General features: G+C 36.5%; 1 protein-coding gene across 1 annotated transcript; it reads right to left on the reverse strand.

Moving 5' to 3' along the window:
* Window positions 1-5654: 5654 nt before the first annotated feature.
* LOC120522898 lies at window positions 5655-59618 on the reverse strand. The gene is made up of 6 exons (XM_039743662.1): window positions 59428-59618; window positions 29220-29555; window positions 24060-24107; window positions 20723-20842; window positions 19856-19896; window positions 5655-9190 (listed from the first exon to the last, which is right to left on the reverse strand). Exons 1-6 carry the CDS (start codon window positions 59489-59491, stop codon window positions 8825-8827), a joined length of 975 nt encoding a protein of 324 aa, XP_039599596.1. The 5' UTR covers window positions 59492-59618; the 3' UTR covers window positions 5655-8824.
* Window positions 59619-72089: the final 12471 nt, after the last annotated feature.

A 72089-nucleotide genomic window follows, 5' to 3' on the forward strand; every position in this document is an offset into this window, starting at 1 on the left:
GTGCAGCACACTGTATTCAAGGTATCACAACAAAAATTGGACTTTCCAGACATATTTCATTGAAGAATAAGACTACCAAATTTCAACAAAATCTGTCCACATATGTTTCATGCAGACAGACAGACAGACAGACTTGGGAACCACAGTAGGTACTTTTTTTACCTTACTATATTTTTGAAAACACCTAAAAATGAGATGCTGAATTTTTTTCCACCTGTATTGTCACCCAATTTCATACTTTAACTCTTTCAGAATTATTTGGGAGAAAAATAATCAGTTCATAAATACGTTTAATAAAACATTTGAATTGTTATAACTGTAATCTGTATATCTATGATTCATTAGCTATTTCAATAATTTTTTCATTCACATTTGAATTGAATAATTTGGGGAGGAATAAAAGTGCTCTTGTTTCTCCTGCTGCTTAAGGGATTCAATGGTTTGTTTTGAAGTTGTGTGCTTATTTGTTGTCAATATGGATTTTTCCACAATCTCTGAAAATCTGTGTGGGTTTTCCTCCAGGAACTCAGAATTCCTTACATATCCTTAAAAATATATCAATTAAGATAAATGGTGGTTCCACATTGTGAAAATGGGCCCTGAGATGGACTCTGACCTGTCTTGGATTACAACTTAGACTTGAATGTATTTTCAAACATGAGATAGCAAAAAAAATGTTAACTAATCATCTGCTTTTTAATTTGCTTGATAATCTTTTTAAATGTTTATAGACATGTCAAAGAAAAAGTAATTAATGATAGTGTTGCTTTGGAAGAAGAGTTAAACTGATATCCTTCAATTCCATGAAGGTTCTCCCAAACTGAAGTGCTCGTCTCAATCTGCCTTTCACTATTGCCCTACCTGTCATGTTGCTTTGGCAGGAAATCTCAGACATAATTTTCTGATCTTATGTCTCCCCTATTATCTTCCTGGTTTCAAGATGTGGCACATGATACTACTGCTCTACTGCCAGGCTAGGCTGTATTCAAGCACATGGAAAAGTCATCCTGAATAAAGATGCTTTGGAATCATTGGATGGAAAGATTTGCTCATCAGTTTGGTCAACCTGCATAGACTCCGTTATAGAAAACTTAGGAAGGGAGTAGGTGGCAAGATGGATGAGTTATCCAGGTCTGTGACTTTATTTTTGACTTTCTCTTTTGCAGTTTTATTCTCCTCCATTGCCAATTGGCCATAGTACATCAATTAATTAATGGACAAATATTGTTGGTTTCCATGTATGTTTAATCAGTTTCTACCTTGTTCTCAGGTGTTTAAAAAATCTATGGTTATATGTGTACTGTGTGATTAGTATAACCTATACTTGTATTTTGACTGAGAATTGTTTACATTGGTATGTGCCAGCATGCACTAAAGTGTGTTAGATAGATAGATAGATAGATAGATAGATAGATAGATAGATAGATAGATAGATAGATAGATAGATAGATAGATAGATAGATGCTACTTTAAGTATGAACATTTCTGGGTGTTTCCAAATTTTTAAATGCAAGTGCTTGCTATATAGTAAATAATCCACACAACATAGTTAAAATATTTGCTATCTGAACAGAAGTAACTGGCAGCATGAAGCCTAACTCATTGATAACTGTAAAAGGGAGCTATCAGAATTACTAGATGCTATAAACTCACTTCAAAATGGGAAAGCAATAGGCCCAGATCGTTACCCTGCTGAATTTTATAAAAAAAATTCTCAATTAAGCTAGCTCTTCTTTAATTTGCAACATTTACAGAAGCTAGAGACAATAAAATTCTACCTCAAACTTTACGCCCAACATTAATTACCATCTTTCCTAAGCAAAATAAGGACTTATTACAATTTACATAATACAGACCAATTTCACTTCTGAATAATGAAGTTAAGATACTATCCAAAGTCATAGCTAGAAGGATTGAGAAAGTACTTCCCTCAGTAATATCACAAGACCAAACTGAATTTATTTCAGGCATACACTTAGCTTCTAATCTTCAACGCCTGCTTAAAATAATATATTCACCCACAAAGTCTAACACCCCAGAGATATTATTATCGTTGGATGCAGAAAAAGAATTTGATATGGTTGAATGGAACTACCTTTTCCCTACATTGGAGAAATTTGGGTTTGGCCCAAACATTTGCTCATGGATCAAACTACTGTATACCAGTCCAGAAGCTTCAGTTTGTATTAACAACATTAATTCAGACTACTTCATACTCGAAGAATGTGGTACTAGACAATGATTTATTACTGGGCGGCAAATATACAATCTACAAAAACCTGGACATTGACACAAATATATGAACATACCAAGGCTTGGTCCGAAATAGAAATAAAATGCTGCAGTACTTCTTTATATTCCTTGCTTTGTACCCCATTAAGTACAAGTCATCACCAATATGCTAATAACCCAATTGTTCACTCACTCAGAATATGGAACCAATGTAGGAAGTACTTTAAGATAGAGAAGCTTTTATCTGTGGCACCTCTGCATAAGAGACCTTTTCCCACACTCTCAAACATACGCAGTTTTTAATATCTGGAAAACATTCAGGATTAATTCACTTAGAGATCTGTACATAGACAATGTCTTTGCATCCTATGAACAATTACACTCCAAATTTAACTTGACAGCAACATATTTCTTTCACTACCTTCAAATTAGAAACATTGTTAAACAGAACCTGCCCAATTATCATCACCTTCCACCTACCTCTATACCGGAAAAAATATCGATCAGTCTTGAGGACTCAGACAGCATCTCCATAATTTTTATAACCATATTGCAGTCCCTCCCTTTCAAAGATCACAATGTAAAGTGAGAAAAGGATCTCTCACTCAACATCTCAGAAAAGGAGTGGAAGGTAGCAATGCACAGAAATCACTTGAGCTCCACATGCAATAAGCATACAATTATTCAACTTAAAATTATATATCAAGCGCATCTGTCTTGTTTAAAATTGTCCAAAATTTTTCCAGGGCAAGATCCAACCTGCAAATGTTGCAATCAAGTTCCAGCCTCATTGGGCCATATGTTTTGGGCCTGCACTAAATTAACATCATTTTGGACCAAAAAAAATGGGAACTTACTACCTGAGCCCCACTAAGTCAGTATTTTGCAGCTGGCGTGGCCACAATATTTTGGGGCCTGAATTGTTTGTTTGATTTTTAGCTTTTCATTGGGTTTTGAGGTATGCAGATGGTGAACCTCCCCATTCATATCCAACAGACTGAATGCCTATTATTAGACAGGTCAAGGACGCCAGAGTGAAAAATGCATAGTTCCATTTCTGTCAGTGTTGAATTTTTATGTTCTCCATTTTCTCAGGGTTTTCTTCGTGGTACTTTGTGTTACGCTTCCAAAAGACATGTAAAATAAATGTATCAATGACCTTAAATTTGTATGGTATGAGTGAATAACATGTTTGTGGATACCCTCTGATGTAATGGCACAATTTCCAGTGTTGGTTTCTGGCTGGTGGCAGGTGATGTTGCCAGCCACAACCATGAAATGGATAAAGCAGGCCAGGAAATAAATGGATGGATAGAAAGGTCCAGTGGGACAGAAGCATTTTAATTGTACTTGTTTCTTTTGACAACTATTTTCATTTCATTTAGCAATTTCTCCCCAATACTGCCACACAAGTTAGAGATTTTTTTTTTAATTTGTAACTTTATTATCACAGTTTAATTGCAGATGTTCTTTACCATTTTAGGTTAAAATTAAAACATATGTGGTATCCTTACCAGCAGATTTTATTTTTCATTTTATTACACATTTGGTTGTATTAGTAAATGTTATTCAATACATTTGTGTTAAGAAACAGCAACTGTTACATTATAAAATAATATACGAAAATACAAAAAATATTATCCATAGGAGCAGCTCTAATGCACAAATCACATTAATAACTACTTACAATCTTCTCAGCTTAGTAACTTTACAGGAGGACCATTTTTGTTTTTCAGTCAGCTAATAATAATGTAGACCAGATTTAAAGTGAATTACAATATTTATTTCTAACAGAAAATTAATCTTAGTTCTCAGTTTTATGCATGCAGTGTTTGACATGCTGATTTATTAATTCAAATAATCAATATACATTCCATATAGTGCCTCTTTACTGTAAGTCCAGTCTTAATATTAAGTATACATTAATATTTACTATGAAATCTTATATGAAATGTTCTCATTTAAATAAATAACACCATTTTAAGTTAAACAGATTCTTAACCTTAATTTTAAATTACAAGATTTTTCATTTTCAGTGTTGATCATAATGTATATAATTTTAATAAAAAAAGAAAAACAATTACAGCTGAAGCTTTGTCCATTATCAGAATAAGCATTTTTCTACATTATGGTTCATTTAAATAAATGCGTTTTCTTATGTCTTCAAATATACATTTTCTTCTACTATTGTATTATCTGTAAATCTTTGCAAGGGCCATGTGTTTTATATGAATAATATTACCTGAATTTGTCTGTGAGAATTATCAAACAGTTCTGTGTTTTGTTCGATAAAAACAAATACTAGCAGAAGTTGATACCACCACAATTTTAACACTTTGGCCAAAAGGAAGAATAGCAATCATATACTAGGAGAGGAAAAAATCAAGGTGTTTGGTTGCCACCCTGCTGCTTTCAGAAATGCAGTGCTGTTCCTGTTCTGTCTGAAAACTGTTTTATGCTTAAATCTTCCTGGCCGTCAGGTCATGTTTGCACCTTGGAAGATCAAGTGAAGTGCTGGATAAAGTACAGGACTAAGAAGAAGAGACAAGTGTGGAGACGGTAGAGCAGGCATATGTTCTGTACAAGGCTTGGGGTGTTTGCCAGTTCAAGTATAAGAATAAGTATAGAATACATAATATATGAATATTTGGTCTGGCAATCAGGCTTGGTTAATCATCTAAATTTCCTCTGCAAAAATCTTTCACCTTTAATCAATCCAACTAATACTGATTTTAGAATTTTAAGAACACTGAAATTAAAGTGCACAGAGATATAAAAGCACATTCGTATTGCTAAGCTATTCATCACTGAACATCAACAAGCAACATTCACTTTTCTCACTTACATAATTTGTCAGAGTCTATCAGATAGATAGATAGATAGATAGATAGATAGATAGATAGATCTATCTATCTATCTATCTATCTATCTATCTATCTATCTATCTATCTATCTATCTATCTAATACATTACATTCTTGAAAAAGTACGTACATAAATTATAAAATAGTGCTTGACGATTTCTATGCATCCATCCATTGTCTAACCCGCTGAATCCGAATACAGGGTCACAGGGGTCTGCTGGAGCCAATCCCAGCCAACACAGGGCACAAGGCAGGAACCAATCCTGGGCAGGGTGCCAACCCACTGCAGTTCTATTTCTATGTGTAATGAAAAGTGTTTTTGTAAGTTACAGCAAGTAAAGTTAACTCTTTAATTAATTCATTTTGTGATCAGCCTTGTTCTAATGTGAAGTTGCAAGGGAATGGGCCAGTTATGGCAACATTGCTCTAGAGCAGCTTATCTCAGACATGACTAATCTGGAGTTGTTTGTCAATCTAGAGAACTTTGCACAATTTTGAAGACTTGGTGAAAAACATGTGGACACAGGGAAAACACACAGATTCTGTAATGACTACACTGGCATTTAAAGTAATTACTAATGTTTTTTTTTTTTTTTTTACTTTTATTTGTAAAATAAATTTTACTTTCTTAGTCTAATATCTTTTCATTATTATGATTTACCTCATATAAAGTTTTTCTATCAGACCTTTACCGTGGCCATTTTGAAAGCATTTGTTTTGTGAAAACAATTACTTATTCCTTGATTGTGGGTGATAGGGAGCTTTCATGGTGTGGGTAGAAAGAACAAATTAGATTAAAGGATATAAAAACTTTTATGTAAAATTTCCCCAACTTTTGGAAGTTCCCTAGGTAGATTCACTGAGATTGACCAAAATCACACTGAATGATTAACATGATAATGATACAGTATTTGCATATGTTTTGTCAGTCATAAGTTCACATTTACAATTACAATTTTAACAATGTGTAAACTGCACTTGTGGTATTCTATATTAATTTTAATATTTTTTTTTGTTGATGATAAGAATAAAAAGAAATCTTTATGACAACCAAGAAAAAATACATTTTTTCAGAGAACTAAAGATTTTAAATACACTTTTGCATTTATAATAACAAATATTCTTTAAACACTGGCTTATATTTCTGGGACCTTTAGAGGAATTGAACACATTGTATGCTAAAATGTGAGAGTGATACATTTTCAAAATTAGATTAAATGCTCATTTTCAAACTGAACCGTGCAAGAGGAACAACATTTTTACCCCCTCAGCACGCCTACACATCTACAGGAGCCCTTTAGACCCCATTTTAAGTACATTTTAAGTACTGTAGGTAGTAAAACACTTTTATCCCATTGATTTGATCATAATAATTACATTAAAGGGGTGATTATAAAGTGAAATTCCAAACAAAAATAAATTAAAAAGAGTTCAATATTGACATTATTATCCATGTCACTGGTAGTATCTCAGTCAACTCTTGAGGTAAATATTATATTTATTAAAATAAAAAAAGTAATTAGATCATATGAGTTGTCATTTGCTGCTTCTGCCTTCCATTGTTCCATATTTAGCGCAGATTGCATGTTATTTTGCAATATCCACCTGATTTTCTAGGGTGTAACTCTTTTTACATCCCACAAACGTCCATGTTATGTTAATTGCCAGCTTTTCATTGGCCTGTTGATGTGTGTTTGCATGAGTCTGCTGGGAAAGGAATCTGTACAATCTCAGTTAATAGGATGGACAAGCTTGTTGAGTAAATAGCCTGTTATTGTCTGTTGTTCTAATGTATTCTACCCAAGGTTATCTCCTGCCAGGATAGGTGCTGGGTAATGAAATCTTGTAATGAGAACAGCAGAGTGAGAAAATGCATGGACCTAAGGGAGGAGGGATGCATATTATGTGATGTTTTTCACTTAAACTAGTGCAAAGGAAAATCATTTGATTTCAGTTAATGGTTTCACATTCTGCATAAGTGCCATTTTAAATCTAATAATGAATTAGCCAGCAGCCATACCATCTGCACTTCAGAACAGGTACTCCACCAGAAGCTAAGCATGTTTGAGCTTGGCCAGTACAAGAATGGGAAACCAACCAGGAGAGCCCTGATTGCTCCTGAAATAGGTGCTGGTGAGGCCATCAAAGGTACTTACCTTGTAGTCTGTTTGTGGATCCCAATGCCCCACTGCAATGATGGGGACACTGTGACATAAAAATGGTGCTGTCCTTCAGATGAGATGTAAAATTGAGGTCCTGACTCTCTGTGGTCATAAAAGATCCCTGGGCATCCAGTGAGGTGTACCTCGATGTCTTGTATAAACTGCTCATCATGGTCTGATCATTGTTACCCTCTAATCATCCCCTGTCCCTAATTGGCAATTTCTCCCACCTCTTCACCACTTAATAGTTATTGTGTGGAGAGTGTAAGAATGGCTACCATGTCATCATCCAGATGGATGCTGTACATTAGCGGTGGTTGAATTGGCTCCCCTATTGTCTATGTCAAGCGCTTCCAGTGTCTAGAGAAGCACTATATATAAATGTGATTATCTAAATAAACATTTCTGAAATTAACTTAAAACAAGTTTAGAGATTTCAAAGAAAACACCTAAAAGCAATTCTTGAATAAATTCATGTTTGCATTAAACGACTACATTATTAGCCACATACAGAGGCATTATTTTCCAATAAAATGACACTAGAAACTATGCAAATAAAAAAAATGTTAACAGACAATAACTGAATAGAGTATTAAGGGATGTTTGATCTGATTGCTTATCATAAAACAAAAAAATATGCAAATAATACACCATTATAAGAATAAGACAAATTATTATGATTATGATCATGATCTTTTAAAAAGGTCTCTGGAAATTTCTCATTATTATTTGGGTTTCAAGGTATTATTCTAGGCACTTTTTAATTCAAAAGCAAAATTAAAGTGTCACTTAGTGATCTCATTCTTGGCAAACTGGTATACAGAAGAGGTGACATTCAAAAACTGGAACACAGGACAAATGTATAGGCCCAGGCTGAAACTACATGTGATGGCTGTCTGTAGAAGTGGCTATCTCTTGTAGACTTGAATAATACAGAGATCCAAGATGTATCCATCTATCTTTACCAACTTCTGTATATGCACAGGAAAGTCCATCCTCACTGTCTGCATGAAATCCCGTGACAGGACCACAGCGCACTGCAGAGGGTGCTCAGGACAAGGATATCACAAGCTGCTTTAGAAAGTCAAGTGCAGTATATAGCACAGGTTTTCAGTTCTACCTCTCAGTTTGCTACTGTGGGCAACCTGTACTTTTATAATCACAGTCTAACAGAGCTGACAAATCTTCCAGTACACATTTACATAATTAGTAGCCTCTGAAATAAAAAGCAGTGTCTTTTCATTCTAAATGACTTGCTTCATCTGCAGCTTCATCCATAGACATTTACATTCTGCACACTTCACTGTGCCTCGGCATTAGGTGGTCATTTACTGCAGTTAAAGTTCCAAATGAATTTCACTTTGAACAGAGATCTAATGGTGAGAAGCATACATATTTTAAAATCGTATATGTTTTGAAGCTTCTTGTTTCTTGAGATGTGGATTTTCATGTATAAATAGCACCTTAATATATAATGAGAAAATGTGCAAGTTCATTCCATTAAAATGGCAAAACATTTCTCATTATTAAAAACTGCTGAACTAGTAAATGCAAATAACTTAGCTTTTCATACTCGTATTGCAGCATACTCTGTAAACTCCTCCATAACTGGGGATTGACATTTGCGCCGATTATTCTCTTCTGTATTATGCTTCAAAGCAGCGTATATGATAGGAATATTATCATCCTCGATACAGGTCTTGTTGGTACCACAGACATCAGAAGCATCCTCGCTAACAGTCTTCATCTTAGCTCTATCTTTACGGGAGCCTTTCTTGTGATTCCTAGGAGTCGGTAAAACTGAATCATTGTCATATATGACATCATAAGCTTTGTCAACCTCCAGTTCGTACGTTTGCTTGCGAACACTTGGTAGCCGATTGTGGCTCATGTCTGACAAGTTGACTTGGGATGGATCATCAGGAATTTGGATCTGCAAAAATGAAACAAAGGAACGTTAATTAAACCTGTTTCTATTGCCATTTTCAGATCATTTGGTAAAGTCACCTTCTATTAAATCACTTCACACATTTACAGGACAATGACCCTACATTAGAAAATAGTTTTTTGATGTGCTTTCCTTTACCAGTGGTTAGTACATAATTATAATTTCAGGCTAATGTGCAATATAATAATTTAACAATAATTTATATAAAATAAATAAGAACAATTTAGAATTTAATAATAATAATTACTATGAACATTTAAAACTATCACAAAATGACAGTATCACTTAATATATAACTTCTCAGATGACATGTACTTTTTTGCTGTATATTTAGCTCTGATTTCCGATGTCATTTTACTCAATGTCAAAGGACTCTACAAAAGACGAACACAACAAATGTGGCTAATGTCCACAGCACCAGAAGCAAAAAAATGGAAATCCCCATAGTTTCAATTACATTTTGAAAAAAAATATCACCTTTTAAGATCTTGATTTATTTTTCATTTGTTCATATTGCAATGCGGGAACTTTTATCAGATAAGCAAACAGCTAATTAGCTCACTGTGAGCAAATGTGAAGAAATACTAAGCATTCCACCATCTGTAGCATCATGCCTGCAGGTTGTTTTTCTCGGACCTCTGTAGTCCACTGTAGAAATGATGAGATTGAGAGGTTCACCTGCCCGTCTCTGTCTTTATAATGAAACACTTCCCCGAATTTACAGTCAAAACAAAGGTTAAAGCCATGTGTATTGAACTCCGGTCCTGGACGTTCACAGTGGGTGCACTTTTATTGCTTTACACAAATTTTTAAGTAGAGAATTGTTTATTACTCCTAATGCAATATGTTCTTCTGGCTTAGTTTTAGTTTAAACTGCTGTATTAAGGTTTTAATTGCTGCCTGTTTTCTTAACTAGTCACCAGTTAATAATGATGTGCAAATAACAAAGGAACCACAAGTTCTCCAGCTTGAATATCTTTGTTAATAAAGTGTTTTGAAATAAATGAGAGAGAAGGGAAGGGCTGAGAGTTACACATTTGTTCTGGACTACAAAACGTATGAATAATGTACTCATAAAGTGAAAGATTTACAATGTAATTAGTTACCAAGTTTTATTATATGCTAGGCATGGCTTCTAATTAGGAAACTGGATGGAATTAAAACCGGTAGCCACTGTGATCCTGTAGCTCAGTACTCCTGGTTTAGAACATTAAAAAATTAAAACACTCTAGATGAGAACAGGCCATTCAGCCCAAAATAGCTCGCCAGTCCTATCCACTTAATTCTTTTAAAAAAACATCAAGTCCCTACAGTCCTACTGTCTACCACACTACTTATACCAAGTGTCTATGGTTCTCTGCGTGAAGAAAAACCTCCTAATGTTTGTGTGAAATTTACCCTTAACAGGTTTCCGACTGTGTCCCCGTGTTCTTAATGAACTCATTTTAAATAACAGTCTCGATCCACTGTACTAATTCCCTTCATAACTTTTAACACTTCAATCGTGTCACCTCTTAATCTCTTTTTTGTTTAAACTGAAATGGCTCAGCTCTTTTAGTCCTTCCTAGTAGCTCATCCCATGTAGCACTTGAATATGCCTGGCTGCATTTATGTGTACTTTTACTAGCACTGCTATGTCTTTTTTTATAGCCTGGAGACCAAAATGGTACCCTCCTCAAACTTGTACTCCACACATAGTGCTATATACAGTGGTGTGAAAAACTATTTGCCCCCTTCCTGATTTCTTATTCTTTTGCATGTTTGTCACACAAAATGTTTCTGATCATCAAACACATTTAACCATTAGTCAAATATAACACAAGTAAACGCAAAATGCAGTTTTTAAATGATGGTTTTTATTATTTAGGGAGAAAAAAAAATCCAAACCTACATGGCCCTGTGTGAAAAAGTAATTGCCCCCTTGTTCAAAAATAACCTAACTGTGGTGTATCACACCTGAGTTCAATTTCCGTAGCCACCCCCAGGCCTGATTACTGCCACACCTGTTTCAATCAAGAAATCACTTAAATAGGAGCTGCCTGGCACAGAGAAGTAGACCAAAAGCACCTCAAAAGCTAGACATCATGCCAAGATCCAAAGAAATTCAGGAACAAATGAGAACAGAAGTAATTGAGATCTATCAGTCCGGTAAAGGTTATAAAGCCATTTCTAAAGCTTTGGGACACCAGCGAACCACAGTGAGAGCCATTATCCACAAATGGCAAAAACATGGAACAGTGGTGAACCTTCCCAGGAGTGGCCGGCCGACCAAAATTACCCCAAGAGTGCAGAGACGACTCATCCGAGAGGTCACAAAAGACCCCAGGACCACGTCTAAAGAACTGCAGGCCTCACTTGCCTCAATTAAGGTCAGTGTTCACGACTCCACCATAAGAAAGAGACTGGGCAAAAACGGCCTGCATTGCAGATTTCCAAGACGCAAACCACTGTTAAGCAAAAAGAACATTAGGGCTTGTCTCAATTTTGCTAAGAAACGTCTCAATGATTGCCAAGACTTTTGGGAAAATACCTTGTGGACTGATGAGACAAAAGTTGAACTTTTGGAAGGCAAATGTCCCGTTACATCTGGCGTAAAAGGAACACAGCATTTCAGAAAAAGAACATCATACCAACAGTAAAATATGGTGGTGGTAGTGTGATGGTCTGGGGTTGTTTTGCTGCTTCAGGACCTGGAAGGCTTGCTGTGATAGATGGAACCATGAATTCTACTGTCTACCAAAAAATCCTGAAGAAGAATGTCTGGCCATCTGTTCGTCAACTCAAGCTGAAGCAATCTTGGGTGCTGCAACAGGACAATGACCCAAAACACACCAGCAAATCCACCTCTGAATGGCTGAAGAAAAACAAAATGAAGACTTTGGAGTGGCCTAGTCACTGACCTGAATCCAATTGAGATGCTATGGCATGACCTTAAAAAGGTGGTTCGTGCTAGAAAACCCTCAAATAAAAAGCTGAATTACAACAATTCTGCAAAGATGAGTGGGCCAAAATTCCTCCAGAGTGCTGTAAAAGACTCATTGCAAGTTATCACAAACGCTTGATTGCAGTTATTGCTGCTAAGGGTGGCCCAACCAGTTATTAGGTTCAGGGGGCAATTACTTTTTCACACAGGGCCATGTAGGTTTGGATTTTTTCTCCCTAAATAATAAAACCATCATTTAAAAACTGCATTTTGTGTTTACTTGTGTTATATTTGACTAATGGTTAAATGTGTTTGATGATCAGAAATATTTTGTGTGACAAACATGCAAAAGAATAAGAAATCAGGAAGGGGGCAAATAGTTTTTCACACCACTGTAACCTAACCTTCTGTTATCCTTCTTAATGGCTTCTGAACACTGTCTGGAAGTTGCTACCTGAAATTCTTCTCATACGGTGTTACTGACATTAAATTTCATTTGACACAAATCTGCCTAAATCTGGTTAGGCATTTCAGATCTTCCCAGTATGTCTTCTGCTCGTGCAGTATTTCTCCAACTCAATCCTGGGGACTCTGGATGGCTGCAGGTTTTTTGCTCCAGTCAGTGAGTCATTTTACTTCTCATTTAAGTAGACAATCTTTTTTTTTCTTTTGTTATTCTGCATCCAGAAAAGCACAGCGATGTGATTTTTACATTTACAAGACATTGAAAAATTTTGGTATGTTGCTAAACCTTTAAATGCTTAAATCTCTTTTATTGTTTTTCTATATATTTCCCTTTTCTTTTGTGTAGTTTGCTCCTCCAATTGTATCTGAATAATGACTGTTAAGAATAAGTAGAGCAGACACCTGGGCAAACAACATTAAATGCTTAAAGGTCTCAACTACTTCAGCGCACGACCAACTAATGTGCTCATTAGTAAATAATAGATGAAATAACTAGAGCACCTTGAAACATTAAAAAAATCAAATTTATATATATTTCAAATATAACTTTAGTACTGATCTCTGGGAAACACCACTGTTAACAACACCTAATTCTCATAACAGTCTTCACACAATAATCCTTTGCCTGATGTGTTTGAGGAAATTTTGTACTCCTCTACTAACTTCACCCTGAATTCATACTTTTTTTAGTTTGATGCTTAGCATTTCATGTGGCGCCTTACTCAACGCTTTATGCAAATTAAGATCAAATAGTATCATAGGCCCCTCCCTAATGGTAAACTTTTATTGCTTCCTGTTAGAATTTCCATATATTAATAAAACACAACCTCCCCATCTAAACCCATTTTGACTGTTCAAAAATACTTGCGATGTGATAGTCAATCTTTTCCTTAATTATTTCTTCCTTTTTTTATGTAGTTGAATAATATTTGCTAGCTTCTAGTGTTTTAGAACACAATGTACAATGCTTTTCAAAAAATGAATTAAGGAATTATACAGGGAAACAGTAAATTTTCAATTGATGTTCAATGCATAAATAATTAAATTACAAAATACATTTAATGATGAAATGTATTGTACAGGATATGCAATTAAGGATGGAAATCAATATTCATTCAATATTCATTTTATGTTTTGAAGAAAACATCATGAAGGTGTTGTCCATTTCTCCGTACACATTCTGACAGCCTGTTGTGGAAAATTCTGCATTGCTCGATGTAACATGTCAAGAGGAATGCCAGTGATTTCCTCTTCAATCCTCCTTTTTAGTTCAGCAATGGCTACAGGACACACACAGTGAGATCTCGGGATCTTGGAGGCCAAGGAATGACACAGTTACATGAAATGATGCGCCTTCTATACAATTGTCGAATAGCTGCCATCGATTGTCAGGCAGTGTGCTTTAAGTGGCTTCACCTGGGGACTTCTTTTTAAGAGCTGAACCCATTTCTTCATAATTACGCACCCATGTTGTAATCACAGGACATGATAATGTCATCCTAACTGGTAATGACGCTGAAATTCCCTCTGTGCAGCAGTCACACTGTCACCATTTTTATAAAAGGCTTTCGCAGCGAATGCTGGTTGCGCACCACTCCACTACCCTATTTTCACTAATGGCAAGGGGTTATAAACGAGGTCACATTAGTCCCAAACAACTGCCGATGCCCTAGGGTCGCCAACACCTAGTTCCAAAATTTCCCATTTCCCTGCGCCACTCTGTACATACAGTATGTACTCACTAACATCCTTTATAAACTCTAGAATAAATGTTATCCAGTTCCCTGTTAGTTGTCTGATTTCAGCATTTTTAATACAAGTAGCACTTCTCTATCTACAATTTCCATATCATTAAGTACCTTTTTGGCTGTCCCTGTTATTACTGGGAGGGAATTTATGGACTTATTTGCACATGAAAAGTTTAGAAAAATGCAAGTTTAGAACATTCACTATTTCATTATCTGTATATTTTAATTTACCCCTGGTTTTCTGACACAGTTTGCTGCCTCCCTGACCATCCTTTTACTGAGAACATACTGAAAGAATCTCTTTGGGTTATTGTTCGCCGTTTCTACAATATTTCTCTCTGCCTTTTAGCTTTTCTAATGTTCTTTTCAACTACGGCTCTCATAGTCTGATAACCCCTACAGTTAACATTGGCATCTTATATGCCTTACTCAGCTGTTTTTCCACTGCAACTTCTTTTTTAGCTCCTTGTTTATCCACTATGCATTTTTCTTTAGTTTTATAGTGCTTCTTAATTTTGGGATGAAGTTGTCCTGCATTATATTTAAAACATTTTCAACCTGCTCGATTGCCTCTTAGCTGTCTGCACACTTATAAACCTATCCCAGTTTATCCTCTTTAGATTTTACCCAATCAGCTCACAATTTGTTTTACTAAAATTAATAAAATAAATAAATAAATAAATAAAATTAACTAAAATTAGTTTCATCATTTACATATGCATTTTGCGAAACACTTTGAACTATATTATATTACGGTCACTAACGGTTCTGTCACCTATGAATTTTACAAAATGGTAAATTTAGACAGGCTTCTCCCTCCCATTGAGGTTTTAGCTTACAGTGTTAAGAAGAAGTCAATGTTACATAAAAAATACTCTTATTGATGGACTCTATTATTTGTAAGGTTATCCCAGTTAATATTAAGGTAGTTAAAGTTCCAACTTGCTTGGAAGCTATTGTGTGCATGGGGGGTAGTCTATAACACTCCTACAACATCAGGACTCTAAATATAATGGTGTCTAGTTAAACCCAAGCATCCTTACTAAGATGGGTCTCATCATTCAGTTGGATTGTTTTCACCTACATGGCACCCCAACGTGTTACATTTTTCCCTACATTTTTTAGAAAGGGTGTAACCACTTAAGTTATACTCATTCCCATCTCTGTTACTTATCCAGTTTTCTGTTATTGCTATTATGTAATAATTATGCCCAGCTTCATGCACTCACGACTCTTTTATTTTTCATGCAACCAGTTCTTTATACTGTATATTTGGCTCTTTAACTATAGGCTAGAAATGTATAGGTGACTTTGTGCAAGTTCTAAACCTGGCCTGTTTTAAACACCCTGCCCTCCTTTCACAAGTTTAAACAATCCTCGATTAACCTACTTGTATGCTCCCGCAATTACATTGGAGCCCCTCTGAGTCAAATGTAATCTGTCACAGTGGAACTAATTCCAGAAGGTGCTCCATATTCCCATTAACCAATGCTCCACTCTCCAACACCAAAATATGCATGATAAAGAATAAATCTTGAATCACAAAAAATAATTTCAGACATAAGTAACCCAAATTGATTTGAAACTGAAAAACAGCAGTGTGAAATACAAAGCAGATATATACAAAGATGAATGTTACCACACTATTTACTATTCCAAAAATCTGCACTAAGATGAGTTTCGATGTGATGTGCCCTGTACACCAAGCGTTCTGCTCCCTTCAGCTTCACCACTGACTTATAGCGGCTGGAGCACACTTCAGCTTTTGCTAATTGTGAAAGTTATTTTTGAATGAAATGGCTTTTTATTTGGTTAAGGATATGCTTTCCTACTGAAAAATCCTTCCAACCCTTTTCAAACAGGTATGTAAAATGTAGTAAAACTAAATTATTGTAGATATACATTACTTTTATATGCCATTGCCCAAGGTGCTTTCATTATTGTTTCACTTGGATGAAAGTTAGCATGTCATAAATAAAGATGGAAGGAAAAGGTTTAGTGGATTGCTGTTACTAATCTTATTTTCTGTTGGTTCTTTACATAAGTATGGTAAATTGCAATGTTGATTTTTACATTATTTAGAATATTTGTTGAATTTCTGATGTGCTGATTTTTAAGGAATATGCCTAGAACATAATACATTTGACAAATGAGAGAAGACCATTCAGCCCATCAAGCCTGTTTGTTTAGCTAATAATTAAGCTGTCCCAATATCTCATCTAGATTCTTCTTAAAAAATTCAAAGTTTCAGATTCAGCTACATGTCTCAGTTGTTTGCTCCATATTCCCACAATTCATTGCATAAAGAAGTGTTCTCTGGATTTAGTCCTAAATGTACTTCCCTTGGAGGCACGGTGGTGCAGTAGGTATCGCTGCTGCCTCGCAGTTAGGAGACCTGAGTTCGCTTCCTGGGTCCTCCTTGCGTGGAGTTTACATGTTCTCCCCATGTCTATGTGCGTTTCCTCCGGCTACTCCGCTTTCCTCCCACAGTCCAAAGCCATGCAGGTTAGATGCATTGGCGATTCTAAATTGTCCCTAGTGTGTGCTTGGTGTGTGTGCCCTGCCCGGGGTTTGTTTCCTGCCTTGCGCCCTGTGTTGGCTGGGATTGGCTCCAGCAGATCCCCGTGACCCTGTAGTTAGGATATAGCTGGTTGGATAATGGATGGATGGATGTACTTCCCTTTAAATTCTATCTGTGACCTTGAATATGTGATTCGCTATTTAGTTGAAAGAATTCTGCTGGATCTCCTTTCAAGACTAAACAGGTTTTATTCTCTGAGTCTGAAAGAAGAAGACATGTCCTTAAGTGCTAGAATGTACTGCAGCATGATTACTGGAATTGCATACAATATTCCAGTTGCGGTCTCTGTAGTGCATTATATACAGTAGTATGAGCATAATATCCTTTATATTGAACAGTTTTTACAGTATCAACTTTTTATTTGCCTTTTCAATTGCTTCTGGACATTGCTTAGATGATGACAAAATTGTGTCAACATAAAGCCCTAAGTCCTTTTCAGTGGTTGCTTCCTGTAAAATATGTCTGCCGTCTCAGATTTATAATTGATGTTCCTTTTGGCCATGTGTAGCATAACACTATAACTGCATTTTTCAAGTGTTTGCCCAGTTCTGAAGCTCACCCAAGTCTTTCTGAATCGTTTTGCTGCCTGCTCAGTATCATCCATTGCTCCAATTTTAGTATCATCTGTAAATTTCACAAGTTTACTATCTCTATCAAAATCTAGTTCATTAAAGTAAACCAGAAATAGTAATAGCTTCAGGACAGCCCTTTAAGAGACCCGCTCCATGGAGTAGTCTCCTCTTCTTTGTACTCTGTGCCTGCTGACAGTTAACCAACTTGTGATTCACGTTTGCAGGTTACCTCTGATGCCTGCAGCTTTTAGAATGAATCTTCGTGTGCTGATGATTATGATCAGTGAGGAAACTGCTAAACCTCAGTAATCTGCAGTTCATAAACCACGGTGCAAAACAGACCATCTGACATTTAGGCCATGTTATTTTATTTAACCAAAACCACACAGAGATTCTGTGATGTATTCTTTGACGACCACAGAACGGTCATTCTGCTCTACTTTTCAAGATGTTTGAGAAATAGCTTTGACAGTCAGTATTTGAAAATATGTTTTAAAAGTCTGAAAAAGGTTCCCATGCGTCATTCAACCATTCTGAGCTCCAGTAGAGTGGAAGTCCGAAAGATAAAAAAGGAAGTGACTGCTAGAAGCTGGTTGTCTACAACTTTAGTGAATATCAGAAGCTATTGTTTCTCATGTAACATTACCTGTCTGAAAGTAAAAAAAATGTCCTTAATAAACCTCTCATTTTAGAGTTGATTCTGTCATAGATCTATGATATTAGTAATGATTTTTTATTGAATTTCACTTTTTTATATAGGCATTACTAATAAAATGACAATGAACTGTGCACAAGCCTTTTCTGTTGTGTATGAAATTTAGGCATTGGTCTTACAATGCTTTAATATACAGTAACATATGAAGTGAGAACCAGAAAGCAGAACTAGCAATTGAGATGGAATCAGAATCAATATGCAATTGGTTTTTTACATAAAAATATTCTAAATATAAATCTAGAGGCACCTTTATGGTTTTCATGGCAGCCCTTCTTTTTATTGCTGTCAGGTTGAGGTCAATGGAATGAACACATTTTATTTTGTATAACACCTTCCTATAGTGAATGTCAAACCAAAGCTTGAAAAGTGTACAGTTGTTTATGTGTAATTCTTCCACATGAAGCCTGAAAACTATGAGAACTGATTCAGATCATTTATGTTAGGTAGAATGCCTAGTGGGTGCTGGCCGGTCTTGTGGCCTTGGAACCCCTGCAGATTTTGTTGTTTTTTTCTCCAGTCGTCCTCCCTGGTCATCAGACCTTACTTTATTCTTTGTTAATTAGTATTGCCTAAGTTTATTTTTTCTTTTTTCTTTCTTCATCTTGTAAAGCACTTTGAGTCACATCATTTGTATGTAAATATGCTATGTAAATAGATGTTGTTGTTGTATACTTTTTTCTATAGGGCAAGGAAGGTTAAGGCTGACACTGTATGTCAGATTGGGAATAAACTGAAAAGACTGTGGTTTAAAGCCCAATAAATTAGATACCTTGCCACAAAAAAAAAAAATGGAGCAGCCAATACAACCAACATCATCACATAGTATTGTTAAACCAACACTTACATACTAATTTTGACTGTGTCGGCTCCTCCACTGTGCATAGCTTTCTTTTTAATACCAGCCCTATCTATGAAATGCCAAACTGCAAATGCAATATGTCTTGCATACACTATGTTCAGATCTTAGGTAGCCTGTTCAGCAAGATTGATCTAATATCTCTCTCTATCCAAAAATGCCACATTCAGTGGTCAATAGAACATCTTGCTAGTAGACATCGCCATTCTGAGTGAGTCACAGTCAAGACACAGAAGGTTAATGACCTGTTTCAGTCCAGTAAGGGTCTTCAGATGCACTCACCTTTCTTTTTCTTCACTCTATTTAGTGTACATGTGCTAAAACACTTCCCACTCTTTTGAACCAGAGTACAAGTTTAAAATCCTAGCTATAGAAAGACCGGATCCATTACAAAATAAATGCAGGTATGGAGACACAGTCACATGCTGAGCTTACTAGCTTGTTCTGGTCAAACTGTTTTAATTCGGCATGTATTATCACTTACTCTTGACACACTGTGATCTCAATACACTTTTCTACTGATGCAGAATTTGATATATATTTTTTTAAGTTATGCAGAAAACTAAACTCAAGACTGTTATATTTATATCCATTTAAAATGTGCCTGTTAAAAGTCTATAAAAATGCAGTCACATTATACTTTGAAGCTCTAAAAATTTGAGTACTATAATACACTCAAAATATGTCTGTTTACCTCCTTTAAGGTACCTCCTTAATTTTTTATGTATTCTTGATGATACGTATTTTGCACAGTGCTGTACATTAGTTAAAATTTTAAATTCTTACTCACCTTCTGTAGATGAAGCACATCCTTCTGTGATTTGGATCTTTCTGAATTAAAAAATAGATTACAATTTGATTAGAACCTTGAATATAATGCAATGCTGTCATCATTGTTATCATTTTCTAAATACACATATGTTTTATGACAACAGTATAACATCCATCCATCCATCCATTTTCTAACCCGCTAAATCTGAATACAGGGTCACGGGGTCTGCTGGAGCCAATCCCAGCCAACACAGGGCACAAGGCAGGAACCAATCCTGGGCAGGGTGCCAACCCACCGCAGGACACACACAAACACACCCACACACCAAGCACACACTAGGGCCAATTTAGAATCGCCAATCCACCTAACCTGCATGTCTTTGGATTGTGGGAGGAAACTGGAGCGCCCGGAGGAAACCCACGCAGACACGAGGAGAACATGCAAACTCCACGCAGGGAGGACCCAGGAAGCGAACCCGGGTTTCCTAACTGCGAGGCAGCAGCACTACCACTGCGCCACCGTGCCGCCCTACAGTATAACATATTAACCTAAATTACAGTTACAACAATGTACGTCACTGTGGAGTGATGCAGTGGTAGCGCTGCTAGTGCTGCACAGTAAGGAGAACAGGGTTTGCCTCCCAGGGCTCCATCCAAATTGTAGATAAGCACATTTATCGTAGCCTATAAATGGTCCAATACCTCCACTTTGATAAACACCATTCTTAGACTTTTTCTCATAAAGATGCTTAATTTCAGCTCTGCTTAAAACATAAGGATAAATGCAGTCCAGCCCCTAGAAGTGTTTGTCAACTGCTTTATAGGTTACCACTAAAATATTTAAATATTTTCTCCTAAAATGTTAATTTTAAAATGTCTTCATTACCTTTGTTTCTTTGGATGCAACGACATAGTATAAACAGAAATATAAAGCATAGTAATCCAGAAGATGCACATATGTAGATGGGAATATAACCATTATCAGTGTAGCCATCATGTTCATTAGCTGTAACAGAATACATAAATATATTAGAAGCAGAATATTATTTATCAGAATTAGCATATTAGAAACAAATTAATTCTTTTTTTTTAAATTATGCTTGCCTGTATAGTCATCAAATACTAATTAATAAAATAGCAAAAGTAATAGTAATTCCTACCTTTACAGCTGCTAGTTGAAGAATCTTTTACACAATATATTTGTTTAATTAAAATTCTGTATACATGAATATAACCAATCGGTGTAAAATTATAGCCAAGAAATTAGAGGAAACTGTAAAAATGAGTTATAAATTGATGCTCTGTGGACCGTGGAAATCGTCACTTAGGGGCTAATTAATACCAAATATATTGCAGTTCTCTATTTTTCATTAGAAATGTGTTCTTCAGTTAAATGCTCAATTGTTTTAGAATCTTTTGAAAGATTTGTTACGGAGTACTTTCACGCTTACCAATAAAGGTTAACAGGTAGCTGTTACATTGGCACAGCCGCCCTTTTGCACAAGGCAGAAATCTTCTTAACTATCAAACATTAGTGGATGTTTTTGTGCCTGCCATGTCCGCCACAGGTAATGTGGAATTAGGATTTGATCCAAGGGAGGAACCACATACTGTAAATAGCCACCGCATACAAGCAATGCAGAAGATTCTTTTTAAACGGCTATTCTTTTAATTAAGACACCTTTCTGCTGTTATGTTTTGCTTTCATATTTTTTGCATTCATATTTGCCTATTTTAACTTATTTCCTAGTGTTTATGGGTTCAAAGAACCAAATTTTGCTATTAGTTTTTTTTTTTTTTAAAGTAATTTTCCAAAAGTTAGTTATTTATTGCCCTTGATGCCATCTTTGTTTTCACAGGCACCACCAAGATGTGGCTCCCAATTACAAGGGATGTGGTTGTGGAGATTGTGAGATTTGATATTGTTATTAAAATGTTTTTACAGGTGTACACTGGAGGCCATGTTCCAATAATCTCTGGATATTACTGTAAGAGTTCTTTTCTAGTACTTCTGACACTTTCTCCTGTCCTTGACTTTGATTTCTGATTTAGTGTTTTGGTTTAACAAATGATAACTGCCTCTTGGTATAGACTCTGGGCTTTTGCCATTCCTTTTCCTGATCTTCTCCATTATTCAGAAAGTTTGTCCATTTTTCATATTAAACATAACATTTGCATTAAGATTGTCAAGACTGTATAACAAGCAACAAACAATCTGCTCAAGCATAAGATTGCATTGTATTCTATAATAGGCATGAAAAAGGATATAATTGTGCATGTGTCTGCATGTCAATTCATTTTGGAATGAAGTTGTTAATTGGAAAAAAAATCAAAACACGACTTGTTTCTTGTCATGTGTAGACTCTTTGTTGATCTGTGAGACATGTCTTTTGGTTATTATGGTAGTATGATCAACGCTTTGCTGACAGTTCTTGGGGATTGCTATCCTAAACATGCATCAGAGACAAAACACTACTTGGTATATTTTCCCACAATGCAAATCCTCAGCTTCATCTGTAGAGATCAAGTTATACAAAAGAATTGCCACATGGGTCATTTTCCCACAGAAAATAATACAGTAAATATGCAGCATATGGCTTTTTGTGTGTCTTTGCTCAGAAAATACACATTACGCTAATTCACAATGATTCAAATGCAGTTGATAAAATATAATTGATTTTTACCGGTGTGCTTGCTGACTACCTGTGTTATGTAGCTGCAGAAAAAATGCAGTTCAATGCATTAGTGTGAAGATTTAGGAAGCAAAATATCTCCACCACAAAACAACTTTAAAATTAGTCCCAAAAATATTTCCTATTGAAAATTTTAGCATCAGCTTCACAAAACTGTACTTGAAATTAAACTTCATTTATTCACCCATCACTACTCTTTAGAAAAAAATATGCAAGGTTCACTGTTTTACAATTTTTTTCGAAAACCATATATTTTAAATAAAAAAATATATATATTTCCAGGTTAGTTCAGAGGCTGGCTGGCTAATACTCTAAATTCACCACAAATAATGGCAGAAGGTGCCAGACATCTTCTAATAGTTCTTCGTTTGCATGTTCATCTCCCATTATAGGGTTATAGTGGTGTAATTGGAATTTTTAAAAAATTTTTTCCATTGACTTTCTTTAAGTGTTTAAAGTACGCATCATTCCTGGGGTTATTTAACCCATAAAATTCTATTCTGATGTTTATTTTTAGTTAAAAGCGTTTCTGTTTATTTTCTAGATATGGTTTTGAGAAAGGATAGCACTGACTTTTTACTTACAAACTTCACTTAGGTTCTGAGTCACATTTTGTCTGCAAATCCTGAATCAAAAAGAAATATTTCTGCCTTTCTGCGAAGGCAGTTACAACATATAGGGTCAATGTTGTCAAATGTACAGAATTCAGTGAAAATCCCATACTTCTGAAATATATTTTCACTGATTTCTTTCTAAGAATTGTTAAGCATTCCAACCTGTTTGCGAGAAATGAAACATTCTTTCACTTTTGTGTTAATTCTGTATTAGTACAATGGAATATTTATAAAAATCATTTAACACTTTTATTGAAGGAGCCATTGAATGCATTATGTAAAGAGTTCATTTTTGCCAAAGTGTTCAGTTTATTTGAGGCAGGGCTCTGTAAGGCTCTAATCTATATTCTGTACAGTATTTGTTGTTGAGGGCAATTCTATGTAATACATCCATCCATTATCCAACCCGCTATATCCTAACTACAGGGTCACGGTGGTCTGCTGGAGCCAATCCCAGCCAACACAGGGCGCAAGGCAGGAAACAAACTCCGGGCAGGGCGCCAGCCCACTGCAGTGTGTAATACATACTGTAGAATTTAAATTTCCATGTACCACATAAGCTAATTCATTTTATTTTTAAAATTATAGCACCTTTTCCTGGACCTTCCACAGAACCTGACTTAAAGCCAGGGAGATGCTTGAAAACTGGATGTAGAAGTTCATTACACAGTTCATTTAGTGGACAGAAACCTCACGTCTGTGAGTCTGCCCTGATTAACACCTAATTACACACAATTACAAAATTCTAACTTTAGGTTAAATGCTATGTCTGGTCTTCCTTTGCTTTTACCCTTGATTATTTTGAGTGAACTAAAATGCTAATCTAGGGAATAAATATGAGAAAGTTGAAAAAACAAGTTTTATTATTAAGCATTTCAAGATAGACGTAACAGTGATAATAATGATAATATATTACTTGAAGTGGAACTTGAATTAGATGTCACTGGAGGTGAAGAAGTAATATCTGAAAAAAAAGTAAAAAATGTTATAGATATTAGAGGGGTTAGAGTTATGAAGGCTAAAAACAGGCATACTTATAAACAAAGAAACATGGCAAGAACCATCACCAAGTGCAGTACATATGTAGTATTTAGCTGTGGTTGCCTTAAATCTAAACAACTGAATACGTTTTAAAGGCCCTATATATGACCTGGCTACCCTTCAAACTGTCCTTTCATTATACTTACAGTCTAAAGAGGTTTATTACAAAAAAAGGGAAAAAGAAACCTACCCTTAGTCAATGCCTTCAAACCTTTCAATATCTGCATTAATATATTGCAGCCGAATTAAAGTAGCCTGAACTAAAAAATCTTCTACAGACTAGCTTTAAGTTGCTCTTTACCTATATGAAAATGAAACATGTTGCTATATACCACAGATATGTGAAGATGTTGTTCAATATAATGTAATGTTTATGTGGTTACAAGATTTTTAAGATTATATCTGAAATATAAGGAAACATATTTCCCATATTTATTTATGTTGTAACAAACACATTTCCAAATATGTTGTGAATAAGACATGAAATATCCTGTGTGCCCTGACCCATGGAAGATCATCCCTGTCTAATCTTTTTACCTGGAAACATCTAAACACCGTCTTCCCAGTGATTCCAGTTTGCTGTAATTTGTACTTCCTGTAACTCACTAAAAACAGTTCAAGTCAGTAGCTCTGCCAGCAACTTACAACCTTATTACTTATGCTATTTTCTAGTAAGTTTACAATTTGTGCTGTATCACAGTGAGAGTTGGTTAAGGATAGATCTCAACATAAGAAACACCAATGAGATATCTATTGGATGGTATTTTCAAAGCCAGGTTATTATTTTTTTTAAATATACTGCAATATAGAAAAATGACCAATATCTTAAAAAATAAAATATACTATTCCTTGTATATTTAAATAAATTAATAAATATATTTTTATATTTTTGGGAAATTATGATGACATATTCAAAAATGGTAATAATTTACATATTTTACTATACATTTAGGTATACCCCAAGATATTTTTTATAATATATATACAACCCTAATTCCAATGAAGTCGGGAAGTTGTGTAAGATGTAAAAAAAAAAACAGAATACAATGATTTGCAAATCCATTTCAACCTATATTCAATGGAATACACTACAAAGACAAGATATCTAATATTCAAACTGATAAACTTTATTGTTGTTTTGCAAATCTTCACTCATTTTGAATTTGATGCCTGCAACACGTTCCAAAAAAGCTGGGATGGGGCAGCAAAAGACTGGGAAAATTCACCTGTGGAATGTTCAAAACAGGTGTTTTATGAACAGGTTAATTGGAAACAGGTGTTTGTCATGATTGGGTATAAAAGGAGCATCCCCAAAAGGCTCAGTCGCTCACAAGCAAGGATGGAGCGAGGTTCACTACTTTGTGAACAACTGCATGGGCAAACAGTCCAGCAGTTTAAGAACAACGTTTCTCAACGTACAATTGCAAGGAATCTAGGGATTTCATCATCTACTGTCCATAATATCATCAAAAGATTCAGAGAATCTGGAGAAATCTCTGCATGTAAGCGGCAAGGCCGAATACCAACACTGGATGGCCGTGACCTTCGATCACTCAGGCGGCACTGCATTAAAAACCGGCATCATTCTGTAAAGGATATTACCATGTGGGCACAGGAATACTTCAGAAAACCATTGTCAGTTAACACAGTTCGTCGCTACATCCACAAGTGCAAGTTAAAACTCTACCATGCAAAGCGAAAGCCATATATCAACAACACACAGAAACGCCGCCGGCTTCTCTGGGCCCGAGATCATCTGAGATGGACTGATGCAAAGTGAAAAAGTGTGCTGTGGTCTGGCGAGTCCACATTTCAAATTGTTTTTGGAAGTCATGGATGTCGTGTCCTGCGGGCCAAAGAGAAAAAGAACCATCCGGATTGTTATCAAAGTTCAAAAGCCAGCATCTGTGATGGTATGGGGGGGGTGTTAGTGCCCATGGCATGGGTGCACATCTGTGAAGGCATGATTAATGCTGAAAGGTACATACAGGTTTTGGAGCAACATATGCTGCCATCCAAGCGACGCCTTTTTCAGGGACATCCCTGCTTATTTCAGCAGGACAATGCGAAGCCACATTCTGTATGTGTTACAACAGGGTGGCTTCGTAGTAAAAGAGTGCGGGTACTAGACTGGCCTGCCCTGCAGTCCAGACCTGTCTCCCACTGAAAATGTGTGGCGCATTATGAAGCGCAAAATACGACAACGGAGACCCGGACTGTTGAGCAACTGAAGTTGTACATCAAGCAAGAATGGGAAAGAATTCCACCTACACAGCTTCAACAATTAGTGTCCTCAGTTCCCAAACGCTTATTGAGTGTTGTTAAAAGGAAAGGTGATATAACACAGTGGTAAACATGTCCCTGTCCCAGCTTTTTTAGAACGTGTTGCAGGCATCAAATTCAAAATGAGTGACAATTTGCAAAACAACAATAAAGTTTATCAGTTTGAACATTCGATATCTTGTCTTTGTAGTGTATTCAGTTGAAAATACGTTGAAAAGGATTTGCAAATCATTGCATTCTGTTTTTATTTACGTTTTACACAACGTCCCAACTTCACTGGAATCGGGGTTGTATATATATTCTTGTAGTATTTTATACCATATTTTAGAATATATGCATATACACAGTAATATAATTTAATATATTAAATATATAATTTTATTATATTTAATGTAATTTTGAAAATGTTTTAAGATGTATTTAATTTTTGTAAAGGTAACACAAAGTCGACAAAGTAAATAAAATGAAAGCAGTAATGTCAGTGGCATAACTGGAATTTGACGGCCCTAGTGTAAAAAAGCTCCATTTTATGAAATCAAATTAAATCCAATTACAAAATGACCATTATAAATGAGATGTGTCAATATATATATAATCATATATATATATATATATATATATATATATATATATATATACTAGCCATCCCCTGCGGCTTCATAGTACTGAAACACGACAGCTCCTTACTCATGAAGTCACGCTTTCCCCTCCCCTCGGCCCGCAGCCTCTCGCTTGGATTAGCACGAATGAATCTCCCCTGCAAGTGAACTATGATTCTTAGCGCGATGAGAGAAGTCGCAAAATCAACTGGAATGTTCAAGCAGATTCTAGAAAAAAACCTGATCTAAATCTGTTTTATACAGACAGACAGGCGTTGGATTTTATATATATATATAGATATAATCAGTAGTCACAATTAAGCTATATAGAGATCTGGGAATAATAACACCACTACCCTTTTCATTCTAATGTCAAGTAGGGAAACACGTGAACAATAACTATGAGTGAAATTAGAAAAATGTTTAGGGATTTCATCAAATTCTAAAAAAACGCATTGAAGTCAAGGGGGAAGGAGGAACTAAACTAGTTTTCAGTATACAATGATGGTGCAAATCTAATTTTAAATGTCCCTGGTGGCCATTTCATGACATTACATGCTAGACTGATTTTTGTGGCCAAACAAGTGATCTGAGATGTGAAGCCGCAATGCTGACCACTACACCACTGTGCCTCCCTGAAATAAAATTAAATGAATTAAATATCACAAAAGTCAGTTTCTTGTTAACAGGACCAGGAAACTTGAGTTTACTGAGGCTTGCCCCCTGCAGATTTGATAGCAAGTATTCACCTCCCTTAAACTGCTTCCAAATGCACAACACTAAACCACATGGATTCTTCACTCCTTCCTCTTTCCATCAACTGCACAGAACTCTGGGTAATACTGTTAAAGGGTTAGGCTTATATATTACGCAAATGTCACATACTAGCCCATACAAAAAGACATTACAATTACAAAAAATTTCTTTGGCAAAATTTGTCGACCAACACTAGTGAACAATAAAGTCTAAACATAATGCTAAACATAAACCATGAATGGGCCTGGGTGCGATTGCCCACCTGTGGTGTCTATATAAATGCTACTGAAAAGTGATGAGCTGGAGAAATGAATCCATGTTTACTTCATGTCATCTATTTCATACAGTCATTTGTGTCTTAACAATTTCTTTACATTTCTTGAATTCGTCAGTTTTCAGTTAAAGCTGCCTTATAGATTCAAACTTCTTTGTAAAAAACAAGTGAAATAGAAAATAGCAAGCAGTGTTTCATCACTAATTTGCTTTAACATCCTTTTTATTGCATAGTTTCTTTCTATTTTGAATTCCATCTGAAGACCCTTTACAATTTCAAAGCTATATTTACAAAGTCATTTTCATAGTTCATATCCAGGTAAGTTAATTGAATTGCTGTTTGTCACACAGTGTTTCAGAATGAATTACCCAACAGATTATTTTTTTCTTTTAAATTTGGAAACCTGGGTTGGATTCTCAGCTCCGTCACTTTCTGGACAGTTTGTATGCTGTCGCCTCCTGTGTGGGTTTTCTGTACATTCGTGTTGCCCCATTGTCGTGTCAAAAAGGCCAATTAAGAGTGAGTGTGGACATTCATACAGTATATAGAGTATGCATGGGTTTGCCCTGCAGTGGACTGGAGTCATGACTAAGTTTGTTCTCTGCTTTGTCCCTGATGCTGGCAGGACAGACTTCAGCTTCCTATGACCCTATAATGGAAGAGATGGCTTCAGAAAATGGAGAGCTGCATGAAAATTTAGGAACTGACATAGAATGTAACTACATCTTACAATCGCATTCATACTGATACAGTAAGTGCAGAAAAGGCATGCCATTTTCAAACATGGTTGATGGACTACACACAAGACTGGAGCCTATCCTGACAGTACTAGTCCATTGTACAGTACACATTAATTGAAATGAGCATAAATGTCATGTTATACTTAAGGTAAGTAAGCTGATGGAATATAATTTTATTTTTACCAGTATAAAAAAGTAAACAATAACCATGCAAAATCTGATTTTTAAAATTTGATTGTACCTTACAGTCATATTCATATTTATAAATGCAGAAATGATAATTGCAAAAATTGTGTTATATAAAGCACAACAGAACTTTTCAAACATTCTATATGAAAACGTTTGCCCCTATTTGCACTAAAATGAAATTATCAGAAACTCACCGTTGACACTGACAGCAATTGAATGGCTGATAACACTTTGTACTGAATTATTTGCAGTTGCTTTGCAGCGGTAACTCCCGGTGTCATTTACTGTAATACTTAAAAAAGTAAGAAAAAAGATCCCAGATGTGCCAGTTAACAGTCTCCACTCTGTCTTAAGTGAGTCTGTTTCATTTATTTCATTGCAGATGTTATCTTGAGCCACTTTACACCATCTCACGCTGGGTTGCTCACAGAAGTTTACTGAACAGTTTATTATGCCATTAGATAATTTGGTGAATCTCCATGAGGTGTTACGGGGCACTCGAATAGTCAACATGCAGGGCGATTCTTCACCTGAAAATGAAAACATAAAAAAAAAATTCAAAATTGCTAATAGCAGTCTAAACAATCTGCCTATTAACCACTCAAAAAATTACCCAAATATATTTTCATTTAAAAAATATTTGGACCGGTGGTATCCTTTATAGGCATTTTCAGTAACTGAGTTCTTCTGTGACCAAGCCCTTGATTCACTTGAGTTTCCTGGCCAGTTTAGTGGGTTGCCATCCCACTGCACAACAGCAACTGTAATCTTTATGCAAAATATGTAACATGCAAAGAAGAGTGATGGGGTGAAACGTTCTGGAATTCACAGGGCACCCCGTTGCTTGGATGTGCTTATTGCTTTGATGCAGTGCAAAGTGTGGTGCAATGGGGCATCTCACCACCTTATTGCTTCAAAGCAATCATAGCTTCATGGAGGGCATTATTTGGCAGCATGGCACACCAGGGTGATGGCTATGAAGGATGATGCAGTGAGAAGCGTGGTGCACTATCTTCACTGATAACTTTCTAAAGTATAAAATACTAACAGATTTGTAAGATGGTGCTAGTGCGTGTGGTTAACCAATCGGCTCAATTCATTGTCTGAGCTCCACCCACAATATTTGTGGTTTGAAGGAAAAATACATGCCCTGGAATAGGAGCTACAAAAAGGAACTACCTACCAGGTACTAATGGCCTGAGCTCCTGATATAGGAAAAATTGCCTGGTCCTTGAAAATCGTTTTTGCAGTGGGAAAGTCTGTTTTGTGATATCAATAAATTGTCAGCATTAAAATAATGAAGAGTTTTTTCTAAGGCGAATGCTGGAGTCGAGTATTCTAGAATTAAGCATAAACACAATGAATTTAAAGTCCAGAATGATCTATGCACCCTTTCAACTGTAGTGGTTAATGCTACTGGCACAATTTTAGGGACCTGGGTTCAATTGCAGCTTTGTTTGAGTGGAGTTTTATGTTATCCAGATTTGTTTCAGGTACTTTTTTTTTACTTTTCACATTTAAACTTGTACGTGTTAAGTTCATTTAAAATGAACAGCTGTGGATTTGCTTCCAGGGTTGGGTTATACCTTACACCTGATGCTGCTAAGATTAAGTCACAAAGACAAAGTGATGAACAAAATGCATTCATACAACAGATGGAAAGGTGGTTAGCTTGAAAAAGTATTGCAATTTGTTTTTAAAAAGTAGATTTCTTACACAGAAATTACCAAATAAATACATTCTCATACCCTTTTAATCCATTTCAGAGTAACTTCTACAAAAACCTATCCCAGGAGAATTTGAGTTAAGCAGAAAACATCTTAGGGAGGTGTCAGTTTATTGCAGGGTATTTACATTCAAACTCCCACAAAGGACCAACACTGAGAATCCAGTCAGCCTAAAGCACACACCTTTGAGTCTATGGAAGAAGAAACCTACATAAACTCTAGGAGAACTTACTAATTTTACATCGACAATGTCCAGGTGCAAGAGTTTGAACCCTGGACTTTGGCTATGTGAGACATTAACTAAATCCACAGTGCCACATATAATTGTAAACTAATACATAAATAGTTCAGCTAAATAGAAGGCAGCACATTGACAAAGTAGTTTGCATTCTAGTGTACAGCATGTGGGAGATATTTTGGTTCCCTGCTGAGGTGCTAGCTGTGAGAAGCCGGCAGGACCTTTCTGGTAGTCTTGCTCTGTGATCTACTGTTATAGATTACTTCCCCATTACAATGACATAATCTTTGGATGAGTGATGTCATTAAATCAGTCCAATTTGAGTAACTGTGTATGTCCAAAAGTGGCATAGTGATTGACTGCCACCCTACCCAAGTGTAGCTCCAGCCTCTGGGTTCATTATTGAAGAAATAATCTCCTCCTTCCAACAACTCTATCTGGAGAAAATGACTTAAGAAAACAAGGATAGATATGGGAGATTTTTTGACTCCTTTTTTCTGATAAGTAGCAGTCATTGTCTGAAAATGAAGGGATGGACTGAAAAAACTAAAATAATATTCAAAGTTTGGTTCCACTACTAAAAGAAAATCTAACACTGGTTAAGCAAAAAATGTAAAAGCAATTTAACTAAAGAGAGTAATATTATGCATGTAGTGTCAGGGATGCCAGGGGCCATGACCCGGCTGGGACGTCATGAGGGACCGGATGTGGGTCTGCGCCCACCCTGGATCACGTGGGGGTAGCCTTCCTGGTTGCTCTGGGGGCCACGGGTACAGGGCATGGAAGCTCCACCCTGTAGGGGCCCGTGGTCACCGCCAGGAGGCGCTCCAATGCCTTGGGGACCTGTTACCCCAGCACTTCCACCACACCAGGAAGTGCTGGGGGGAAGACTTTGGAGGATACCCGGAGAGCTACCAGGAGAACAGCCGACACTTCCGCCACGCTGGGGCGTGGCCAACAGGGGAGTGTCGGAAGCACCTGGAGCTCATCCGGGTCATGTATAAAAGGGGCCGTCTCCCTTCATTCGAGGCTGGAGTCGGGAGGAGGAAGGACGAAGCACAGAGGAGGTGTGGAGGCGGCCCGAAGAAAGGCATTTGTGGCCAGGACTTTGGATTTGGGGTATTGTGCACTGAACTGGGTCTGAGTGACCATTGACTGGGGTCTGTGTGACCTATAGAATAATTGTAAATAGTGTATATAATAAACGTGTGGTGGTGAAAAACAACATGTCCGCCTGTCTGTGTCCGGGTTGGCTCCACAGTAGAAATGTTTGTTTAATGTTGCCTTCCATGGTATAAAAAGGACCAGCAGTAGAAGATGTGAAGAGAAGATGATTCTGTGGTCATACCTCTTTTCTAACATGTCAAGAAAACTGAAGCACCACAGTCTTACTTACTATTATTGACACCCAATACAGCTTTACAAAATTCATGAAGGTATCGATAAAGTTAATCCAACTGAATTCTTTCATTGAAATAATCCATCACATACTCAAGGATGCTGTTGGAAATTATGGGATAAAGCTCAGTATGGAAGTCTAGATGTGGAAATCTACCAAGCAAGCTTCCAAGTCATGTAGTTGAAGTGAAAAACTTAACATCTGTAAACAAATGATATTTACACAATTTACCAATCAGCTAACCACACACAAATAGATTAGATTAATTCTCTTGGTGTTGAAAGGCACATAAGTTATCAAAAGTTGGCCTCCATCTGTTCCTGTTTTGAGCTACGTGTTCTGCTTCACCCCATGTTAGGTTCATCTCTTTCAGCTCATTTGCCACAGTTTGCCTCCAGGTTGTTTTAGGCTGGCCATGTTTGCACTTTCCAGGTGGTGTCCATCTCAGAGCAACTTTACGTATACTGTTCTGGTCCATTCTGAGGACGTGGCCAAACCATCTGAAGCATCGGCGCATGATCTCCAACACCAAACTCTGGGTCTTATTTTTCTTGTAAAGATCTTCATTAGAGATTTTCTCGAACCAGAAGATACAACAGATCTTCCTGAGACATCCATCGTGGAAGGCTTTGATCTTTATTCATGTCTCCCTTTCCAAAACACACTAGCAAAAGAACAGGTTTGACATTGCTGTTATGAAGTCTTACCTTTGTTCTCAGGCTGTACTGTTTGGATGATTACTTATGTGTAACAATTAGTAGTTTCCTTAAAAACACAGAGGCTCACATGTCTATACTCTGTCACCGATGTTATAATTCTGTCTAGTTTACAGGGACTGAATTAACTGGGAAACAGGAAGGGATTGTGGCTAAAATTGAATAACTATGTGCCCGTCTGTTTCCTTCAAAGACCAGAAGTCACTGTCACAAACTTTGACCTAAATCTGACATGTCCAACCTGTGTAGGCATTATAAATGAGGAGCCAGCAAGAAGCTCTGTTGTCTCTAGTCCTCAATGGGAGCAAAACAACTTGTTTCAGACTCTACTACAGTCAAGCTGGTAGTGCGCACTCACACACCATGTAACGATTGCTTCAATAAATTGGGTTCTTTTGTCTTTGAACCCGAACTTATTTAATTTCATTTGTTCCTCTATCACAACATTTAATGAGGACAGTTATTGATAATCTGAAGAAAAAAGTCAAACAGTTTGAAGAAGGTAGAATCGTACCTGCCATTGTGTATTCTGTCATTGCAGGCTGAGACTTTTCAAAATGATGAGTGATTTCTCAACACATATTACAAAATACTTTAATGTACGACAGCTGCACCATGGTTGGAGCTTCTGCCTCCTGTTTCTTAGGTCTGAATCTCATACCAGGTTGTGTGCAGAATGTGTTTCATATAGGCTAAGAAAATATTTCAAAGCACATTTTATAAGCAATACAGTGTAATTGTGAAGGACAGGTGAAATATTCATCCAACAGCAGTGGTATTAGATTTGGAACTAATTCAAGGTAACCCCCTACAATTAAATGAAAGCATTTTGCAATCCAGTGCCAGCATGTCCATTTCAGCCAGCCAGATTTATATTAATAGCTCTGCATTTACAAAGTCTGTTCTCTATGTTTTTCACAATGTGCTTCTGGGATAGCCTGTGGCTCCCCTCAGCCCTGAACGGTAGGATGAATGGACATTAGTATTGTAAGTACGCGAACAAAAGAATATACAAAGATAAAACACTGCAAGCACATGAAACACTAATAGGAAGCCACAAAGACATTGTGTAAAATGTGTATAGTATGCATTAGAATAAGCAGAACATCACCTTTTGGTTGTTTACCTTTCTAGACACACAAAGGAAAGTGTGGGTGAAGAGTGTCATTATGTTACACACCATCACATAATACATCACGTAGGTAGCGTCTGTGTCTTTTACACCTTGAGCCCACATTCTAAAATAAGATTTTCCACTCTGACATATTTAAGTCTGTATTTGGAAACACACTTTTAAAGGACACATGAAGTAAACATACTTTGTTAAAAAAAAAACCAAAGCATTACTAGGGAATGTGGCATTGTGTTGATACTTGAGTTAAATAGGTTAGGATTATTCAGGTTTGTTAATGATAATTTGAATTGTTTGCTTTGTTTTAAGATTGTTGTTCACCTTTTTTTGTACAATTAGCTAATTATGACGGATTTGAATAGTTCATTCTTTATGTTTTCATAGGTGGTTTATCCATCCATCCATTTTCCAACCCGCTGAATCCGAACACAGGGTCACGGGAGCCAATCCCAGCCAACACAGGGCACAAGGCAGGAACCAATCCCGGGCAGGGTGCCAACCCACCACAGGACACACACAAACACACCCACACACCAAGCACACACTAGGGCCAATTTAGAATCACCAATCCACCTAAACTGCATGTCTTTGGACTGTGGGAGGAAACCCACGCAGACACGGGGAGAACATGCAAACTCCACACAGGGAGGACCGGGAAGTGAACCCAGGTCTCCGTACTGCAAGGCAGCAGCGCTACCCCCTGCGCCACCGTGCCCCCCTTAGGTGGTTTAGAACAGTTTCATTTTTTATTGATAAGGGGTTGATACTTCTTAATTTCTTCCAGGTAAAGTTGATTAAGCATATAAATAACAGCTGAGCAGGTGGACCAAAACAAGGCAGGGAAACAGAAGACAACAATTGGAAAGTGGGAAAGCACAGAAAGGGAAATGCTACTGGGTTGTATAGGACCTTTTGTAACGTTTGCTTGTAGTTTTCCAATTTTAACTTTTTTTATCATTAAGACTTTCTCTTTTGTTTTAATCTGAAAACTGCACTGAATTGGAGTTATAAATTAAAGGTGCTTTATGGTAATTGAGAAAAGGACACTGGTTGGTGTAGTGGGGTGCAGGAAGTGCAATCTTGGGTAGAAGTGACATGAGAGGTTTGGAGTTTGGATGCTATACCAAGGAGGAAGGTCGTGGAGCAGGACAAGGCTTGAAGTTTCCAGATTAAACTGTAAAGTGTAAAGTAGGAAACTGACCACAGATAGTGGTGTAGGGTTCCTTAGGTTTCTTCACTCCTTTAAAGAGGGGCTCTCTTTAGCAGAGTGGTGAGTCCCATGCCTGCCTTTTTTTTTGGTTTGAGATTGTGAATGTAAGATAGATGACAGAAGGAAAAACAACAATGTATTTCTCGTAGAGCCCAAAATCACACAAGGAATGCCCCAATGGGCTTACAGGCCCCAATTTTTGACAGTTCCTGCCTTGACTCTCAAAAAAGACAAAACAAGAACCTGGTTAAAAAAGAAATAAAATTAATACTGTTTAAGTAACTGAGTTTTAGAGCTCATAGTATTATCACTGGGTAGCATAGTCAGCCAAACTGTCAGTTTTATTCAACATTGATAGTTGGGCCACAAACATGCAATCCTCAGATACATAAATATATGCTCTTACCCACATAATCCAATTCTGTGTCATGGGTGACTGGATCCTTCCTTAGAATTAGTCCTGCACTAATATTGAGTCACCTAACATCACATGGCTTTGGTGATGGATGCAGAAATGGAAGTGAATATAAAGTGTACCCAGACAATGAGTGGCTTTGAGATTGGGATGAGGGATCCATGAAATGTGATAAACAATGCTCCAGCATGAGAGAATTCAATTAATCTGAAATACACTGATGCGTTTACTCTTGAGATCCACAATTAGTACAATTTGTAATAACCTCTTCATATTATCATCTTACTAGTCAACTCCTTCCATATTCCCACAAGCCCAGGGTTTTATATTACACTCCGCAGTGCACACTTTAGTTCGCACCCCCAGTAAATAGCTGCTTTGCCACAATGTCTGCACTATGTCATATTTACACATTATTCCATTAGAAAGAAGTTTTTGTCTTTTTTCTTTTATTTGATTACTGTTTCACTACAGTATGATACCATGTACTAATAAAACAAAAGACATAATAAAGCACATCTTCACGATCACTACTTCAAGACCAGTTGTACAAGCGCAATAAATGCAACAATTATACACAAATCAAACAATTCATCCTGCTTGTCTGCCTCCACTGAGTGTTGCCCGCTGTCTCCTGACTCTCACTAATGTGAGGCAGTGGACTGCTTTTATGTCGGGCCCGGGAATGCTTCTAGAGCTATGCTGTATCCTAGAGGAAGTGCTTCTGGGCCATTGAAGAAGTAGGGAGTTATCACCACATTACAAAACTGTATTAATTGAATTTTAGACTAAGTGATATTTAGACCTAAATACCCTAAATGGACCTAAATGGAGTAAATCATAAATTACCAGACAAACTGAACATCTTCATAAGCAATAGTGCTTTAAGCCCAATAAAGTAATTCAAGCACAATGACCCTAAGTAAAGCTCATTTTTTTAATATTCCTGGAGTATCTTTACACAGAGACCAATCAGTTTTAATTTAAGAGCAGAATAATAATTATGTATTGCTAGAAAACACCTTTTTCCTTCTTAAAAATGACAATGCATTGAGGTACTGTAATTTGTTTTTCTCATAATATACTGTAGATTGCATTTAAAATACCACATGCCATCTGAAATAATGCAGATCAATTCTGACACCAGCCAATATGCTTTACAACAAGTTCTAATATACCACAAAGCCTTTTATCTTTGTGGTTAATAAATAAGATGGCCACATGATAAGTTATTTTAGCTGCTATCATCAGATCATTTTATATTCTGAAATGAGGTGGAGGAGTACCATATATCAAATTAAGACCTAGTTTTGCTTGCTGACACGTGGACTGATTGGTAGATAGATATTTCTCACTACCTTTGAAGTGACCATATTGACTTTAATATAGATTTTGTTTTCATTATTGGTGATTTTCTCCTGACATCTTTGATAGAACTCTTAATTGAACTGTAGGCCAATATTCACTGACTATAGCAAGAAGCTAAAACCTCTTATTGCCTCATTTCCTCTTCTACCTCAAAGACTACGTTGTGTTGATATACAGTAGATCATTTTCCTATTTTACAATGCAATCATACAACAGAAGTAGTTTTCTGTATCTAAAACAACTACCATCTGCAGTTAGCAAACACCTACCTGCCTAGAAGTCCTCTCCACAGTTTCCTTTACAGTGAAATCAGTTTGAAAACCTTGATGTGTACACAAGTAAAACTCTGCTCTTTTTTAAAATGTTTTGTGGTCGTTTAGGGCAAACTTTCACCTCTTTCTTTTTTCTTGACGTACTCTTCATCATTGTCTTTATCTCACTTTACCTGCTGACTCCAGGTAGTAGAAGTATGCTGCATTGAAACAATGCATTAATTGTGGTCCTTTTTGGGGAAGGGTGGCTTTAGCAACAGCAGTTTTTTGTGACCAGTTTTTCCCGTGTTCTCTCCTGCTAGTTGTGAATGGAAAAAAAGATTGCAGTGTCTTTAATGGAAAAGAAGACTTAGGGAACATAGTGCTGCGGTAAGATTCTGCTTGATCCACCTAATATTTAGCCAGTATTAAGCTGATGATATTTTCTTTCCAAAATGTACATTTGTCCACAAAGCACTTGAGTCAGACAAGCTGGCCAGTGTATGGGTCTACTGTATCCTTAAAGTTGGTTTAAGTTGTACTTAACAGAGGCAATGTTATGCATGTTAGGGCCCAGGAAAGAACTGTCCTAGTGAACCCAAATTCAGCCTCACAATGCATTGTCCATTTATCATAATCATTACGAACAGAGCAATATATTATGTAACATTTCAAACCAAACTAAGAAAAAACATTAATAACACATATTGTTTTGTTCATTTCTAGTTAAATGGCAAAAGATTTTCAGCGTTTTGCTTACCACAACAAAATATCCTTTTAATATCACTTAAAACAAATGTAGTAAGTAACTGATCCAATGTCACTTCACCAATTTTTACAAAACCCACCTCTGAGCTTTTGCAGTTGTGAGGTCATTAATTACAATTGAAAAATTCACTTGATGCTCCAGCTCCCATTTATTGGGCCAGGATGATAAGACTGTTCAGTTTTTAGTGGTACACCTTTGAGTATCAGTCATTTTTACTAAAAAAAAATTATTTGTCCTGTCCACAATGTAAGGCGAAAAAAATATGCCACACAACCCACATATCAGGGTAAATTCAGTGAAGCATCATAGCATGTATGGCATTAAGCAAGTCAAGAGGTGTCAGGTCATTTTTAAAACTGGCACACTACAGTATATCTTCTTCAGTAGCTTCATTTGATATCAAAGGCATTTGTCACTTCACCAGATATTCTTACTAATGGCACCATTAAAAAAACAATGAATTTGTGCGCCAACACAATTGCTGCACTAGCCTGAGGGCTCAGGACAAATGTTCTTATTTTCATCTCTTGTTATACATACATACTGGTACTAGTTAATGTAGGGTTTCATATTCTGCATAGGTACAAACTAATATGTTAACTGAGAAAGGGGAGAAGCATGTACTTTACACTTTGTGTCTGTTCCAGCCTATTGTGCGGAGTGGAGCTGCAGGAAATTTACACACGCAAAAATTGGAAAAATCACTTGTAAGTAGTCATGCAGTGGTTGCCAGAGGCTCGAATAATTTCACCACAAGCCCATCCTTCCATCACCAAAACTGCTTAATCTAGTTCAGGATTATGGGTGTTCAAAGCTTATAATGGTAACACTGTGCATGAGACAGATTCTCAGTCACTTTTATATAAACTTTTGAAATGTGAGTCTCTGTAGTTTCCCTCAAACTGAACAAATGAATCCACTATTATATTGTAATGATCATTGATTGGTTCAAAATTATTATTTAGTAGATTCCTTTATCCAAAGAGGCATAAAAATAAATATATGTAAAGTACATTTGAGAGATTACCAAAAATATTAAAATTAACAACAAAAGACAAAAAAGATTTCAAACTATATCACAAGAAGTACTATAATTATTACGAGCAAACTTGTGAAAACAAGGAGTCTAACAAACTGACTGCGTAAAAACTTTTGAGATGTTCAAAGAGTAGTTAAGTACATATCCCCCAAAGGAATTTCGACCAGCCCCTAGATACTCTACAAACAGACTTGCTTATAAGAGCCACAATACACAAAAACAGACTCCAGAGGAGATTGAGAACCTCACAAGGTATTGTTTTTGAGAGGTTAATTAACTTGAAACTTTTCTCGATACTGAAAATAAAGAAATGTTCAGTCTGTATGAAACTACTCTAGTGATATTCATAGTACCTCATATATAAACATAATTGTACCGCATATAATATTTTATCCAAATTCAAATGTATGTGAATAAAATGACTTTTTAATATAAACATTTGAATTTCCAATGGGAATCAATTAACAGCCTTTTGTCCTGATTGAATGTTTACTGTCACCTCTCTGAAAATCTGAAGATCTGCTTGAGGCAGAACTGGACAGCTTTATTTCTCTGATTATCATGGCTTCATTCTGTCTATTGCTTTTAGAAGTTCATGGGAACTTCTATGAGGGAGGATCACCTTCTTCACAAAAAATGCAGTCAATATACATTGTCAAAATAGTCTAGCAATGAGTCATGAATATGCAACTAACAAGGAGATGTTACCTTTCGTTAAAGTGTGAGACAAGAAGATGGAACTACTATTCATGATGCCATACATTTTAATATTTTCAGGCATTTATGGACAATTTCAAACTACTGCTTAATTTTTGTAGGACCTTTATATTGTACGTTGCAGATAATTTGGGTTAACGTCAAAGCAGATAAATACCTTTTGATGTAATGCTATTGCACTTAAGATTTAGACCAGATGTACAGCTCTATGTTAAAAAATTCTCTTTTAATGCATGCACCTCAGAAGGACACATGTAAAGCAAAGGCATACAGTAATTAATCAGCATAAAAGAAAGAAAGCATAAAACCACCACCCAGGTGAACAATAACAGTAAAGAACAAGAAGATTTAAAGTACACACCTATTGCACCACAAACTTCAAAGCAGTCAGTTGAGGCAAACTTACAACCTTCCCTTTTCTAAACCTGATATGCATACAAAGTAAAGTCTCACATTATTTTTCTCTACCCAGACTGCTTCGTTACAGCCTTAAGTCTCCTAACCATTTATCTGACTCTAAAGTATTGCTTTTAGACTTAAAGTCAATTTTGTATTCATGAGATGAATTGGTTAAAGGTTGCTGTATTTGCAGTGGCTTCACTTACTTTCGTTTACAACATGTAAAGTTTTATACCCGTAGAAAACAACATCACTATGCCCTGTAGTTATTTTTTTCATATGTAACCTCAGTGGTTGATCTCTGTATAACCATTGTGTGCTTTATCATAAAACCTTTGAAGCTAAGTAGCTAACTTAGCGTGTGTTACATAAGTAATACCTAATAATTAACCGTAGACGCTAGCTTTCTAACTTAATGTGTTTTGCATTTACTCCCAAGCCAAACTATTGAAGAATGTTCATTAAATATGAATATTCTGATGCAAACTGCACAGGCTGAGTTCCATCATATGTCCCCAGAAAAGAATTATACTTTTCCATCATTAATTATGACAATAGTTAACAAATAATCTATCTATCTATCTATCTATCTATCTATCTATCTATCTATCTATCTATCTATCTATCTATCTATCTATCTAAATAATCAGTCAAACTTTAATAATCAATTTATGAATCGGAAACTTCAAAATTATACGGAGTAACAAAGAATAAATTCTAAAAATGTCAGGCTAGATAGACTAGGAAGACATTAGCGTGTTCTGAAACATTTTCACATCTTCCCTTTGTATATGAAAACTTATTTTTATACACAATGAGATATCTGAAACCTAACATTTAAAATCAGGGATCAAAGCTAATCAAATAGAAGAAAGTGTGACCATCAGAAATCTCAAAAGGAGTTACACCAGTTAGACGTGATATCAAGAAATACAAAGAGAAAGGAAACAAACCCAAATTCTGTGCATCGTAAAATGTGAGGGAACACACCGGGGTTCTGGTTCATTAATATGCCCAGTTCTAGACTAATTTTTTGAGAATCTTTTTTTTTAAAAGACACCCTAAAAGATTTATCATAATATTGCCACCAAATATGTCAATGAAAATATTACGTGTCACACAAATTCGTAAATTTACCCAATAATTTATGAAGACATTAAATAGGATGACATTTGTTCTTGTCAGATGAAATGAATTATTCCTTTCCATTATCTCACACACTCCAGTTTTCTACAAATCTAAATGTAAATAAGCATATTATAGACTTCACAGTATTTTGAGGCAGAATACAATGGACTTCAAAAAGCCTCTTTTTCTTTCCCTGTATTTTACAAAAGGGAAATGAAGCATTTGCATACAAACTGCACTTTAATTTTAGATAGTACTGAAGGATTAGGGTTTGCTATACTGCCTTGCTGTGAATGTAAGTAAGTTTGAATCCTAAAAGTCATAAAATGTACAAACTATGTAAAACAGCACGGTTTCCACATCCTGCCACATATCATAAGGTTGAGGTAGTGTAATTATATCAATTTCCTTGAGAACAGTGTGCAGAAATACAATGAAGGACTTGCAGTATACTAGGCAGTGGTGGCGTTGTGTTGACTAGCACTGCTTCCTCACTGTTCTGGGAAGGAGAGTTTCAGTCTGAGCCATGACCCTGTGTGGAGTCTGCATGCAGGCCCTCTCCAAGTACTTAATTTTCCTCCTATGTTCCAAAATTGTGTTGGTTATGTTAACTATTTCCTCTAAACTGCCTCATTATGACTGAGTGTGGGGTTTTTAAAAAAATGAAATGGTAGATAGATGGATGTGCTACACTGCTATGGTCATTTCCTGAACAGGCTTTCTAGTTCACTGTAGCAGGTGAAGATAATAATATTACAATACATTGTGACAAGCTTTATGCTAATTTTTCAGTAAAAATATCATTTTGATATTTACATGCTTGTGAACATGACATGCTCATTTCTCACAGAGAGTACCACAAGCCCAGAGCTGGCATGCCAGGTAGAGTTAGTACTTCTGTCATACCTGACATTTATGGCAGGTGGGTTTAAAAAAGTACAGTAGATTAGTTGAGTGTGTAATCACCCTGGGACTTCTAGATATGCTTCAAAATTGATTGATTTCATATGCAAACGTAACCATCCTGCAGCCTGGCAGATCTGGCTCTGATGCTGCAGTATCTTCTCTTGGATGGCAGAAGTGTGAAAAGTCCATGTGAGGGGTGTAAGGGGTCCTGCACAATGCTGCAAGCCTTGCGGACGCTGCGTTTGTAGAATATGTCCTGCAGTGAAGGGAGAGGTACCCCAATAATGCTCTCTGCTGTCTTCACTATCCTTTGCAGGCGCTTGCGGTTAGATATGTTGCAGTTGCCATTCCAGACAGTGATGATGCTGGTCAGAACACTCTCAATGGTGCCTCTGTAGAAAATGGTGAGGATGGAAGGGGGAAAACTTGCTCGCTTCAGCCACCTCAGGAAGTGCAGACTCTGCTGGGCTTTCTTGATTAGTGATGAGGTGTTATGTGTCCATGTAAGTCCCTCAGTTATGTGCACACCGAGGAACTTGGTACTCCTAACAGTCTCTGAGTGGGATGTGGGCAGGATGTGATTTTCTGAAGTCCACGATTATCTCTTATGTCACAATTATTGCTCTCAAGCATTTTGACAAATTGATAGAGGTATGATTCAGTTAACCTTGTGTTAGCCGCTACTGCATTTCCTTATCTGATAGGAATCATGTGGTGAGGCTGAATGGCACAATTAATAAACCTCTCAGTCTTTTACTAAGTGTTCAAATGTAACAAAACAACATCAGAAATAAGTTCAGCAACCTATAAAATGTATATTTCAACACATAAAGACTACATAAAGGCTTGAAAAGTGGAAATAAAAAATTAAACAAAGCTAGTTCATAACAGGAACACAAAAAATCTACATAAAGGCTTAAAAAGTGGAAATAAAAATGAAAACAAATCAAGTTCAAAACAGGAACAAAGTTAATAAACACTTCTTGGCTTAGCATAAATGATCTGGTTGGTTGTAGAAGAGATGGAGAAGGTCAAAACAGACGTTGTTGTAAATAAAGCTCACCAGCCAGTTAAAAATGTTTAAAATGTTGCACAAAGTGATGATCAATTTCTAGAAATGTCTAACTGAAAGTGCTTTGACTTGTCCTGTCATAGGACAATGTAGCAGTATAGCGATCAAGAGAAAGTGTTATGTGTTGTGTTACATTTTACACACAGTGGAAAGGCCAAAACCATGAAATACAACCCTTAAACACAAGCAGAAAAAGCATTCCATCAATGTACTTCACAAATAATTTATTGGTAACACACTTCAGAATACAACAAAGAAAAAGAGCAGGGAAAATATTAAGACCCAACGAAATGACAAAACTAGTACATAAGCAAAATTACAAAAGAATGAAAATAAAATTTAAAAAGAGCTGGAAAACAGTGCAAACTTCATAAGAGAAAGAAACCAAAGGGACCATAATTAATTTAAGCAAAAATAGCAACCAAACTACTTGAAACAAAGAATTTATCAAAGACTAATAAGAAAGAAAAAAAAAACAATTTTCTCAGTTCAAAATAAAATCCAAAAGTTTCAGAAAACAGAAAAAAATCATCAATGGTAAACAATTTTGATTCCAAAAATCTGAAAGATTAATGCTAAAGAAGTAATTTTACATTACACAAAACACAAGCCAAAGGCATTACTGTAAAGCTAAATAAAAATACAACGCAAACATTTGTAATTACGAAGGATCTACTCTGTGAAAATGAAACCAAATGCAATGAAACCTGAAAAGAATGAAGAGCTAAAGGAAACAGGGTCAAGACCCAAGTGAGAATATGATACATTAAAATCTCTTCTCCTAAGAATCTCTTTATTCTTCGAAACCAAAATAAAAACCTTAAAGACTGTTTGTGCATTGCAGTCTGTTGTTCATTGACTCTCATTTGATCGGGTACTTTATATAGATTACCTCTTTATAATAACACTTACAATCAAGTTTTTAGATGTAATAGCTGAGCATCTTGACCAATGTCTATGTAGCACTTCATGCTGTTACTTATTTATTATATGACTTGGAATGGCCTGTTTGACAAGTATGTCTAATTGATTCCTTTTGTTGGTTCTCTGATGGTTGTTGATTATTTTTCTACTTATGTTGCATGTTTTTGTTGGGATTAATTAAATTACCTTCACAAAATCAAATTCCATGCTAGTTAAGGCAAAAAATGAAAAAGTTGAGAGAAGGCTGACAGCCTGTTTATGATGTACTTAGTTTGATTCTCTAAGCCATCATTGGTTCCCTGAGGTGACGCTTTATGATGAGCAGTAAAGCAACACCATTACATATAAACAGATACACAATTAGATACTTTATCAATAGACTGGTATCCTGTGTGTCCTGTCTTTCTCCCACTCCTTTGAGCACTGGCTACAGTGAACCAGGATTCTGAATAGGATAAGGATTTTAAGAATGTTATGTTAGGGAATGTTACGTTTATTGATCCCAAAGGGAAAATTCAGTGTTGCAATAACTGACACACAAAAACTACAAAGAATATTCTCAAGATAAAACTGACAGATAGACAGAAAGGCAATATTCAACTCTGTCATTACTACATAAACATTGACATCTCTGTGGCGAGTCATATGCAGCACATATGCTTTTTGAATTTTTTGTTAACATTTTTAACCTGTAATTCACATATGCTGCTCTCCATGTTATATTTAAACGTAGAACCAATGATAGCATATTGTATTTCTCACACTGTGTAATGAAAGAAAATTAATAGGTTACGAAAATAATGTTATGGGGTGATTAACAAAATAACAGAAATATCTGGAATTTTACTTTTCCTAATTATATCATAATTACAAATGTAACTGCAGAGGAGAGTCACATTAGTTTGATGGCCAAAAAGAAATATTTCACAATTTGCATTTAGATATGTGAATTTTCAAAGCAACATGAAGAAACTAATGGAGTTCCAAAGAGCCCAGACTCTCATCGGTCACAAAAACTCCAAAACTTTTTAATGTTTTAAAGGGAGCAGTTTCAAATATAATGAAAAAATTACATCAGCAAAGTGAAACTGTGGTCACAAGTTGTAGCTTACAAATAGGAATGGTTGAATACTTCACAAGATAATCATTAAATTCCACAAAATTCCAGAGTCAAAAATAAACACTGCGACATATTCTCAACAAAAAACTATACATTGCAAGCTTTATAAAAATGGAGTTCATGACAGGACTTGCATGCAAGTCTAGTGCACATTGACACATAACCTAGTGTAAAAAACGCAATCTGGACTCTTGAATGATTAAAAAAAGAGTACTATGGTCTGATGGTCATCTTTTGCCCAACTTCCAACATACAGATGCATTTATGTTTGGAAAAGCCAACACACAACGTCAGATGCAAAAAGTGAAATGTGGTTAAGGATCCAAAACCTTATGGGTAGCCATCTCATGGAAATCATTGAATTTGATAAATGTTCTGTGTGGTCATTTAATAGCAAAGTAATATGAGGTTATTTTACAAGAAAAGGAACATCCAATGGTGCTGACACTGTTCGTCATGATGTCCCCCTATTCCAGCATGATAATGCTCCCATTGCTAAATTAATTCAACAGCAGCTCCATGAACACCGGGATGAACTTGAACATCTTTAAACCTTTATGGGAAGTTCTAGAGCACAAAGGGTGAAGTTTTAATCTACTTTAACCATCAAACAACTGGAGACTTGAAAAATGACCCACAGTTATATGACTTAAATAACACCTACTCAAAAAAGGATTTTTAGCTGTTGAAAAGACAAAGGATTGGCCTATTCTTTATTACATCCTTCATTTTAACATATTGTTAGGTTTTTCTGTTATTTTGTCCATTCTCTGTAGTATCTGTATACTTGTATTCCATATATGTATTGTAATTAACAACAGTGAGATTTATATTTATATATGTAATTCTTATCCATATCACTCCGCAGCTGCGCCCACATAGTAGTGAAACAAGACAGACTTTTAAAATCAATAAACAAACAGGTATCGCTAGTTAAGTGGAGGCACGGTACACACCAAAACACAGAGGTACAGCAACTCCAACGGAGGCTGGAGCGTGAATGAGGAGGGCCCTGCCTGGCTCCCTACTCCTGACTTCAGGCTTCACCTTCCCCATGGCCCGCAGCCTCAGCCTCGCAATAGCGCAAATATTTCACTCCTGCAAGCGAGCTATGATTCATAGCGTGATGAGAGAAGTCGCAACATCAACCAGAATGTTCAAGCAAATTCTAAAAAGAGCTCAATCTAAATCCGTTAAGTAATTCTCTCGTTCGCTAGCTAAGCGGAGGTAAGGAACGCCTCGAGGCTGGAGCGTGAGTGAGGCGGGCAACACCCCCCTCCCCTCAGTCCGCTGCATCTCTCTTGGATTTGTACAAATAAATAGGTTCCGCAAGCGAACTATGATACTTAGCATGATGAGAGAAGTTGCAAAATCAACCAGAATGTTCAAACAAATTATAGATAAAAACCCGATCTAAATCCCTTAAGTAGTTCACTCGTGAAAAGCACTCATGACAAACGTTGGATTTTATATATAGAGATATAAAAATGAGGGTCAAGGAGCAGTTTTTCAGCATGCTGGTCTAAATTGAAATGCCTCTAATTACATCAGAATTCTTAAAACTTACTGCTAGTTGCTATGTTAGTACCGCAATCTGGTAGACTAGCATTGTTTCACAGTACGAGTATCAACTGCTTTAACATCATATTTATTGGACCTGAAGCCCCCATATCTGGAAGTCATGCCTCACATAGTCTTGCTGTTTTTCTTAAGAAAAACAATGAATAATAAGAAAAATAAAACTAAAAAAAAAACATAGCATGTTCAGCTGCAGGAAGAAAACTGCATTGTGAAGAAAGGTCAATTCAGTGTAAAACAGAATTAAAATAATGAGTTGGTAAGAGGCAGAAAATATTAGAGATACTGCATAAAGTAAGCTGAATGAAGCAAACCAAAACACCTAGAAAAAATAAGGAGTTAAATACCTGCAAAAATAATATATTCTAAATACCTAGACAATAAAAACACACAGATACAGTAAGTCAACTTATACTTTAGGAAATACTCCTGATACTAAATAAAAAAAATATATTAAACAATAAACAGAAAGTTTTGCTAATATAGAGTCAAATCGGCTAGCGCAACTTTCATATATTTTTATAGTAACATCCATCAGTTTTCAAACCAGTTTATCCAGAACAGGGTCGCAGGGAAGCTCAGCAAGCATTGGGTACAAAGCAGGAACAATCCCTGGATGTGGTGCCAGTCCATCTCACAGTGAACACACACACAAACACACACCAGTTTAGAAAGACCAGATCACCTAATGTGCATGTCTTTGGACTGTGGGAGGGAATCCACACAGACAAGTGGACGACATGCAGACTTCAACCAAAGAAACACCCAAGACGTAAACCCTGAGCATCTTTCTGCAAGACAGCAGCGCTAACACTGCCATCATGTCACCAATGCTCTCAAAGCAGCTTAATCTGATTCAGGGTAACTGAGGGCAGCATTGGAACTAAGGAAGGAAGCAGTCCATGCTGCCTAGCATCACACTCACACATGACAGAAACCTAACATGCCTGTCTTTGAGGATATGAAGGGGAACTGAAACCTTTACAGTTATAGTGGGGACATGCATAGATCACACAGATATTAACCAGGCATGGAAATTAAACCCAGTATGCTTTGTAAATGTATTCTACTGAAATAAAATTATTATTTATTTTAAAAACATTATTTGCTAGTACCATTTTCAGTTAGCTGCACCTTTGAAATAAAATGCCTGATATTTTGCTGACTGAATAGTCAGGCACAAATAAAATCTGAGTGTGTGTAAAATATTTTGTAGATGTATTCTGAACTGACATACTGAGTTGCACAATGGTAAGTGCTGCAGTCTCAAGGCTCCAGAACATTGCGATTGAATCCTGGCAGGTTTAATATACAGTATGTGTGGAGTTTGCAAAGTTTTTTTTTTTTAGTCAGGTGCTTTAGCTTTTCTCCAATAAATGTGCATTTTAGGCTAACAGATTGTGGACTGGCAGCCAACGTATGGTCTGTTTATTCTTTTGACTGCTGTTTGTGAGATATGGCTTTGCTTCTGCATGGGTTCAGTAAATGGAAGCAAAGCTTAACATATACAGTATTATTTAGCCAACTTTATCATTATCTGCTTGGAGACTTTGCCATTCTGTACACAGCATTTTACTAGCCACCCCTGACACAGGGCCATCTTACCAGCATCACAGACCCCCGGGGCAAAGTAGTGTGCTGAGGCTCTGTTTTGACAGCAAAACAGAAACATGCATAGACATCAGAGACATCGGGATCCCCTGTACTCTTGGGGCACCCAGCCAGTGGTCATTGTGCCCATACATGAAGACAGCCCTGTGATAAACTGTACAAAATTTAATGTTCATGTACAGTCCAAAAATATGAAAAGATTAAACATTTGAAGAGTGGTGCAGTGGTAAGTGTTGCTGTCCCTCTCGTTTACAGTCCCAGGTTCATATTGTGGTACGTGGTGCTGACTCGGTGTAATCTGAACTTTTTCCCAGTCTGCCAGGTTTCCTTTCTTGGTACTCTTTTATCCAACATTCCAAAGAGTTGATTGACAACTCTACATTGAATAATACCGGGAGCCATTCCGACTCTTGCAACCCAAAACTAATTAATAACTACTTTGAAAAGTCTAAATTCCCACTAGATGAATTTCTCACAATAAGAAAACAAAGGTCATGTTGAATTTTGAGTAATCTACTCTTGTAACATACCGTCCTGGGTATGACGTTAATCTGCATCCATCCCTGCATTAAGGCCCTCCAACCTGCAGGGAAAAACTTGGGGGTTATTGGCACTCCAGCCACCATAAAAAAAAACCTCACATTGTTCCACTCCATCTGAACTGGTGTGGTGCTGAGGTATCACCTATTGCATGGCTGCACTTGGGTCTTAATCTAGGATCCTGAGTTGGTTTGTCGTGTGGTGGGTGCGGCAATGCACTGTATCACTGCGTGCTCCTAACCTCTCTACTCTTGTAAGTTATGATTGATCATTTTTATTATGTCCATCTCTTTGGTCTATCCATGTGTTCACGTTTGGGTTAAGGGGAGCTGAAGTACGCAATAATAGAGTTAAAGACAAAGCAGTTAACAAATCTGATGAGCACACAACCACAATGTTCACGCATTCCAGAATAATTCTATCCAGCACACATCTTCAGGATGTGTAATGAAACGGAAGTACCTTGACACAGCCTGATTAAGATACCCCAATGAGCCCCTGAGTGTTGAAGCTCAAAAGGCACCCAAACTACCTCCAGCAAAGACATTTCCACTAGACACCCACATATACTCACACCCTACAAAACATCACATACAGTAAGTCAATAATAAATCACATAAAGGGATTGAAGTAGAAGAAGAAAATTCCATAACTTTGCATTGAGTCTATTTCACCTTCCTTTTTCTGGTTGTATAGTAAACATAACAAACTAATTCATGAGTGCAACATCATATTTGTCAAATCAACTTTGTTCAGTTATCAGTATTGATTAAACCTTTTTAAAAGGCCAATGCCAGTTTGTAGCAAGAAGGTGGTGAGTAACTTAAGTATTTTGGGTCACAAAAAAATAATATACAAGACTGGAAAGAGGATCATTTGCTTGGATGTGATGTTGTGTCCAGCTACTTATCTTCTGCAGTGGCATTGTTGTCTACCCCAGAGATGCTGAAGTCTTTGTCAGTGTTATGGGACTCCACAGACTTGGACTAAACATTGTTGCTAAGGCTGCCAGAAGCATTACAATTCTCCCTTTCCTGACTATCTGTAATGTCACTTTCAACTACTGAGGATGTGTCCCACTGAAATCAACCCATCAGGATTTGTTTTTGTTTTAAAACCTTTTTTTTAGGTTTGATTTTGATTTATAATAGTGAGGATTGAAGCGTGGTAGATTTGTGTGCGGAATGGTGAATTGCTGATGCGTGTCTTGTCGGTGAAAACTTGTGAAGGCCCCTTTTCGAGCTGTGCACCTAAGTCACCCTGGTGGTAGATCTAGCCATGTACAGAAAAATAACCCATCATGTGCACAAAAGAAGGCATACAGTCACTTAGCAGACAACAACTCCAAATCAAGTCCCAGGTGCTCTGTGGTAGAAGCCAAAAATATTTTCATTATGCTGCACAATAATATTATTCTGGGTTATTCAATTATACTTTATTTTACAAAAGTAAGGAAAGCCTTTCTTTACTGGTGGATCTGTCTATCAGAGGTCCCACTCGCGCACACCCTCAAACTCATATTCATATGGGGCCAATTTGGAATCAACAAAATAAACAAAACATTTTTGATGCTTGCTTGATAAAAAGTAAAACTGAAAAATCTACATAGCAATAATGAAACCTGAAACAACAGAATCCTGGAATTAATATGCAGGCAGTATAAAACACCTGCTGGAGCCTTCCTCCTAACCTTTTCAGCTCTTGGTGCGTACTCAGGTTTGCTCTTTCCTGAGAGGCTGGTTTCATTTCTGTTATGAATTTATCAAAGCTAGAAGACATCCAGTTTCCTTTAGGGTACTGGAACAAAGTGAGAGTCGCCATCACTTCCTCAGAAACTTCATTTGTTTAAAACAAGGCCATGCAAAAGAATCAGACACTGCAAATGTGAAAACAAATACCCAGATAATGAGATGTGAAGAAATATTTGAATTCTTTTCAAAAAATAACATCTTAAAGCAATGACCTGTCATTATGTGCCTGAAATTTCATTTCATATCATCCTACAAATCATAAGCCTACATTTATTTTCATATTTGTAATATAGAAACAGGTGAGGAAGTCATTCAGGTCTAAACAATGAGATTGCGGTTGGGACTTTTTTCAAAATTTTTTCATTTTATAGCCCAATAGTGCAATGTTTGAAATTAAAATACTGTACTGTAGGTACAGGAGACTGAAGAGCTCAAACTTAATCTTCTAATATCTTTTGTTATATTTAAACTTTTTTTTTGTTTTATTATTTTCTTTATAAGACGTACATTGCCAGAGTCGAAGGCTAACTGGTATACTTACCTTAATAAAATGATAAGTGTGTGTGTATTAGTGTGTTTTTCACCATCCAACAGATGCTGCCTCACAAACATTTGTATTAATAAAATGCATTGCAACAAATTATTGAGATGTGCCATCTGCTAGAATTACAAATGCAATGTATTTTATTACTACATGCTGTGGCCACTGGAGGGCGATCCATCTGCCCAAACCCTCACACAGATGGGCGCAGACTGTGGGGAAGCCATTTTGTCTTGTTCCCCACTGCACAGCACAGTACAGGCTCCTTTGATGCTGCTCCTGGGAGTGCTTCAAGTGGCTGGTTAGCCAGATCTGGAATCACTCCCAGGTGTGGTGGGAGCCCAATGTAGGGCTCTGCAGCTCCCCCTTGCGGTCCCCACAGAACCCAACAGGGCTCTCCCGAACTTCAACTCCCATGAAGCTCTGTGGGAATCCGTGGAGCCACAGCAACACTGGGGGGCTGCCATCTGGTGTTCCGGGGTAAGCAGTGTCCTCTGCAGATCTGCTCCCCCAGTCCTCCAGTATATCAGCCTGCTGGCCAGGCAGGGTCCACAACTGTCCGTCACAATGCATTACAAAATACATTCCAACAGATGGTCGCTGCAAAAGTTAACACTGAGGTCTACATTGATTATTTAGATTTCACCCTGTCTTAGATAGGCAGCAGAACTAGCACCGTATAACCAAGGATACAAAAAGAACTGAACCCAAAGGCAGAAATCTAATTTATTTGAAAACAGATAGAGAGATGGGCATGATTATTTGCATGGATAATTAAATAGGCTTGTCTATTACATTTATGACTACAACCGGAGCGCTAAACATTGAGCTCAGTGTGTGTATACAACTATGGCAACCAGCATGGATCACCCAGTGGTGTCTTGCACCATTAGCTGGCAAATTACAAAGATGAAAACCCATTAAAATGGACCATTTTTCATTGACTCCTACAGATGGCTGACTACATCTCGATTGATGCAATACTCAAGTTCAAGTTTACTGTCATGTGTACAGAGCAGAATGAAATCAGTGCAATACAAACAACAGAAAATAAATACAAAACCGTGCAGACCAGCATTTGGTCATTATGATCAACAGGTGCCATTTAGGCATGTTGACCACCAAGTCACAAATAGATATAATGCAGAAAGTGGTGTCATATGGGCAATGCTCACAACTGGAATAGCAGGAGAAAAGTGGAGGTTGCAATTGTCAATTATCTCTCCTGCTTCTTAGGGTCAGTTTGAGTTTATAATGTCTCTTTAAGTAAATCCCTTTACTCTTTGCATAATTTTGGTTGGCAGAAATTCCTGATGCCATTCTCTTGCAAGTTATTGTCTGACCATACCATCTTTCATCTTGTGCCTACATGATGGGAGCACACTTCAGTGTTGCTAATATACCTGTATTTCCCTCTGCAGATAACATTTAAATATAAAGCAGATGTAAAGATGACGTGTAAGTAGAAGTAACCCTTTGTAAACTGTAAATAAAAAAAATATTGGTAATTCATAAAAACAAGATATTATTAGAAGTGTGACAAATTAGCAGATATTATATGGCCTGTCCAACTTGATTGGTGATCTAATAGCTAAGTTACCCCAATGTTTCACCCAAACGTTTTTTAAAACACTGTCAGGTCCCCACTTTAACTACTAAACATGTTTGTTCCAGATTCCTACAATCTTTTATTTTTTCTTTGCTTTATTGTTGCTCTGTTTTCCTCCCATCCATTTCTCAAACCCTCTAAAATTCATAAATCTCAGTCTCAATATATTTCGGAATGAATAAATGCTCAAAAATGTTCATAAATCCTAATGTTCATTACATACAAATTGAGAGTATTTTACTGTATGGAGGCAAAGAGCCAAAGTCAGTATGAGGTAGATCAATATAACAGCTTTTATAGAAGAGCAATCAGACAAGTCAGATTGTAATTTTGACCAATCAATCAATAGGCAGTCCTTTCATGCATAACTGTAATTATAAGCAAATAAAAAAAACACTTCCTTAAATCAGACTAGAAATTTACCAGACTTTACATCACTCCATGGTTCTAATAAAATAAGGAATCATCTTGTTTATGTCCTACCAACACAGACCTGATTGAGCTAGCTGGACTCACCAGAACACTCTCACCCAGTACTGTACTGGCCTATCTGTTTTTGTTGGACTGCTGTTGCAAGTCTTTCTTAATCGCAAGCACCCTCAAGAGGCATTGCATCTTAAATGAAACAACACTTGACACAACTTTAGCCAACTTCGTCTTTTAAGTAAAGGCAGTAAGGCGTTCATGCCTTGCAGAAAAAAAATTAACCATCTTTTGTTTCACAAATGCCGTAATCTTAAAATATAGAATATAATTTGAAGGTATGAAATGATATTGTGTTAATGTGTGTAATTTTATTTTTTCCTAAATAAAATGTAAGGACTTGTGTAATGAGTGGTAATCCTCTATTATTAAAATGTAACAAAATGGGTTATGATTTATGGCTGAAACTGAAATGAAAGATATTTGAACTTTTTTCAAAGTTTGCCTTTCATTCAGATTTGGAGCATCCATATTTCTTTACAGTTGGCATTTGTTGTATAAATTCCTCTAATGCTGAAATCATGCATCATGCAAGAACTGAGCCATTTGTAACCAGAAAAGGGAAACAAAGCCAGGATGTAAATGCCGACAGGCGCACTCAAGTCAAGGGGAGAACAGCATTGCAATTTGATTCTAATGGATGCCATTTGTACTTTACATTGGTTTTACTTTCAGGTGATAGTGGCAGGCACATGCTGTGGGATGGTAAAGATTCTGAAGTTCTATAGAGCTCAATTCAGTAGAATGGTATGGACAACAATTACAGCAGATGGCTGTTTATCAGCAAATGATTTTTATAGGAAATATGAAACGTGTTGTAGAAAATGAGTAACAACAGAAGAGTAATGACAATATAGTAATTAATGGCACATAGCCCCTATCTCGCTGGAAGTCAAAGAAAAGCACCATCTCTTAACAAGACAAAGAGTTTATGGTTTGTGACAATGAGCTGTAAGAAGCTTTCCCATTTTGTGGCATGCAATGTTGTCAAAGTTAACTGTGTGGTTGGCACTGGAGGTTATGGCAATAGCTGGTGCACAATTATTTCATTGAGACTTCCTCTGGGGATAAAAAGTTCAGCTACTATTCATCTCTTCATACATCTGATGTGGATAAAGAAAACTGTAGAAGCAACATAGTATTAGGATAATGCAAAGTAATCCTTTACCACCTAATTTCTTATTGTTAGGATTGATCCTGTGCATTTTTTTTTTGTCAAGTGGCTTTGGCACTACAGTGATCCCTCGCTAAATCGCGCTTTGACTTTTGCGGCTTCACTCCATTGCGGATTTTAAATGTAAGCATATCTAAATATATATCACGGATTTTTCGCTGGTTCGCGGATTTCTGCAGACAATAGGTCTTTTAATTTATGGCACATGCTTCCTCAGTTTATTTGCCCAGTTGATTTCATACAAGGGACGCTATTGGCGGATGTCTTAGAAGCTACCCAATCAGAGCATGTATTACATATTAAATAAAACTCCTCAATGATATACGATATGCTTCCCACGCGGTGCTTGATTGTTTGCTTTTCTCTGTCTCTCTCTGACATTCTCTGAGTCTGACGGAGGGGGTGTGATCAGAGGGGCTGTTTGCCTAGAGGATACGGATGCTCCTCTAAAAAATGCAGCTTTATCGCGGTGCTCCGGCATACTTAAAAGCCCAAAAGCACGTACTGATTTTTTGATTGTTTGCTTTTCTCTCACGCTTTCTCTCCCTGACATTCTCTGCTCCTGACACGCATTCTTTGAAGAGGAAGATATGTTTGCATTCATTTAATTGTGAGAAAGAACTGTCATCTCTGTCTTGTCATGGAGCACAGTTTAAACTTTTGACTAAAGGGGGTTATTTCATGTCTAGAAGGCTCTAATAATGTTAACAGTGTGGGAGAGTTTATAAGGACTTAAAATATATAAAAATAACCATACGCACATATTGGTTCTACTGCGCGGATTTTCATCTATCGCAGGGAATGCAACCCCCGCGATCGAGGAGGGATTACTGTACCCTTTTTTTTTCCAATTTGTTGTTTTGCCTGTCTGATGCTCCTTTTGTTTGATGATTACTTTGTTTTAAATCTCATTTTAGGTGCTTTAGCATATAATATGAAAAGCACCTACTGCAATAGCCATGACTGTCTCACTGCATGTCTATCTGTCCATCTGTCTGACGCGACTCCCATTGGACCGATTTTGTTTAAATTTAGAACACTTATTTTTCAAGGAAATTTGTCAGGATAGTTCAATTACATTTTTTACATTTCTCGAATAGAGCCTGCTGTACTCATTTTTGAAATTTCAGACTTTCCCTTTGAAAACAATTATCAAAGTTGTCAACTCCTTTATCATAAAACAAGAGAAACTTTGTGTGGAAATCCAACTACAAATTAGTTTACTATGTACATTTTACTTTCAGTGTGGTTACTTCAGCTTTGTACTGTATATATATATATATATATATATATATATATATATATTTTCTTCTGTTCGTTCGAGCCGACTACCTGCAGTTGTGCACACTGATAGAAGTTCACCTTTCTGCTGGATGAGGCAGAGTCAGATATAGATAGGGTTACATGACAGAGTATTACCATATAAGAAAAGCACAGTATTAGATGTTTATTTATTTATTAAATTCAGTAATAATGACATTCTTAATTTATTAACGTTGTGATGTGTGGGTCACAGACAAAACCCAGCACTCATGCCATGACGTGGATGTGATCCTGTGTTCACTCCCTTCTCAGCTTAAAAGAGAGGACAGACTTCCAGCACAAGTTTGAAGGCAGTGAACACATAGCCCTGTCAGCGGCAGGTTCGAAAATGTTCCCCACATTAACCATCAGGTGCTAGTTGCATTCCCGGAGAGCCTTTGAACGTTTAGTTGCCCCAGGGACGGCATTAAGAGAGTTTCGACACACAGCAGAGCTGGGGGGTTTTCGGAGTCTCAAAACTATCAAAATATACTGCAGTAGTTAAATTTTTAGTTATTCATCACTGTCCCTTACTGTACCAAAACACATGCATAGGTATCTGAGTATATTAACGGTCTGGCTCCTGTCTCAGCCCCATCCTGTGTTCATCTGTACATCTGCACGGTGTCTTGCGTGAACCACAGTCACATCAGCTCATGCCCCCTGCTTCTTGAAATAGCAGTGGGTAAGTGACGTGATACTCATGTTTGTACAAATAAGAGATGTAAGCATCTTAACCTATGTAGAAATGTATGAAAGATGGCTTGGTGACACATTATGCTCAGTATTCCTGTTGCACTAACAACAGCCTCATGATTGGATTATCTAAAGATTATAATGATTAAATATTTCTCTAACACTATAATTTATGAAGAAAACAACACAGTGATCCACTGCCTATCATGGTTAAGATACAACCAGCAATTTTAGCTTGAGACTTTAGCATAGATTTTAAATCGCCATCAGGCACTTCTTTCAAATATGTGATGTTTAAGAAAAAGGGAAATTATGAATTAGCTGCAAACCCTTCACGCCCTACAACTAACAATAGCACATGAATCTTTTCATTATAGCAGAGTTGAAATCTTCCGTCCATGAAAGCAATTTTACCCACAAGATACTGTAAAATTTGTTTCAAATATTTTCATCTAAAATACAGTAGCTCACTCCTACAAAAATATGTAATTATGATATCAAACTCTTTGATGAAAGGACTAAAGATTTTAAAATGCTCCAATTTTCAAACCCGCTAACCGGAATGTTACACCATATGTACATTTTCTTATTTGTTATATAATGAAATGATTGGAATAAAATGAAGTGGATTGATTAAGGAGCCTCTTGTTAAATAGAACATCAGGCTATGCTGTGCACTGTGCATCTGAGTATTTTATGTATGCAATACACTCAAACTTAGTGAACTTAATATCTTATTAAATTATTGCTTTCTATGATGTTAAAAAATTAAATTTAAATAAAAAGATGTTAACATACCCCATATGCATTTCACCTTATACAGCACTGAAAGATGGAAATTTTACCTTTTAACTTAAAGTTCAAAAGCTGATCAATCAATGCCAGTAGGTGAACGATAAATTACTAATCCTTTGTCAAGCTGCATAACCCTACCACCAAAAGGTGTTTTCAGATTTACATTTACATTCATTTGATTAGCAGATGCTTTCAGTATTTTGTTCCTAGTAGGCTGATGTTTTGTCACTTCACGTCGCTTGTCGCTAACGTCAACTGACTCCTATGACTTGGTGTAATGACATACGAGAACTCTTGCAGGGGTTTTACTGTTTCCTAACACCTCTTATTTAAATTATCTTCTTTGTGCCAAATCTACATGTGGTTTGTGAAGGGTCATGTAATGGTGGTTTTTGTGAAAAACGTGATATTGTTTTGGACTTTCCTGTATTCAGAGTATACAAGTTCAGCCCATGTTGCCGTGTTTCCCCTAAATTTCTCTGTCCATTACTGTTATAGAAAATATAGTGATGAATTAATCGTTATTTTTATGAATATTATAACTTTTTTGCTTGATGCTACATTAATAGAGTAGTACGTGCCATAAACATCCAGAGCCCCAGGTTCAAATATCATACTTGCTCATTGTCCATGTGGAATTTACACAGTCGCACCTGCATGGGTTTTCCTCTACGTACTGTAAACACATGCTGATGAGATTAACTGTTAACTCGGAAATGGCCCCGTGGGAGTGAGCGTGGGGGTGTGTGAATGAATGGGCCTTAATCGATGAATGCCCCTTGTGAACCTGAAGTGGAATAAACAGGGTCTTTTTTATAAAGCTTTATTGAGCTTATAAATCACATTACAGTAAGTAAATACATTTTAGACAGGAATAATAATAAAAATAAATTGCACCTTTAATATAATAAGTACAACACTGAAAACTTTAATGTTTAAAATTAAGTTGTATTAAAGCTTCACTACCCAGCTCAGAGGAGTAGGTTAACAAAAAATTTAATAGGACAAGGTTTCCTACATATTGAAACATCAAAATAAAAACTTTACAGAGACTAAAGACTGGCAGGTTTATTTTACAGTAGAACAGCAATATTACTATATCATTACTCATGAACACAGTTAAATTTTTTTCTAGTTATAGATAATATACACACACACATATATATATATATATATATATATATATATATATATATATATATATATATATATGACATGGCTTTCTAATCGTGTAATTGAATTCATTGTGCAAAACAATATAAAAAAAACTGAACTGAAAGTAGACAGATGAGCTATTGCTACTATCAGTAACATTGCCTTTAATTAAATAAGAATAAAAGTCCATCCATCTATTGGACCACAGCCTCTCCTAGGCGCATATTGTAGGGTACTGAGTAGGAACCGACCCAGGACAGGACACCAGCCCATCATTGCACAAACTCATTCACACTCTTACTCACTCATAGTGGAACAATTTAAAGGTGTGAGACATTTTAATATGTTTAACATCTTTAGGAGTAAACTGTGAATGTGAACACTGGGAGAATTTTTAGACTTCACAGATGCAGTTTGTGAGGTGTGATTTGAACGCAGAAGCTGAGAGGCATCAATATAAACTCTGCAAAACTGAGCTGCATTCAAACATAGATTAAGCTATTATTATTACTGTTTTTGTTTTATATATAAAAGGCATTTTAGCTTAAATATAAAATCAATAAATCTTTGATATTTCTGTTGTTCTATTGCAAATATTAAACAATCAATAAATAAAAATATATTTTCTTCTGCTTACCTTCTGTTTGGTAACATGTTATAAAATATACCAGGACCAGAGTCAAGACGTGGTGTGTCCCCATTGCCAATTATGTGCTGATATCCTCCATGGGCAAAATGAAATGCCACAGGTTGGAAAAATATTCACTTAGACAATCAGTAACCTCAGATCTTTGCGTTTAGTTGCTGTTCACAGGAGGAAATGCTGTAAATTGCTCTGCACTTTCTGAAATTAATTTCTCCACGTGTTTCTGCATCAACCCACATCATCTCCTCTCAATGCTGCATCTTTGTGGTTTTAGTTCCTTCCTATTTTGTAAGTCTCTTTTACATGTGAACATACAGCAGTAAAAGAAAGGAAACATGCACAATTTTAATTTCCTTAGACTGTTCTCAAATATTAAATATTATGAAAAACATTCATCAAAAAAGGTTTATTGTATAAGATGTTAGGTAATTATGCTGCTATGTTTTGGCTTTACATTGCATAATCCAAGATAAGTGCTAACTCAAAGTTATTAACTTTATAAACATTTGGTTGAATAAGCATGACAAGGAATTGCAAAAATATAATGAGCAAAAATGAATAAACTTGAAATTGTAGTACTATGAAGAAATCCAGAAACAGTAAGTTGTAGTTATAAGGGATATTTTTTGCATAAATTGTATACAATTCTGTAACATTTATTTGAAAGGGAGGTACATGCAATAAGTTCTGATTAACTTATGTCAGCCTAGGAACATTACATGTATTTTCATTAAAGGAATGAAAAGTCATTAAAATAGACAATATACTGTAGGCACTGCCTGAAACAACAAGTACAAAATAAAGACAACATGTGCTTCAGTGTAGTCTGTTTGCTGTGTGATGAGGTAGCAGGACCCATGGAACCTGAAGCAGTAAGCCTTTTTAGTTCAGATTATTAGGTGCCTCTATAGCAAGTTCTTCATTCTGACGATTGATTCATTAAAATCCATACAGTCTGTGAGTAAGAAACTTTGAGCAGAGACCTATTGTCACATCACAAAAGGCCTCATCTTTTACTGATGTCTCACTCTAGTCAGCCATTCGACAATAATGTCCAGTAGGCCATCTGATGTTAGTTGATCATACTCAATTACATAAGAAAGAGCCAGATCGAATTTGACAATTTTATTTAAGATGTCGTTTATTTAATAGACATAAAAAATGCAATAAAAATTGAAGAGGCAGACACTGTAGGCAGGTGCACAAAGAAACAAACAAAAAATGATAATAAAATAAAAATTAGGATAGGCTGGTGGATAGAAATGTAAAATTAACCATAAGATTAAAAAAATAAGAGAAAAATGCTATTTTCTAATTTTTTTTTTAAACAGAGATTGACACAAACTCTGTACACAACAATATTACTGGTCTTGGCATATATACACTTTCAAGTGCTAATTTTACATTGGTAGTTGTGCTGTATTACAGATAATTACAAATAATGGTAACAAGATAGATATACAGAGAGTATACATCTCTCCCTCTCTCTCTCTGTAGATATATCTACTCTAAATATATAAAATCCTAAGCCTAAAAGTGCAACAGTGATGTTTTTAGGTCATGTTTTATTTCACGCTTTAAATCAGCCTTATTTTAAAACCTACATATATATGTTTGGTATCATTCTTTTTAGAATTTGCCGAACTTTAATGCAATGTTGTTAGATTTTCAGATTCTTATTCCGTTTTTAAACTATAAACTAAAAAATATCAAGAACTCACATCTTGCAAGATGGGACTTTGTGCCAAAAGATTTAACCACACCTGGGGCTGGAAATAAAAGACAAAGAGTGGGACAGCTGCTGTACAGGCTTTTAAATGTTTGAAGCACTGTACAAAATGCAGATCATGCAGCACAGCAGCAGCAGTAAGCCAGCAACTGATTGAGCAAAAATGAGGTAAAAAAAAAAAACTGTTTGTTTCCCATTGTATCACCATTTAAGATTGGGTTTCAGAGGAGCGACTGCATTTCCTTGAGGTGCGGTAAGCCCCTCTCTTCACAATGCGAGCGACAGAGATGCAAAGTGGCTGGCGAGGAAAGAAAGCAGGGAAACACCCTAGTATAAATATATATATACAGTATATATATATATATATATATATATATATATATGTGTATATATATATATATATATACACATATATATATATATATATATATAGACATTTCTCTTGCGTTTGACAATATATACTATGCATGCATTCACACGCAAAGAAAATCTGGAGATCTAACTTACAACATACATGGGGTAGGTTTGAAGGTCGCACAGGAAGATAACTGATATATATTTCTTTCCTCACATTTGAAGTGCCTTAAGAAAGCCTAATCCCAGTTTCCTAGGCTGCATCTTTCAATAATACCAGTGTTTGTTAGACTAGCTGTGGAAAAGAGAGCACACGTTCTCTAAACTGGAGAAGTCATTGAATTAAAACTTGTAAGCTTAATCACTTAGAAAATTACCAAATGCCTCTTCAAGCAAAATCTTGTGATTTATGCACACTTCACATATGCATTTTTACATATATGATATTACTTGTATTCATATTTTCTCATACCCCCATTAGCAATTATGTGCCTACAACTACAAGGTTCCAGAAAGAACCCTTATTTATTTAAATCATCATAGGCTCCATAATAAACATGGACAGATGATAACAGATTTGTAAAATACCAATGGGTTCCTGATTTGAAAAGGTCTCTTGCTTCATACAGTAACATGAGCTGAGTTCAGGTTTTGTCATTCTCTTCGTATTCTGCTATATTATCTATTATACTTTAAAGATTTCTGTTTCAGGAACCTTTGTAAAGCCCACTAAACTAGTTCATATGAATGAAAATTTTGTTTGTTAAGAAATGGTTCTAGGAGGAACCACTCAACCCAGTAAAGTGCTATTAAGGAACCATTATTTTTAAGAGGTCTTTTTACTGTTGATAATGCAGATCCACAGGAGATGCAGATTGCTGTAGTCAGTACTCTTGAAACAGTACATTTATCTGACAACACTGTTAACAGCAGAACCATAGGTGAGACTACACAGCATCCAACCTCTCACTGCATATCTAAACAAATACGGAAAATAAATTAACAGCGCCAAACATGCCATATCAGAATGTAGTCCACAGTTGTGGACTCAAGTCACATGACATGGACTGGAGTCTGACTTGAGCCATGAAATTCATGAGTTTTGACTAATTTCAACAACATTAAAAAAGATTTGCAACTCGATTTGATTTCCACTTGGGCTTCAATATCTGCTTTATACTTTTTAAAATGAGCACATAGTCCAGATGTTCTGTTTTTGATTGACCATACTTCAGAATGACAGTACACGTGATCTAAATGTATTACCTGTGTCCATGGCGAAACCTGGTGGTATATGTCAACAATGTGCAATTCCCTATACCTTGTCTTACTCAGCTGGGACTAATCTAACAAGAAAAGCAGTCAAGTACATGCTGCGCCAGTGAAGTCAGACTGCCAGGCCACAGATGCGGCAAACCTGCCTAAGGTTGTATCCACACTGTGTTTACGCCCTAGTCGAGAGCGGGATGATCTTGGCTCAATATTTGACCACTCTTGACATGACAAAAGGGTATTGGCAAATTCCTTTAATGGAATCCTCTAAGGAGAAGACTGCTTTTAGCACCCCCAATGGCAATGGCAGTATTGTGTCATCCCATTTTGGTTGTAAGGGGTACCGGCCACCTTACAGCATTTGGTGAATAAATTCCTATGCCCATAATGCCTCTAGTACTGCCTATTTGGATGAGGTTGTCATCTAATCATTGGAGGAACTCGTGCTGCACATTCAATATGTGAAGCCAGGCTCCAGGTAAATGTGAAAAAAGTTTTTGGACCAATGGAGGCCAAATGAAGGCTACATAGTTGGATCTGGAAAAGTGTTTTAAAGTTACTGACATTTTAAATTGACCATATCCATGAACCAAGAACAGGTACCAGCTTTCTTGGGGTTCATGGGCTAGTATCGTCGATTTGTACCCTGCTTCTCATAAACAGTTGTGGCAGATTTTACCAAAAAGCATGCTCCTAATATAGAGGTATGGAATGACAATGTGGATGCTGCATTCTGTGACCTTAGGAAGGACATTACTTCAGCAACTGTAATAATATCTCATCATTTCTCTTTGCCTTTTTCCTCCAGACTGATACTTTGGACCCAGGCTTGGGCGCCGTGCTGAGCCAAAGGATTGACACTTTTCTTATTTATAATGATATTTTTACTAGCACAGCTAATAACATGTTTATTGTCTGTGAATATCTGATTTATTAAAAGCAATAAAACTGCAACAAGCTAAATTTATTAAGTGGAACAGGAAAAACAAGAAAAGCAAGCTATAATCTGTATTATTATTTTAATGAAAACACACTATTGGGTATTTCTGAAACTACTTTCCATACATAAAAAGAGAAAATTAAATTAACCAAACCAGTAAAGATATTAAAAAACATGGTTTGCATGTTTCTCCTGTGTCTGCATGAGTTTCCTCTAACAGTCCAAAGACCTGCAGGTTCTAAATTGGCCTGTGTGTGAATGTGTGCATGTGCGTGTGTGTGTGTGTGTGTGTGTGTGTGTGTGTGTGTGTGTGTGTGTGTTCACCCTGGGATAGACTCCAACTGCACCATGCCTTGGATAGTGAGCTAGGAAGGTGGATGAATGAATGGTTTAAGAATATTGTTAGACTGATAACCAGCAGTGACTTTTTCTCCACGGTCAGTATTTTAAAACACAATTATGATGTACCTGTGTTTCCAATGAGTTTCTTCTTAATTCACTATGACATGTCTAGATGTTTTGAGAGTGAAGTGATTACCATTGAGGATATCTGTTATTCTGATTTGCTTTCACATATCAAAAACATTAATTTTAGGTTAATGGGTGACTCTAAACTAATTCAGTATAAGTGAGGGTAAAAGAAAGGCTCATAGGCTCTGCCTTCCCATAAACCTCAAAAATGGCTTAAGTAGATTCAGTAAAATGACAGATTAATGAACTTGTGATGCAGAAGTTATTTCGGATAATGAAAAAAATCAGCTAAATACTGTAAATAAATGTAAAATTAAGATTAAATCCTTTAGTAGCATCACTGATTTCATGCCAGAGATTGTGTTTGTGATAAAAAAAACACCAAACCTACTAATTCCATCTTGTATGCATTTAAAGTACAATTTACAGCTGGTGCCCTTAAGGTCATATTTTTCTTGGCAAATTCTACAGGATTCATTCAATAATGCTTTTGTGCATTTCCAAAATTTAGATTAGTAATGAATTAGAGTTTTCTGTTTAGTAATGTTTCCTTAATTTTTCAAAGCAATTCTAGCCTTCAGTAAATTCAACACTTTTATTATTGTAGGCTTTTGGCTGAGTTATATGTATTGTATTTACCCTTTGTAGCCAGAAATTCATTTTAGGGATGTGAAGGTACACGAGTTACAGTTCAGTGTAAGATCAGTCGGTTCCTACTGCTATAAAATTAATTTGAGGGGTTCAAAGTCCAAACAAGTTCTGCCTATTTTTGAAATCTCTTATAGTGAGGTTATGGTTTAAATGTCAAGTTTTGTTTAAAATTCAAAATACAGCAATTAAATTAATTATATTGATTTAATGTAATTTAATATTTTAATTGGCTTGAATCCTTTAGTTCTCTGATTAAGTGCCACTCTGTTAAATTTATATTTTATTTAAATAGGTTCAAAAGAGAATGAAGGAAATTAAAGTTATGTTATAAATAAGGAATAAACAATATGTAATCTGTAAAAAGATAGATAGATAGATAGATAGATAGATAGATAGATAGATAGATAGATAGATAGATAGACAGATAGATAGTGTGGAGCCGACCCGGACACAGAAAGGCGGACATGTTGTAAATCACCACCAAACGTATTTATTTACAATATTTACAATATTTAAAGGTCACTCAGACTCAGTCTTGTGCACAACAAACTCCAACACACAGTCCTGGCCACACAAATGCCTTTTCTTCGGGCCGTCTCCACACTCCTCTCGTGCCTTGTCCTTCTTCCACACGACTCCAGCCTTGAATGAAGGGAGACGGCCCCTTTTATATGCTCCCGGATGAGCTCCAGGTGGTTCCCGGCATTCCCCTCTGGACATGTCCCAGTGTGGCGGAAATGCCGGCTGTTCTCCCAGAAGCTCTCCGGGTGTCCCTCTTCTTCTTCCCCCCAGCACTTCCTGGTGTGGCGGAAGTGCTGAGTCCAGGGTCCCCAATCATTTTACATTTATTTATTTAGCTGATTTTTTTCATTATCCAAAATAACTTCTGCATCACAAGTTCATTAATCTGTCATTTTACTGAATCTACTTAAGTCATTTTTGAGGTTTATGGGAAGGCAGACCCTATGAACCTGTCTTTTACCCTCACTTATACTGAGTTAGTTTAGAGTCACCCATTAACCTAATGTCATAGTGAATTAAGAAGAAACTCATTGGAAACACAGGTACATCATAATTGTGTAATATGTAATATATCTTAATATAATATATTAAAGTCCGGCAAGTTCAAAACAATTCTTCTGTTCTGAAATATGTTGAAGAGTACTAATGTAAAAGTGCATATCTTGTGAAGGAAAATACCATTCTGTGAAGGAGCTTAGCACGGTTTGCACACTTTAGGTTAGTTTTAAATAATGAGGACAAATAGCACTGCAGTGTTCCATCAGATTTAAAAAAGAACCGAAAGAGAAGAAATTCAACTTTTTTAGCTCTTTGTGTGAATTTACCCCATGGAAATTTACCTAATGCACATCTTTTTTTATTTGATGACTCGTCTTATGACACATGGGTTTTCTTGGTGGTCTCATCTCTAAAAATAGACCTGGGTTGTGTAAAAGAAATGCAAATTCTTTAAAAAGAATGGCTAAACTGAGCCAATTAGTCATAAAACACTTTTTTAAGTTATTTAATTTTATACACACACACACACATACATGTATGTACAACCATGACCAAAACCACCAAAACCAATCATAAAGTTTGAAGCTAGAAAGTGGAAGCAACCTAAATCTATTAAAATGTTTTTTTTTTAAGTTCTGTTATTCTTGTTAAATGACAGTGTGTGACATTTAATAAGGAGACTAAGACAAGTGCATAGAAATGGCTAACCATTTTATGCAATATATGGCAGCAATAGTTGTTTAAGAGCTGGACTGAAGACCACAGTGTCACTGATCCTATCCAGAGCACCGACTCTATGAACAGCACACCGCAGACCCTGAATGTTCCTGTGTTACAAAGTGTACTGTATCCTTACTAGAAAGACGGAGCCACTTTGACTGGGGCATTAGCTATGTAGTTTGATGAACTATTAACAATGTGTCTACCCTGCAAAATTTGAATTAAACAAGCAACTAACATGACCTTTGGCGTAAGACAAGGTTTTACCATAGTCCTAAAGTTCTTTTAAATGTTCAAACCACTAAGAGTTGATATAACTTATGGTTATGAAAGTACATTTGATAAAATCTTTGCATCATATATTATGTCATGCATGTGCGTCAGAGGACCTTATAAGAGGCTCTGTCAAATTATGTAATAACCCTCCAGAATGACAGAGAGTGCTATCACTAACAGTGTCATCCCCTTGTTTCCCCACAGTGTCGACAATCCGCCCCATCAGGTTCATCCACCATAAAACCACAAGCTTTCCTGAAAGGGGAGGGATTTCTGTCAAGAGCAACCTTCTGGATGGAGCTCAGCGCAAAGTAGTCACCTTGTTACTGGTTAACCAGCCAAACTACTTTGTTTTGAGTTTAATTCCTGCATTGCAGTCTGTTTACACCAAAGAGCATTGATTTTGGTTCTTATGTTGGACAATAAACAGGATGACCTGGTTGTCCACCCCAAATTTTTACAGTGTGCGGAGCTGTCATTCCTGCACCTGGACACAGCTTATATTCTTTGTTCATACAGTTATTATACTTTTTTTTTTGATGGGTCTGCTCCAGATATTAAATATCACTGATCCCAAAGATCTTGCAAGCAATAACATATCTTGTCTTCATGATTGCTTGTGGACTGAACTGCTGCTAAAGTTGTACTCCCATTGACTCTTTATTACTTTAAGATAGATATTAAGCGTATAAATAATTGTTTAAATGATTGAGTAGTCAACTATCAGTTCTAACTATACAGTAATATGGACCTTGTTTCAATAGAAAGCTTGGTCTGTCAAAGTTAAGTGCTCTATGATTATCTGGTAGGCATTTCTGGGATTCCAGCCTTTTCACATTAACTCTTTTGATGCCAGATTTGATCTCATTTTACAATTGTAATGTAGCAATGTGGAAATGAGTGTGAACCTTTCAGTGTACAAATATTTGATAAAAGAAGGTTAACAATTTCTGGCCAGCTGAAAGGATTTCAGGGCACCACAACAGAATCTTAATGTGGAAACTTTAGGAAAGACAGCAACCAGAAAATGGGAACCTTCTTTTAGTCAAAGTGGTCATGAGAGAATCGTAAAGACATCATAAGTCAAGTTCAAGTTTAATATCATATGTACACAGGACAATGAGAGTCATATTTGCCTGTCTTTCAAAAACTAGTGAAAGTGGTATACTGAACAAACAATTAATGATGAATACACCACAGACAATGACAACAACATCAGATATTACTACACGACATCACAAGACTTATATAAGAAACACATATCAGGTGTCCTTATGTAGTTGTCATTATAAGCAACTGTTGTGTGCTTTCAAGACCCAAGCATAAAAACTGTCCCTGATTCCAGTGGTGCAAAGACCAATGCTCCTGGCTTTAGGAGAAGAGTGACTTTGCAGGGTTAATGAAATCTTTTATAATAAAGTTTGCTGTGTATTATATATGTCCTGAATAGAAGTGTAGTTCTGTATCAGTAATGACGCCTTCTACACCATCTTCGGCATTTTGTGGTCATGAGATGAAGAGGTGGCAAGTTAAACAGCTTGTGATGATGGACTCCAATGTTCATGTAAACATGAAGATACTGAGTTTTCCTTAGATATCTGAGGAGTTTAAAGCGTATGAGAGTCTTCTTGATGATGGCCAAGACATGTTGGTCTAATTTAGGTCATCATTGATGGTCACCCCAATGAAAAATATAGTGACTTATCGGTGTAGATGAAGTATGTGGTCTATCTTCTGGGGTATATGAACCAGCTTCTTTATGTTTCTGACATTAAGAATGAGAATGTTGTCTTTGTACCACTTTGCCAGAATTCAAAACCTCTTCTCTGTAAAACCTTTCCTCATTGTTGTTCATCAGCCTATGATGGTGGTACAACCAGCAATTTTAATGACAGAGTTGAAACTGTGTAGTACCAGTAGCAATTGTAATGACGGAGTTGGAGCTGTATTGGTTCACACACAGTCACAGGTGAAAGAGAAATAGAGCAAAGTGCTACCTTAAATGATGACTGTTTTGAAAGTGACCATGGAGGATGTAATGTTGCTAATACATGCATGAATGAGTCGGCAATTAAAGAAATCCTAAATTAGGTTTTCAAGGGTTTCACAAGTCTTCTGAAGTACCTAATTTGCAGAATTATATTTACAGAAGGCTCTGCGTGTAAGGGATGTTTTTTATGAATAATGACTCTACCCTTTTGCCTGATCACTTTTGACTCATCACAATAGAGGGTTCAAGCTTACCCATGAGATCTCTGTTTTTGAGAGAACAAATAATATCACTTATTTAAACCTCTAATGGGAGCTGATGAATATCTCAGCCAGGATGGACCTGTTTCCTGATATAAATCCTCCTGTTGGTGAGGACTGCAAATGCATATCAATAGCTATATGAGACATTTAAACCATTTTTATTAGCTTTCTAATTTTCTTCTAAATAAACACAATAATAACCTGTGATTTGAGTGTGCTTGGGTGTGTAAGTGGCTGTTTTGATCTATAGACTCCAAATAGCAATGTAAGGTGGAAGAGGACCAGATGATACAGAGCCAAACAGCTATGAATATTAGCTAAACAAAGAAAGTGTAAGAATTAATGAAAAAAGGAGCCAAATTATAGTACCATGTTTCAGGGTAGGGCTAAACCAAGAACTAAAAATGTATTTTATAATCATAATAATGACATTTTTTGTGCAGTTTCTGTAGAAACCAATGAAGAAAATCATCAGACAGAGTAAATAATGCCTTGGATAATCACAGAGGAAATAAGAGGTGGAAGTATAGTAAGATGTGGAAGAAATGCTACAGCATACCAAAAGCAGATTCTCACGGTACGTCTGAAAAGGAAATGTTTCAAGCAACTGAAAGTAGCAGAAAATCACATAAAGAGTAATAATCAATGCTTTCAGAAGGAACTACACTAAATTATAATTTCTGGATAAAAAGAAGCCTTACAAACCATCAGAAAGAGATCCAGGAACGTCTGCATCTCAAAATTGACTGAAGATCATTATTAAGGAGTGCCTGTCCATTTCTAATTATCAAGTAGGCCTTAAGTGGGTCTCAAGATTCAGATTATATATTTATATGGAGAAATTAAAAAGGTAGTCACACCTAAGAAGTTTTCACATTTTTTCTGTTTTACCATATTGAATCACAATGGATTTAATTAAGCTTTTTTCACACTGATCAGCGGAAAGCAGATATCTGCAAAGTGATCTAAACTAAGTTCAAATATAAAACGCAAAATAACTGAATACATATGTATTCACCTCCTTCAAGTCTCTATTTAGTAGATGCGCCTTTACAGTTATTAGGATTTACACTCACTGAGAAAATTATTAGGAACACTGTGCTAACACTGGCTAGGGTCTCCTTTTACTCTGTAAACAGACTCAGTTCTTCAAGATGTTCAAAAGATTTCTTTCAAACTCTGGTCCATGTTGATATAATTTCATCTCACAATTTTGCAGATCTGACAGCTGTACATTCATTGTGTGAATCTCCCATTCTACAACATCCCAAAGATGTTCTAATGGATTCAGATTTGGCAACTGGGAAAGCCACTGAAGAACACAAAACACATTGTCATGTTTATGAAACCAGTTTGAGATGACAATGTGTGTGATCATACTGGTAATAGCCATTAGAAGAGGGATACATTGTGGCAGGAAGGAATGAACAATACTCAAATAGGATGTGACAGTCAAGCAATGATCGATTGGTATTAATGGGCTGAAAGTGTGCAGAGAAAATATTCTCCATACTACTGCACCACCACCACGACCAGCCTGAACTGTTGACACAAGGCAGGTTCAGCTCATGGATTCATGCTGTTGGCTCTAAATTCTGCCCTTACCATCTGAGTGCCTCAGTAGAATTTGAGATTCACCAGACCAGGCTACATCTATCCAGTTTTCAACTGTCTAGTTTTGGTGAGCCTGTACCCACTGCAGCTTCATTTTTTTGTTCAAGAATGACAAGAATGGAACTCAGTATCTTCTGCTGTTGTAGGCCATTCTCCTCAAAGTTCGACATATTATACATTTTGGGCTTTTAATCTGCTCACCACAGTTGTACAGAGTGTATCTGAATTACTATAGTCATCTCAAACCGGTCTCACCATTCACCTATGACCACTCTCATCAATGAGGCATTTCTGGCCACAGAACTGACGCTCGGTGGATGTTTTTTTATCACAACATTCTGAGTAATCTCTAGAAACTGTTGTATGTGAAAGAAGATCCACAGTTACAAAATACTCAAACCAGCCCATCTGGTTGAATTCACTGAGATCTCACTGTTGGATAACATGATGTTTGTAATGGTAATTGCATGTGGGCATGATAAGTGAGCGCATATGTGTTTGTGCATGTGTGAGAATAGCATGCACCTTCGATTGTTGTGATTTCGAGACTTAAAAAAATAAAAAGAGTGTTCTAGCAAGTGAGAAATGGTGTGCCTTGTAGACGCAGCACTCACCAGTCTGTTTGCTAACATGAACATTAACTGAAGCTGCTGACCTGTATCTGCATGATGTTACGCATTGTGCTGCATGCCACATAACTGGCTTATTAGTTGCATGGATAAGCAGGTGTTCCTAATAATTTTCTGTACTCGATATAAACCATATCTGCAGACTGTTCAGACAGACTTAAAGGAGACAGGTTAGGTTAGCTAGCAGCTTTAAATTGGCTAAGTATGGATAGATTTGACTTGGATTGCCTGGTGTGCCAAACTCTTTTCGACCTCACCTTGGACCCAGAACTGCTAGAAAAGGCATCAACATTGAATTTTGGAAATGGATGGATATCTACAAAACAATATCAACATATTTATAGTATTTACAGTATACTACATCACTTTAATATGTTCTTGGAAATGTTTGTCAATTGAAAATTTCAGCATCCCAATTTAGCTTCATACTTCTACAACACTGCCAGCCTTTTGATAGAGGCTGGAGACGTACTGAGGGGAGGCAGAGCTGCCATTATGTGATATCATGGAATTTAATAATTCCAGACAATCTGCTCAAAGCTATCCTGGGTGGTCTGACTGAAGGCTGGCATTTCAATCGGAGCCAGATGATAAAAATGTGGACTTTTATTGCTTTATAACAAATCCACTAGCATTATTTTTACATAAATCACAGACATTTTACTATTGCGAAAATAACATGAGAAATGCCAACCAAATAAGGGGATTTGTAAGAAGCGTGCAA

The sequence above is a fragment of the Polypterus senegalus genome, chromosome 2, assembly GCF_016835505.1.
Source record: "Polypterus senegalus isolate Bchr_013 chromosome 2, ASM1683550v1, whole genome shotgun sequence".
Taxonomy (NCBI): Eukaryota; Metazoa; Chordata; class Cladistia; order Polypteriformes; family Polypteridae; genus Polypterus; species Polypterus senegalus.

What these genes read in the sequence shown, in the direction of transcription:
- LOC120522898 (XM_039743662.1), bottom strand. Translation starts at nt 59,491, where the DNA reads ATGGGGACACACCACGTCTTGACTCTGGTCCTGGTATATTTTATAACA. An exon ending in TTGCATCCAAAGAAACAAAG is followed by an intron (nt 19,897 to 20,722) that starts GTAATGAAGACA and finishes TTTTTAATTCAG; the next exon opens with AAAGATCCAAATCACAGAAG. An exon ending in ATGTGCTTCATCTACAGAAG is followed by an intron (nt 9,191 to 19,855) that starts GTGAGTAAGAAT and finishes TCATTTTTGCAG; the next exon opens with ATCCAAATTCCTGATGATCC.